Source organism: Medicago sativa, chromosome 7 (genome assembly GCF_051527215.1).
Source record: "Medicago sativa cultivar Bolivia chromosome 7, Bolivia_mono, whole genome shotgun sequence".
Classification (NCBI taxonomy): Eukaryota; Viridiplantae; Streptophyta; class Magnoliopsida; order Fabales; family Fabaceae; genus Medicago; species Medicago sativa.
This window is the reverse complement of record NC_140755.1, coordinates 31701309-31756424: the sequence shown is the minus strand read 5'-3', so window position 1 is coordinate 31756424 and position 55116 is coordinate 31701309. Positions and strand designations below refer to the sequence as shown.

The following is a 55116-nucleotide window of genomic DNA, read 5'->3' as shown; positions in this document are numbered from 1 at the left end:
ACTGCCTTACAATACCCTCTTGTTTACAAAATGTCAGAAACTCGCCATCTACATATTCTCCTCCATTGTCCATCCTCAAGCACTTAATTTTCTTCCCAGTTTCAAGCTCTGTTTGTGCTTTGAATACCTTGAATACTGGAGACACATCTGACTTCTTCTTGATTTGGTACACCTATAATCTTCTCGAATAGTCATCAATGAATGACACAAAATATCTTGCTCCTCCCAGAGATATTTCTGGTGACTCCCACACATCATAATGTATCATGTAGTCACTCTAGCAAACTTCAATCTAAGTTGCTTGCTTATCACACAGTGCTCGCATAATGGTAAATTTATTGTCTTGAGCCCGTGAAGGAGATTGCATTCTGATGTAAGATTTTTCCTACATGTCATATAACTATGTACACGTGAGTATATATAGGATCGTTTCCACAGGGAGTTACGTTAATCATAAGCATTTACACAATCGTTCACATTAAAGGTTTGGATATAATTTGTTTGTTTGTAACACTATATCCATATTTGACACTAAAGTAAAAACGAGAGGGGATCGAACTATTTCGCTTGCGGTATAAGATAACGAGCAAGCATAACAGCAGCAATCTCTCGATCGATTAACAGACTCTAGCTTTATAACCAATATTATTACAATCATTTCTACAATATCCTTCGTGTCCAAAGCGACATCGTTATTTCCAAGTTAGCATTTAAACATTCGTGTCCAAATTCCTTAAACGATAACAAAGTCGATCGGATAACTTAATCGACCGTGTCCAGCCTGATTAAGTATCCGAAAGCATTAAAATCTTGATTAAAAGTAATTATCAAAGGTTTACAAACTTGTCAAGAGTGATATAACATAAGATAGATTGTTATTCTAGTTCTAGATTCAAGAGTTTGTGTCCAAATCATCTTGAATCTCTTTGAAAGCATTAAAAGCAAGAATAACAACAATATTGAATCATTAAGCTAGAACCTTATATATTAAAAGATCAAAAGATTACATAATAGCTTGATAGTTACCTCAATACTACAAAGAAGGTGATAGTTACACATAGACATGTAAACTAATGCAAGGAATGAAGGAAAGATGAAGATTCCATGCCAAGATCCTTGATGTCTCAATGAATCTAGGGTTGAATCTACTCCTTAATCACTTGCTTTGTGTTTCTCTCTATGAAATAGCTCTAACCTCTCTCTAGAAATGTATAAAATGTTTCAATGGAATAGTGAATAGTGCTAGAGAGAGGGAAAACTTGTATTTAAATGGGCTGAAAACGTGTAATCTCGCTTAAGCGAGATACATCTCGCTCAAGCGAGAAGCCTAAATATCTAACAATGGCCAATGAAGTCTTGCCACGTAGCCCTGCTCCTTGATGAAGTTGCATCTCGCGTAAGCGAGTTAGACCTCGCGCAAGCGAAGTTGCTTGAAACTTAAACCGCCTTAGAATCCTGCTTGAGCGACATGGAAGCGAGATGGAAAGCGAGATGCTCATCTGTTACCTGGAGAAATCTCGCGTAAGCGAGATGATCTCGCGTAAGCGAGATGATCTCGCGTAAGCGAGATTCTAAAATTCACAAGCGACCCTGGAAGCGAGATGCAAGCGAAGGTTGAGCTTCTCCTTGGAGGAATCTCGCTTAAGCGAGATGACCTCGCGTAAGCGAGATTTGCTTGGTTCACACAACTTGAGTTTTGGTCCTTGCTTGTCATTTCCTGCATAAATTGGGTAGAATTAGGCATATAAAGCATAAATGGTATAATTATAACAATTGGTTGCTTTTCCGTAGATAACTTGCATAACAAGTCACTAAAAATGCCTCTTTTAACACATGAAATATATTACTTTTGAGCACTTATCAAACTCTCCCCAACTTAGCTTTTTGTTTGTCCTCAAACAAAAGAATCAAAAGGAAACTCACAAGGCTTTGGACAAGCTTTCTAGCACAATACCAAACAATTCAAATTAAATAAAAATTTTCAAGTGGTGATTCAAATGTGAAAGCACCGGCAAGCATGAAGTTCTCCATTATTCCTAGCACAGCTATAAATGTGAAACAAGTCCTAAGCACAATATACACATCATAAACTTCAAAGTATAAACATATCTATCTATGAACCACACCTAACACACTTCTTTGAAAGTAAATGCAATATAATGATAACAATGAATGAGGTAATGAACACACATCCAACAATCATGCTAACATCCTATTTAAGTTAGGTGTCCATCCAAATATCGTCCCAAAAAGCATAAAAGCATGGATCAAAAGGTCTTGCAAGGGTTATAACTTGGTCGGGCTACAAAAGAAATGTCATATGTGGGGCAATTGATCAGAAAGCCTATCAAAGAGGAACATTTTTTTTTTGTATCACAACTTGAAATCCATATACTTCCCTACCAAGAATTAAAACCTTTGGTGATTAACAATCAAACTTATAACCTTGACAACTTATTCTATTTTTGATTTTTCTCTTTCTTTTTCTTTTCTTTTCTTTTCTTTTTCAAATGTACAATTTTTTTTCTTTGATTCAATGTTGTCAGGTTATTTTACAACTTCACCATATCTTAACATATAATGCCTCCTTTTCCTCCCCAACTTGAATACAACAAAACTCTAATTGAATGTTCCCCTATCCTAAGGCAAGGGACAAAGTACAAAAAGGTTAAGGGTTCAACAAAGTAAAATTATCAAAGTCCTATAAGATTCAACCATGAACTGGATTTTTGAAAAATTTCAGGCAAATTCAACAAGCATTGTGCTTATGAATATTGACAGTTCATGTTTGAGGACTTGATTCATTTGGCTCAGATTGGGGTATCAGATACTCGCTCTTCTCACAGGTAGGCTTTATGTGGTCAAGTAGGTTACTCTCAATTCAAAAAGTGCCTTGATCCTTTCCATGCTTTCAAACAATTCAAAATAATTATCAGATTTAACATAACTAAAACAAGTTAGACGATGATTATCGGTCTCCAGCATATATACAAAAGATTGAAGCTACCTCACATTTAGGTTAAGTACTAAGTGGTTCAAAGATATTCATGTTTATGAAAAGACTTAAGTGATATATATTTTGTGCACAGTACAAATTTCAAATTCATAGTAACACCTAGAATAACAGGAAACCAATACCTTGGCAATGCGCTTTCTCACAATTCATATCATTATCACTCACCTGCTTTTGCTCAATAATTGGCTCCATAGAGCACTTTAAACTTTGATGTTCATGAGCAATTTTTTCTTTTGACTAAACACAAGCAAGATTAATAAAAAATTTCATCCAAAGCAATAAGTTAAAAACCAAACAACAAGCTAAGCTATTTAACCCAAAATGAAATTAAAATTAAACCAAAGTATTGAACACCCAAAACCGTGCTCAAAAAGTATAAGTTCAAAAGCGATAAAATTGTTCCAGCATAAAAATAAAAACATAAACTAAAAAGTCAAAGCAGAAGTCAAAGTAAACTAAGCATCACTAAAAACATCAAAAGAATGCGGTCAGTGTGCCGCATCATCATCCATATCATCCTGCTGAGATAAATGGACACTGGCTGTCCTCTCTGGATCATCATCGACACCATGCACACTAGCTGTCCCATGCACACTAGTTGTCCTCACCGCATCACCACCAATGTCGACACTGGCTGTCCTAGTAAAGTCATCAGCTGCTCCACCAAATGCTGCACCACTGCCCCCTCCTGGGTAGGTTGGCCTGTCCCCAGGCCACATGCAAGAATCATAATACTGTGCAGGAGTGAACATAAAACACCGGGGATCCATGTGAGCATCGTAAAGATGCGAGTAGATGCCCTGGTTGCTGCGGAAGATAGCAGCCTGCTGATCCATTATGTGATTCTCTCTCAGCTCCTGTGCTTGAGCTAACTGAAAGGCTTGCTGCTGCTGTGCCTGAGCTCTCTCAACTGCTCGCTGCTCATACTGAGCCATGTATGCCTGAAAAGATGAAAAATCAAAAGTGCCTGACTGCTGAGGTGGTGGCATAGTCTGGTGAGGATCTTCATGCTCTGGAAAGTCCTCAGGTTGGGGTACATCCTCAGGTTGGGGTACATCCTCAGGTTGGGGTACTTGAGAAGAAGAAGCAGCACCTTTGGCTAATGCTCTAGAAATGTAACCCCGAATGTATTTGTCATCAATGGGAGAAACCAGCTCTTCAGAAAAAGGCTCGGTGACTGGCACCTCATGATGCCTAAGTAATCCCATAATAAAGCCGGGAAAAGCAAGCCTGGTCTCTGGTCCCGCTACACCACCGAGAGCTACATGCTTCAGCTCTCTTGAAATAATCGAAGCCAGATCCACCGGCCTTCCTTTGCAAATGTGCCAGATCAGAGGAGGCATTATTCTCTTGGGAGTTGTGGTGACATGACTCTTCGGCCAGACATTATGAACTAAGAACTTAAACAGAATCCCAGCTTTTGGCCTCATATCAGTGAAGGCCGCCAAATTGCGGTTACCCGCTTTGGATTCAGTATATGTCCTACCCGGTAGCAAAATCTCCCTCTCAATCTTTCCAAGATTCCAATCAGCAGCTCTCTCTCTCTCCCCATAAGGACACAAGGCAGGTGTGTCAGGGTCATCAGACTCAGGTAGGGTGTAAGGGTTGCCTAGATACTCATTAATCGCATCCCTATCGAAGCGGATGGTTTTTCCTCTCACCATGGTGGTGTAAGAAAATGCAGCATGCATTTCCTTAGCATCACAATCTGGTAAAGAATTGGCATAAAACTCTCTCAAGAGATCCAGGTTGATTTTGGGGTATGGGTTAAGGAGTTTCTCCCACTTTCTCTCAGTGAAAACGGCTGCTATGTCAGCATACTCTCCCTCAGGGTTAATCCGGAAAATTTTGTCATGCCAAGTTTTCTCTTTTTTCAGCTCGAGAAACCTGGCATAGGTTTTGTTGGAAGTGTAAATGGTACGGTCCGGGTTTCTAGGTAAGGGTGCAGGACGGTTTACAACACCGGATGAGGAAGCAGTAGTTTTACGTTTCTTGCTTGGTTGATTTTTGGGGGCCATCTGCAAAACAACCAGAAAAACCATATACAGTATAGCAACAATTGATCAGCACAGTATGGAATCAAATGGAAGTACACAGATTAGATTAACACAAAAGTCAGAAATAACAACAAGGCACTGGGCTATCTCGCTTGCAACTCGCTTAAGCGAGACCAGAAGCGAGATATTGAAGAAAAATCTGGGCAAAAATATGAAGACTCGCTTAAGCGAGAAAATTAGTTAAGAACTTCGCTTAAGCGAGGTTCTTCTGAACCTGCGAAAATCAACCCATTTCCAGAATTTTCAACCAAACCCACAATACTTTTGACCAAAATTCAACCTCAATCCTCTACTCACAAAACCAACTCATGAAAAGAAACCAAAATCAAGACTTGTGTTCAACATTAAATCAAAACCCTTATTTTCCAAAGATTCCAAAATGGGTCAAAATTTACACAATTGAATGTTGAAGAAAAACAGTGATGATTTTGATTCATTTTCATTGTTATGAACCTAAGGAAACAGTCTCTAGTCACAAACACTTACATCTAACCCTAGCCATTCTAAATTTGCATAAAGCATGAATTTTGAAATTGAAAAGCATGGCACAGAAATAGAAATCAAACCTGTTGAAATGATGATTAATGAAGCAAGCAAATGATGATGAATGAAGAAGTATGCAAGTGCTTGACTATGGTTGAATTGGTTTTGATTTTAGGGTTAAAGTTTGTGAGGAAAAGAAAAGTTTAGAGAAAATGGAGAAAAGGAAAGTTAGAAAACGTAAATGAGTGGAAATGAGTGGATGGGGGAGTGGTTAAGGGGAGTTAATCCCCTTGGAAACCGTTACCCTTTTTGAATTAAAAACTCATCTCGCTTGCGCGAGATTAACTCGCTTAAGCGAGATTTCTCCAGAACCAACAATTCGAAAATGCAACAATCTCGCTTAAGCGAGATTAACTTCGCTTGAGCGAGATTTCTCCAGATATGCTTCTTACTTTGCTTTGCTCATGAAATTATTCCTAAATGCATTAAAACATGAAAATACTTACAAAACTGGGTGTGACTCCCAGCAAGAGCTTGTTTTACGTCCTTAGCTTGACGCATTTTGAAGAAATCATGGCTCGATTAGTGAAATCGTCGTCAAACACCGATCAATTTCACCACCGAAGTAGGGCTTAAGCCTTTGCCCATTAACAGTCCAGTTGGCTTTGGTGACTGGGTCCTCAAGTTCAACAGCTCCGTACGGTTTGACCTCTTTAACCATGAAAGGTCCGGACCACTTAGACTTCAATTTGCCCGGAAACAACCTCAGTCTTGAATTAAAAAGTAATACCATTTGTCCCGGCATGAATTGTCTCAGAATGATCTTCTTGTCATGATACTTCTTGGTTCTTTCTTTGTAGAGCTTTGAAGATTCATAAGCTTGATTTCGCAATTCTTCAAGCTCATGCATTTGAACTTTTCTTCTTTCACCGGCCTTCTCTTGATCAAAGTTTAGGAACTTCAATGCCCAAAATGCTTTATGTTCGAGCTCGACCGGTAAGTGACAAGATTTGCCATAGACCATTTGGAAAGGAGTGAGGCCTATAGGAGACTTGTATGCAGTCCTATATGCCCACAAAGCTTCATCAAGTTTAGCCGACCAATCCTTCCGAGATGTAGAGACCGTCTTCTCAAGTATGCGTTTGACCTCCCGGTTAGAAACTTCGGCTTGTCCATTCGTTTGCGGATGATACGGTGATGCTACTTTGTGCTTGACTCCATAATGATCTAGGGCCTTGGCAAGTTGTGTGTTGCAAAAGTGTGACCCTCCATCACTAATGAGAACTCTTGGTGTACCAAACCGGGTGAAAATATTCTTTTTTAGGAACTTCACTACCGTCTTGCTATCGGCTTTAGGCGATGCTACGGCTTCCACCCACTTTGAAACATAATCAACAGCTACCAAGATGTACTCATTTGAATATGATGAAGGAAAAGGGCCAACAAAATCTATACCCCAACAATCAAACACTTCCACTTCAAGGATGAGTTGTAGAGGCATCTCATTTCTTTTTGACATTGATCCGGTTCTTTGGCATTCATCACAATACTTGCAATGTAAATTGGCATCTTTGAATAAAGTTGGCCAATAGAACCCGGATTGAAGTACCTTTGCGGCTGTTCTCTCCCCGTTGAAGTGACCTCCATAGGGCGAATTATGACATTGTCATAGGATCTTCTTTGCCTCTTCATCATCCACACACCTACGCAAGAGATTGTCCGCTCCAATTTTGAACAAATAAGGCTCATCCCACACAAAGTGGTTAGCATCATGAAGGAACTTCTTGCGTTGTTGCCATTCAAAATCTTCCGGAATGAACCCGGATGCTTTGTAGTTCACCATGTCGGCAAACCACGGTCTCACATTGATTGCTAGCAACCGTTCATCTTGAAATTCTTCACGAACCTCCGGTTCATTCTTGGTTACCTCATTGTTTGTCAACCTTGAAAGGTGATCAGCTACAAGATTCTCCGTGCCTTTCTTATCCTTGATCTCTAAGTCAAACTCTTGAAGCAACAACATCCAACGGATGAGCCTTGGCTTTGAGTCGGACTTAGTAAGGAGATACTTGATAGCTGCATGGTCAGTATAAACAACAATTTTGGAACCTACAAAGTAAGAACGAAATTTCTCCATTGCATAAACTATTGCAAGTAACTCTTTTTCAGTTGTGGCATAATTAATTTGTGTCTCATTTAAAACCTTACTAGCATAGTGAATAGCATGAAAAATTTTGTCCTTACGTTGACCCAAGACCGCACCAACAGCATAATCACTTGCATCACACATTAATTCAAAATTTAAATCCCAATTAGGAGCAATGATTATTGGTGCGGTGGTCAACTTTTCTTTTAAAGATTCAAATGCATCAAGACATTCATTATCAAAAACAAAAGACTTATCTTTGTTGAGCAAGTTGCTCATAGGCTTTGCAATCTTTGAGAAGTCTTTGATGAACCTCCGGTAGAACCCGGCATGACCAAGAAAACTCCGCACACCTTTGACATTTACCGGTGGAGGAAGCTTTCCTATGACATCGACCTTTGCTTGGTCTACCTCAATACCCTTAGCAGAAATCTTATGACCAAGGACAATACCCTCGGTAACCATGAAGTGACATTTCTCCCAATTGAGCACCAAGCTAGTTTCAATACACCGCTTCAGCACGGTATCCAAGCTATTCAAACACATATCAAATGACGAACCGAAAACCGAGAAATCATCCATGAACACCTCCATGCATTTTCCAATTAGTTTGGAGAAGATTGCTTGAACACACCGTTGAAAAGTTGCGGGTGCATTACACAAGCCAAATGGCATTCTTCGATAAGCAAAAATACCAAAGGGGCAAGTGAAAGCCGTCTTCTCGTGATCATCTGGGTTCATGGCGATTTGATTGTAACCGGAGTAACCATCTAGGAAGCAATAAAAGGATTGACCGGAGAGTCTTTCAAGCATTTGATCCATGAAGGGCAAGGGGAAGTGATCCTTCCTTGTTGCTTGATTGAGTCTTCTATAATCTATACACATCCTCCATCCGGTGACGGTTCTAGTTGGGATCAACTCATCTTTATCATTAGTGATCACCGTCATTCCTCCTTTCTTGGGAACTACTTGAACCGGGCTTACCCAAGCACTATCCGAGATAGGATAGATCATGCCGGCTTCAAGCAACTTCACTACTTCCTTTCGCACCACCTCTTTCATATTTGGATTTAAGCGGCGTTGTGGTTGTGCTACCGGCTTAAAGTTTTCTTCCATCATAATCTTGTGCATACAATAAGATGGACTTATCCCTTTCAAGTCGGATAACTTCCACCCTATTGCTTCCTTGTTGGCCTTGAGAACCTCTACCAACTTGGTTTCATCATTGATGGACAAGGAGCTACTGATGATCACCGGTTTTGTACCATCTTTATCAAGAAAAACATACTTCAAATTAGATGGTAAAATTTTTAATTCTACCTTGGTGTCATCAACTTTGGCTTCTTCCTTTGATTCTTCTTTCAAATCTTCAAGTATGGCTTGATTAGGAAGAACCTCCTTCAAGGAATCTAGCTCCTTCAAACACTCTTCAATGGCATTTGCTTCGTCTTCATCAATAGCATTGAGTGCGTCCACCAAAGCACTCTCAAGGGGTGTTCTATTGTGCATTTGCTTCCGAGTAGTCAAGATGACTTCTTCGGTTGCATCCATTTTGAAACATGCACCCTTGTCTTTCGAGTACTTCAAAGCTTCTCGGATGTTGAAGGTAACCTCTTCATCATTTACCTTGACCTTCATGATATTATCATCAAGATCAATCATCATCCGAGCCGTTTGCATGAAATTCCTTCCCATTAAGATAGGCACATCCTCATCTTCTTCGACATCCATAACCACAAAATCAGCCGGAAAAATAAATTTGTCCACTTTTACAAGAACATCTTCGGCCATACCTAGTGGTTTTGCAAAGGATTTGTCGGCCAATTGCAACATCATCCTAGTCCGCTTTATACAAAGGTCACCAACTCTTTTGGCAACGGACAAAGGCATGAGATTGATGCTTGATCCAAGATCAAGTAGTGCTTTACCTACATGTGTTGTGCCAATAGCTACCGGTAGAGTGACTCTTCCCGGATCTTGCTCTTTCTTAGGCAACGTTCTTTGAATAATAGCACTACAATTGGCATCGATTTGGATCGTCTCTTCATCGTTGATTCTTCTTTTCTTGGAAAGGATATCTTTCATGAACTTCGCATAGACCGGCATTTGCTCCAAGGCTTCTGAGAATGGTATATCAATTTGCAACTTCTTGAAGAGTTCAAGAAATCTTGCGTATTGCCGCTCTTTGTCTTTCTTCGATGGAGCATGTGGGTATGGTAAGCGTTGAGCCACCACTTGCTTCTCAACTACTTGTTTCTTCCCTTTATCTTTCCCCACATCTTTATTCTTCCTCTCCATCTCCTCTTGTACCACTAGATCTCTTTTTTGATTTTTTTCTTTTTCAACTAATGCTTCTTTATTTTTTATATACACTTCCTCCTCTATCTCTACACTATCCTCCTCTATCTCTACACTATCCTCCTCGAACTTCTCTTTGTCCTCCTCATTGACAACTTCATCATCCTTCTCTTCAACAACAATATCATCACCTACCCCTTTACCTACTACTCTCCCACTCCTTGTAGCTATAGCTTTTGACTGCTATGCCTTGTGGTGCTCCTTAGGATTTGGTTGAGTGTTAGCGGTGAAAGCTCCCAATTGCGGAGGACCTTGAGCCATTTTTTGTGCTAACTGACCAACTTGCGTTTCAAGGCCTTTGATGGACGCGTCGGTGTTTTTCTGGTTAGCCATGGACACTTGCATGAATTGTTTCAAGACCTCCTCGGTGCTTTGGGAATTATTCGGTTGTTGGGGGTTATTTGGTGGTGGATTTTGGTATTGATTATTGAATGGTTGTTGGAATTGAGGGTAAGGTTGTTGGTAGAAGTTTGATGGTGGATATTGATAGTTATTGTTGTACGGTGTTCTCCAAGGTCTTTGTTGGTTTTGGTTGGCCGGATACCTTCCTTGGAAGTTGGAAGTACCCAGATTTTGTTGTGAGGTTCCGGCTTGTTGTGGTTGGTTAGGCCTTTGTTGGTTTCCCACATAGTTGACCTCTTCCCCTTCAAAAGAACCGGGTTCGGGACAATAGCCGGTGGGATGATCCCCCGTACAAAGTCCACAAGTATTGACTTGAGCGGTTCCTCCTTCTTGCTTGAGAGATTCAAGAATTTGTTTTGGCATAGCTCTCATCTCCTTTTGCATAGCTTCTATTTGTTGAGTGAGGAGCTTATTTTGAGCTAAGACCGCATCATTTGCTTCTAGTTCCAGAATACCGACTTTCCTTTGATTAGGATTCCGGTTGTGAGAGGATTTTCTTGTGTTAAGAGCCATTTGGTTAATAATTTTGACAGCATCAGCTGGATTTTTCATAGCAATAGAACCTCCAGCACTTGCATCTAGCATCGTCTTGGACATATCTTGAAGCCCTTGACGAAAAAGATATAGTTGCATTTGGCTATCAAAACCATGCTCTGGACAATTCCTTAGCAATGATTTATAACGCTCCCAAGCTTCACAAAGAGTCTCACTTTGGCCTTGAGCAAAAGTTGTAATTGAAGTTTTAGCCTCAAGATGCCTATCCTCCGGAAAGAACCTTTCTTGAAATGCTTTCTCTAGCTCACCCCAATTTTCCATCAAAGAAGTTGGTTGATCAAGATACCACTCCTTAGCCTTCCCGATCAAAGAATGAGGAAACAATTGCACAAACACACCCTCTTCCTCATCTTCCTTCATACCAAGTGTATCGGCGGTAACATAGAAGTTGGTAAGATGTCTATATGGATCCTCATGATCCATACCGGTAAACTGGTTATGAGTTATCAAGTTTATCAACCCCGACTTCAGCTCAATTGATTTGGCATTACGATTGCCAAGATTAGCTAGCCTCCTCGGACTAACCCACATAGGTAGAGCATTCTCATCTTCATTAGCCATGTCTACTTCTGGTTCACTCCTCGGAGATGAATGTGCAGAAGAATGTGAAGAATCACCTAGTGATATAGTATGCACCGAACCTGACGGAGAAGGAATAAAAAGTAAAGATTCCGGCTAAGCCAGCCTGGCTAATCTCCTAGCTTCCTTTGCTTGCTTTCTAAGTAACCTAGCAGTTTTCTCAATCTCTGGATCAAATTGTAGGTCTTCGTGAGCAACGGTACCTCGCATAAACAAAGTTCACCAAGACTATACCAAGTGGTTAGCATAAAAAAATAATGAATGATATATGTGTATATGTATATGCATGAAAGAATTTTGTGCAAAATTGACTTAACATGACAAAATTGTTTCAATACTTATGACAAAAATTTCCGTTACTCCCCGGCAACGGCGCCATTTTGATGTAAGATTTTTCCTACATGTCATATAACTATGTACACGTGAGTATATATAGGATCGTTTCCACAGGGAGTTACGTTAATCATAAGCATTTACACAATCGTTCACATTAAGGGTTTGGATATAATTTGTTTGTTTGTAACACTATATCCATATTTGACACTAAAGTAAAAACGAGAGGGGATCGAACTATTTCGCTTGCGGTATAAGATAACGAGCAAGCATAACAGCAGCAATCTCTCGATCGATTAACAGACTCTAGCTTTATAATCAATATTATTACAATCATTTCTACAATATCCTTCGTGTCCAAAGCGACATCGTTATTTCCAAGTTAGCGTTTAAACATTCGTGTCCAAATTCCTTAAACGATAACAAAGTCGATCGGATAACTTAATCGACCGTGTCCAGCCTGATTAAGTATCCGAAAGCATTAAAATCTTGATTTAAAGTAATTATCAAAGGTTTACAAACTTGTCAAGAGTGATATAACATAAGATAGATTGTTATTCTAGTTCTAGATTCAAGAGTTTGTGTCCAAATCATCTTGAATCTCTTTGAAAGCATTAAAAGCAAGAATAACAACAATATTGAATCATTAAGCTAGAACCTTATATATTAAAAGATCAAAAGATTACATAATAGCTTGATAGTTACCTCAATACTACAAAGAAGGTGATAGTTACACATAGACATGTAAACTAATGCAAGGAATGAAGGAAAGATGAAGATTCCATGCCAAGATCCTTGATGTCTCAATGAATCTAGGGTTGAATCTACTCCTTAATCACTTGCTTTGTGTTTCTCTCTATGAAATAGCTCTAACCTCTCTCTAGAAATGTATAAAATGTTTCAATGGAATAGTGAATAGTGCTAGAGAGAGGGAAAACTTGTATTTAAATGGGCTGAAAACGTATAATCTCGCTTAAGCGAGATACATCTCGCTCAAGCGAGAAGCCTAAATATCTAACAATGGCCAATGAAGTCTTGCCACGTAGCCCTGCTCCTTGATGAAGTTGCATCTCGCGTAAGCGAGTTAGACCTCGCGCAAGCGAAGTTGCTTGAAACTTAAACCGCCTTAGAATCCTGCTTGAGCGACATGGAAGCGAGATGAAAAGCGAGATGCTCATCTGTTCCCTGGAGAAATCTCGCGTAAGCGAGATGATCTCGCGTAAGCGAGATTCTAAAATTCACAAGCGACCCTGGAAGCGAGATGCAAGCGAAGGTTGAGCTTCTCCCTGGAGGAACCTCGCTTAAGCGAGATGACCTCGCGTAAGCGAGATTTGCTTGGTTCACACAACTTGAGTTTTGGTCCTTGCTTGTCATTTCCTGCATAAATTGGGCAGAATTAGGCATATAAAGCATAAATGGTATAATTATAACAATTGGTTGCTTTTCCGTAGATAACTTGCATAACAAGTCACTAAAAATGCCTCTTTTAACACATGAAATATATTACTTTTGAGCACTTATCACATTCCGCAAGGACTTTCAAGCCACGTTTTGACATATGGCATAGTCTGCAATGCCACATCATCGTTGTTTCTTCTTAGCTTGCTGCTGCAACTGATGCATCTGCCTCTTGCAATGTATCTCCTAGAAGCATGCATAGATTACTTGTGATCTTTTCTGTTTTCATCACCACAAGATTGCCTTTGACTACTTTCAAGATTCCACTTTCAGTGTGGATCTTACACCCGAGATCATCCAATTGTCCAACAGACAATAAATTCTTCTTTAACCCCTTTACATGCGCACTCCTTGTATTTTTTGAACAGTACCATCATGCATCTTTAATCTGATAGTACCGACTCCAGCAATTTCTAAGGCGTGGTCATTTCCCATGTACACTGATCCTTATGAGATAGGCTCATAAAAGTAAAACCAATCTCGGTGTGGAGTCATGTGTCATGTTGCACCTGAGTTCATTATCCAGACATCGTTGAGTCGTCTTCCACCTTTAGAACTAGTTGCAGCTTCGCTATACAGGATTTCCCCGTCATCCGAGGTACTTGCAACACATCCTTGAGATGTTGAAGCTTCAGAAGTCTTCTCTCCATTCTTCTTATTATTCCAACACTCCTTCTTTAAGTGCCCTCTCATGCCACAACCGTAGCATTTGAGATTCTTCTTTCTTTGAGATTTTAACCTACCATGATTTTGACTCACACTAGGGCCATGTTCTGTTGATCTGCCACTCATCATCGTCAAAGCCTCTGCTTGCTTTGAACTCTCTGACCTTTCTTCTTTATTCTTGCGCCTGGATTCTTCTTCAAGAATTGCACCGACGACATCATCAAAGTGAAGAGTGTCATCTATGTTATTATTTGTAATGTTGATGATGAGTTGATCATACGAACCAGGTAAACTCTGAAGTAGAAGTTCAGCACGCTCATTTTCAGCTATTGTGAAATCAGAAGCCGTGAGTTGAGAAAATAGTGTATTAAGGGTGTTGATGTGATCCGTTACGGATGTGGATTCACCAATTCGAAGAGTGTAGAGCCTTCTCTTTAAGAATATTATGTTGTGGAGTGATTTGACCTCGTACAATTTTATTAGAGTATCCCAGATCTCCTTTGCTGTCTTCTTTTCTGCAATACTTGACAATACCGAGTCTGCCATTTCTTGGTGCAAATTGGCAAAGGCATTATCATCCATCTCTTTCCACTTTTCTTCAGTGATATCTGCAGGTCTGCCGTCTATTGCTTCTAGGCAATTATCTTTTCTTAAAATTGCCCTTATCTTCAATTTCCATAGGGAAAATTTTCTCCCGTTGAACTTCTCTATCTCAAATTTTGCTGCCATGGTTTTACACCAAATATTTTTTTCCTTCAAACTAGACCGGAATAATAAGAATTCTTTTATGATGTGGAAGATCAGTTTAAACCGCAACCACATAGCATACTAAGATTTTTGTTACCACAACACTAGTTTATTGCAGCGGAATAACAACTATGAACGAGCGGCTCTGATACCACTGTTGGGTACCAAAGTAACAAAATATTATCACGCAGCTAAAATAAGAGACGAGAAAAGAGAAACTGAACACACAATATTTACGTGAAATCCCCTCAACAAATAAGGGGAAAAAACCACGGGACAAGAGTAGAGAACTTTCACTAAGTGGAAGAAAATTACATGACCTCTCTCTAAAGGAATATGATTGGAACATGAAATCTTGTTAAAAAACGATTAGAACATGAATGAATTAGTACCAATCATTCATCAATACTAGCAAAGAAGGTGTGGAAGATAATTGAAGGTGTGGAAGGTAATGAATTAGTACCAATCATTCATAAAAACGATTCATAATTTTTGAAAGATGAAGGCAAAATCAGACGAAGGTGTGAAAGGTTATTAAAGTTCTATAATAAAATCAAAATCAAATTCGTAAGTTTTAGGTTCCACGATATAATGGAAGATTTTCTAGAAAGAAATGAAAACAAAATCAATTTTTCCTTCTAATTATTTATTGTGTATTCCTCTGCCACCAATGAGAAATTCGATGATGATGACAAAATCAAATTTTCCTTCTAGTTACATATCCCATTAGCAATTCGATGATGATAAATTTTATTGTGTATTCCCTGCCACTGCACTGTAAAGAAAGAAGAAGAAGAAAAGAAGGAAAATGGTGGTGAAAAAAATGAGCGTGAGTTAAGTCACGCTGCGTGACTTAACTCACGCGGCGTAAGTTAACCCACGTAAATTTAACACTAGCGTGAGTTAACTTACGTAGGGGCATTTTGGTCATTTACTTTGAGAATGAGCAAATCCATTTAGGTAAAGAGCAGAATTGAAAATGATTTACTGCCATACATACAATTTCAACATGTACAACATATGAACATGTGTGAACAAGTGAATAACAAGCCAACATGTATTACTTACACATATTGGCTCTGTCTACGGTACGCGAGGTGCATGGGTCATGTACCCGTGCATGACCTTTTTTTTTTTTTTTCTTTTCAAAATGGATTTGACCCATTAGATATACTTTTAAGTTAATGAATATGAATGGTTGTGATCTCTTTGAATGATGACCTGCTAGAATTTTATTATTTGGAAATATATATTGATTTTAAAAAGAAAAATGTTATTTGTATAATTATTTTGTGACAATTTTTGAATAATTTTCTTTCTCATGCTCACATTATAGTCTTACTCACTCTTCCTTCCTATCTCTATTGTTTTTTATCAATAAGAAGAAAAAAAAGTTGTCACAAAAGTTGTCACCAAATGGTTGTACAAATAACATTACTCTTTTAAAAAATACAATTGAATTTGGAATCAGATCTATAAAGGGTGTTTTCGGTATTGTTGGAAAAATTGAGAAAATCTGAGGATCGGTTCTAGCTGCGAAGCTAGCATAACTTTTATGAGAGGGCCAAATATAAATAACAAATAAAATATTTTTAAAAAACTAATATATTAAACTTAATCAATAAGTAAAATAAATTTACAAAAATTTATACTTATATTTAATGAAACGACAACGAAGAAAATAAAATCTATCAATAATTATTTATAAAAGTCGAGCTCTATAAAGCTTTAAGAAGTCAGATATATAATGAAACGACAACGAATAAAACAAAATCTATCAATAATTATTTATAAAATTTGAGCTCTATAAAGTTTCAAGAAGTCAAATTTATCTATAAGTGACACTAAACTAAATAGATTATCAATATTTTATTAATATCATTCTTTGTTGAACCAAAAAAATTGTTTGAGCCAAGTAATATAGTAATATATTAATGAGGTAGCTAACATACTCCCATAAGATTGAATATTTTTCTAGAATCTGATTTCTATCGTGTTTATCTGGAATCTATCCAAAAATACCCTCAATTTTCAATACAAATAACACATGTAACAAATAGATAAGAATAAATTTTAAAATCAAAACAAATGTAACAAACAGATATGAATATGGGTCTGTTTGGATTGGCTTATTTAAGCTTATGTGAGCTTATCTACTAACTAAAGTTTGTTTTTTTTAACAAAATTTGTTTTATTTTAAATAAAGTTTGTTTCTTGTTATTTTCAAATTTAAACAAAATTTTGTTACAAATAATGGTTTCAAGAAGGGTTAAAATTCTATATATAAGATGAGTATCAATTGTTAAAAATTTCAAGTGCAAAGTAAAAGAACAAATTTGAGAGAAGAAAAATAAAAGACTCCATGAATGTTCAAAACGAAGAAAAAGCGGAAGACTCATTTGAACCGCTGATGAGAGGTGAAGAGGGAGAAATAGTTGAATACTCATTTGACAAGATACAAAAACAAGAACAAGAAGACAATGAAGAAGAAGAAGTTTCATCAAGAGTACTAATGAATTTTGATTTAAATGAAGATGCAGATTATGAATTTAATTTGAGAGAGAGTGCAAAAAAAAAATAGAAATTTGTTGGAGAAAAAGATAATAACTGACAATTGTTTGTTACGAGAGAACGGTAACATATTAAATTTATTGGAAAGATAAAGTGTGTGCAAACAAATAGGAATTTATTGGTGGATTAAAATGAGGGTATAATAGGTAGAAAAAGTGTAAAAATACACAACGCTAATTTGGTGTTAATTTTCTAAAAAAACACTTAAAAAAGAACGGAGGGAGTAATTTATAAAGAATGACATAAACAGAATGTCATTTGGGATTTTTTTTGGTTACAATGTCATTTGGGATTAACAATAGTTTCTTTGTTTATAAAAAAAACCGAAGAACAAAGTATTGTTTTTTTTTTTTTTTTGGTACAAGAACAAAGTATTGTTTACATAATAGATAATATGTATTTAGATATGACCATTAAATACAATACAAGTATGACAATACATAATAATTTAAATTGGTGTCTTATACTCTTATTAGATAATTTATTCAAAAAATATATACTCCTTATGGATCCACTAAATAAATTATCATATTAAATTTGTATTGAAATTATCGACCCGGTATTAGATGTAACAATGATGATATTCTTCTTTTTTTTGAGCAAACAATGATGATATTCTATTTACTATAAAATTATTATTTACTATTTATTCAGGCACCATGTATTTTGAAGTTATTTTTTTACGTTGCATAAACACTTATACTCTTAAACATACATCATGGGTAAAATTGTAAATGTCACAAAATAGTCTAATCTCAATTTAACTCGCATTTTTTTTATATCAAATAAGCTCTTAAAATTATTGTATACGGAAAACTTTTAATCTATCATACATACTATCAAGAAACATTCTTATAATTTATTCCAAAATCAATTGTATTTATTAAATTAATATATATATAATAAAAAATTTGAAAATTAGTGAGTGAGTTAACCTACTAATCTCAACCATTGAAAATCTTAAGATTATATCTAATGGTTCACATCACTTTTGTAAAAAAAAAAGGGTCATACACCGGTGAGAGACCCATGAAGGTCATGCACCGTAGCCTTTGCCACACATATTTAGCATTCCACGTTTCATACTTCATATTGCATGTTCCATATCAAAGTCAATCAAAGTGGCTTTAACCTTTTCCAATGTTCATAGTATATTCCATCTAAATCTCTTAACCCAGCTTTTAATTTAACTAGACTTTTGACCCGTGCTATCGCACGGGTCCTATCGACTAAAACATGCTCGAATAAGTTTTACCATGATAAAAAAAATTGTAGTGAAATAAGTCATAAGATAAAAATGTATTACATTAGTCATATCATATTGACATTATTATAGTTTGAAAACCGTACATTTTACATTAGCTATCACACATGAAATACTTCTCTAGATGACATTTAAAGTCACGTTAATCTTCAATCATCTATTTTTTTCAAAGATGTAGCATTTGACTCGTGAGACACACATGTCTGTGTAAAAACACCACCAAAAAGCATAATAGAGATACACTACTTAGATCAATTTTTTTTAAATATTGACCTTAAGACATCTGGGTCTTACTAAAACTTTCATGTTAGATTCAACGGATTCAAAAATAAATTATATTCAATTTATTTACTTGTTTTGACAATAAATTATACCTTGTAATAATGTTCAAAACTATAGCTTATGCCTTATAGGAAAATTCATCTTTACAATAATATAAAATAATCCTTTAAAAAAATATAAAATAATACAATGGTAAATGAAACAACTTGATAAAATGGTAAACCTGAAACAAAATTGCATTCATCTTACAATAATTCTTGTTCAGTTTTGAAATTTTGTTTACAAATTGGTGCTCCATAAAAGTAATGAAATCAAAAATAATTGCTCAAGCAAAGTTTAAAGAAGATTATTATCAATTGATTCTGACCTTTATACGAACCTATAATCGTTACAAATGTACAAATGGTAAGGGACACTGAATTATAAACCTCAACAGGAAACTACTTCTAAGAAAGGTAAATCAATGCTCTAAGTAATTTATGAAGCAAATAACTAACAATAACTACCAATATATTAACCAAGTAACAACCTACCACGTCAAACAACAAAAACCAGCATCACTAAAATCAACGTATGATCAAAACACAAAGACTAAACACTTTCCTTATAAAAACCAGCAAAAAACTTAGCAGAAAAACCTACTAAATCTGTCCGCTAGAGCGCGTAACTTAAATGGCTGTCATACCACACCTGAAGCCCTTCAACAATCCTACAAATCTGCAAACAACAAAGTAGAAGGAAAAAAAAACACATAATCAAAACTCTTTAATGAAAAAAACTGTTGATATATGCACCAAATGATGCTTCAAATGACAGGTAAAACAACATATGTAGAGAATAACTACAATCTCCTAAAAACTTCCCCTACTGTCAAAAAGCTCAAAAAACACTTGCATAAAAACTGAACCAAATTAGAATTGATCTCACAGGGAGTAGGGTTAAACCGCTCCCAACATCATGAGACACGCCTACAATAACCATATTAGCAGATGAAATATTCCATATAACTATCAAGAATTGACTTTGGAGATATTACTATCACTAATACCAACTATGTTTGCCATACATCTAGTAGAGCATTATAATCAGATGGTAACGTGATATAGGACTTTCAACAATAGAGAAATAAGATAATCATACATATTATATGTTAAAAGGAAACCTCAAACAATATTCATTTAGCCAAAGTCAACAATGAAAAGGAATAAGCAAGTGTAAATAGAGAAGATGGTCACTTTTCCAAGTTGGAAAGCTCATTTAATTTTAAGTTGTTTGTTTGCCTCATTTAATTTTGACAACCAATCAACTAATTCCAGAGTTGACCTGCAAATGTCTCTTGATAGAGCAACATAAACATCTGATCGTATTGAACTGTGTATAGTTAATTTCTATAACTTCACTTTGTTCATGTTATATCTCATAGCAAAATAAAAATGACATTTCTGGATTTCTCGTTAAATTGAACAAAATGCAATAGATGATCATGTATGCTGAACTTAGTTCTGAAAATGAAGTATAAGACAATCGCAATAATTTGTTCCATTGAGGTCTCATTTGCAATTGAAGAAAATGGGACAGAATTCAGTCAAATCTTGTGAAATGTCATGAATGCACGAAATAGGGAATATGTGGAAGGGAAAACACTATACCTGAGAGTGAGATTTGGAATTTGATATAGATGCTTGATGTATTTGAGCTACTCCAATACAACTGCAGATGTAACTCAGTTACATATTGAATAGCGAGGAGAGAAAGTATTTACTATTTCAGAGAAATTAGTTCGACATAGATGAACAAAATGGGAAGAATCAAAGCTACATGAAGATCAAAACAGAATAAATATATCAATAAAAAACCATTAAAATTAAATAGTAGAAATGCAAAGAAACATATCAATATCAACAAATAGAGAACAAACATAAACCCAAGCAGTGCCAAGTGCTAATCCATCTGAAATTAATAGATTTTCAAATCAAAATTAAAGTAAAATTTCACTTACGCTTGGTCAAGTTCATGAGAATGGCATCGAGAAGGAATTTGATCCAAAACAGAAGGCCGCAGTTTTGATTCTTGGGGCTGGTTGAGTCTGTCAGCCAGCTGCTCAAATGTTATCATCATTTGGATCCAGCCAATGGTATAAAACATTGTTAGAAGATGATTTTGACGATCAGATTGATGTTGATGTCATTTTGGGATCCTACAATAATAGATCTTAGTCGCTTGATAATCTAAAATCAAAATAATGAGCAAAACTCATACTAAGTGTTTTTGGTGATTCAGTACAAAATTTGATCAAGAATCAAAATAAATAACAACACTATTGCTTCCACTGTGCCTACCTCAGCTATCATCATATCTAGAACAAACCTTAAACATACACCTCATAAAATCATAAAATCAAGTGCACAAAGAATTGCAGTACAAAATTAATCCATCTTTAAGTTAATACATAATGAATATTGGATCTGCATTCAGTACAATATTAGACACATAAAACTTACCTAAAATTAATATGTTCAATTTTGGATTAGGAACTGTGCTGAAGTAAAATATATACATATACTATCCAAGATATACTAAAGTGAAAAATACTTGATCCAAAATTGTGAAGATAAGTATCTTTTTTCCACTCTATCCAGCAGAAAAAAAAATTAAATGGTAATCCATTGATCATAGCCCTTTTTTTAGAACCCTAATTTCAATTATCCATTCACCAATCATAAAAAAAGGTAAAATCCATTAAAAAATTCGAAATAAAGTAAAACTAAAATAAGATTGATCATACTTACTTTACAACATCAATGAAATTGGGTATTTGTGATACTCATGCTCCATACATTGATTAACCCAAGCAAACCAAATTTTGTAAAACTGTCAAAGAATAAAACATTGAAAGAAAGAAAAAAACAGAATATGAAAAATGAAGGAAAAAAATAAATTCAAATGCTTTTGACCTGAATTAGGGTTGTGTTTGCTGAAGTTGAAAATGTAACTGGAGGAGACGAAAAAGAGGGTTTCTATGACGATTGATCAAGCAACTTTTTCATTATTGACAGTAAAAGAGATGTGAGAATGAATGACATAAGAGATTGAAGAATCAAAAAAGAAGGTTTTGAGATGGAGAATGATTTTTGATTTGGGAGTGAAGAAAATTGAGCGAGAAAGAGAAGAAGAAAGGGAGAAGAAGAAAGGAAAAGAGAGGGAGAAGAAGAAGTGGTTTGGAGCGTATGAGAGAGGAGAATTTACAGATTGTTTCTCTCCATTAAGCAGAAAACGTGTGAGATATGGAATATGTTTTCCAATGTATACGCGTTTTCCAATGCAGGAGGGATATGAGGGAATTTGAAATTCAAATTTCAAATAGTTGGAGCCAAAAAATTAGGTTTAGGGTTTGGCAATTAGGGTCAGCATGTTTGCAACCATTAGATATAAAGGATTGTGATAAGTCAAAGTCACAACTTATTTAATTATCTTAAGGTGTATTTTTCAACAAGGGTAAAATTGGATAAAAATTATTAAAAATTCTAAAACATCAAATGTTTTGAAATAAAGTTGAAGTCCTAAAACATCAAAATAAAATAATTGGATGGAGTATATTATTAAATAAATATTTTGAAATAAAGTTGAAGTCCTAAAACATCAAAAGAAAAGAATTGGAGGGAGTATATTATTAAATAAATAGTTATTAAGGGTAATAAAATTGTAAGCCATAATCCGAACTAGAAGTGTGTACCAATACCCAAGTCATTACAATAACAAACTATATAATATATTAATATGTACCAAAAAGGCACCTACGCCTCATGCAATCAGTAGCGTTTCTGTGTAACCCATGTGAAAGCGTGTAAAAATTGTGCTTAATGTGAGGAGTCTTCTACTATATCACATGACCAGGGCACAATAAAGCAATGTTATGAACAATTGTGTCCTGCACACAAACACCTCGTTTCATAATGACAGATGGCACAAATTGATTGGTACATTTGCAATGTATGTGCTACACATTGAAATGATAATGAATAAATATATTTTTGCTTCTTATTGCGTGGTTCATTAACAATCATTTAATGACAACTTTTGTCATAATTTTATCTATCATATCTACATTGTATTTATATAAGTTCTTTACTATTGTTTTGGTTTTCGTGTTCATATGTACTCTCTGTCTCATAATAGGTGTCCTATTTTAATTTTACACATTTAAAAAAAAAAGATTAATAGTCTATATTTTATTGATAAAATGTATATCATTTAGTAAAATACCCTTATTAAATTATAGTATGATCAAGTGATGTTCCAATCTTTTTTAGAAGATCATTATATCTTAGAAGATTGGAAGTTCATAAAAGAATGATCTTCTACGAAGGAATGATTGAAAGTTCATAGAAGATTGGAAGGTCATATAAGATTGGATTGTTAATAGATGATTGGAAGTTCATATAAGATTGGATTGTTCATAGAAGATTGAAAGATCATAGAAGATTGGATTGTTCATAGACTATTGGAAGTTCCTAGAAGATTAGAAGTTCATAGAAGAATGATCTTAGAAGAAAGAATGATTGAAATTTCATAGAAGATTGGAAGGTCATATAAGATTGGACTGTTCATAGAAGATTATAAATTCCTATAAGATTGGAAGTTCATAGAAGATTGGATTGTTCATAGAAGATTGAAAGTTCCTAGAAGATTGGAAGTTCATAAAATATTGGAAGGTCATATAAGATTGGATTGTTCATAGAATATTGGAAGTTCATAGAAGATTGGAGCTGGTTCTGGTCCGGACAGTCATACAAAACCGTTGTCAGTCGGAACCGGAAAAAACTGGAAAAACAGGCATAAACTAGTAAACCCACAGAACCGGTACCAGTTTTGTAAAATCGCCCAGTTTTGTTTGTTACTTTCCCAAAAACGCAGGAATAAGAGTAATAAGGGAAGATCAATAAAAGAAGATCCACTGTTTCAGTTTCATCACCAAAAATGTTGGAAAAGGAAGGATCTAGAAGGTCACATGTTATCCAAAAGCATAAGAGTAAGAGAGGGAGAGGGAGAGAGAGAGAGAGAGAGAGAGAGAGAGAGAGAGAGAGAGAGAGAGAGAGAGAGAGAGAGAGAGAGAGAGAGAGAGAGAGAGTGAGCGGGGGGAGGGAGGGAGGGAGAAATTAGGACATTATGAGAACCATATGAAACATCAAAGTTTAGGAAGAAAAATATAGGCATGGAAAGACTAGGAAAAACATTGTGTGGCGGTTGTGTTGTTGTGGCTATCCGATGAATTTTTAGGGTTAACACTTAAATGTTAAAACTTATATTTATTTATGGTAAGCTATTTATTGAGCTCTAAATCTATTTGTTGGTTCAACTCTAAAACATGAATTATGCTCTTCTCCCAACAAAAATCACTCGCTGCCCAGCTGAATTTCTGAACATACCCATGCGTAACTTAACTCGCGCGCGCACCTTATAGCTCTGCGTGACTTAAGTCACACACCACTGGCATGTGTGCGAGTTAACTCACGCAAGTTGACCGGTTGGTCAGAGCTCAAGAACACACGTTTTTTGGACTTTGGTCAAGTGATTTTAATTGGTTTTGCAAATTTTTTTTACTATGTTTTACACATTTTTTGACTATATTTATGGTGTATATAACCTATGTTACAATCTCCCCCTATAAATAACTTATTCAAATAAAAATTGCGTATTCGAATAAAGACTGATTAAATCTAACATGAATTCGAATAAAAATTACGTAATGAATAAATAAATTCGAAAAATGAATAAATAAATTATTGTTCCATTCAAAACAACATGTATTATCATTACATAAAGTTCCTAAATATGTTCTATCATTATATTCATTACATTATGATAGAGCCTTCCAACTACAACAATTGTCTTACCTATGAAATGTGGTAAATTCAAACTGGCCAAACAACAGCTCTCAAGCATTCACCCAGAAGTTTTATTGTTTCATTCAAAAGATTAAATTCTTGTTAGGCTTGGTTTAAATGATGGTATTCAAGTGTCAAAAGAATGAGGTGCATTCCCTGACACTTCAATACCTTCATTTAAACCAGCCTAACAAGAATTTAATCTTTTGAAAGGAACAATAGGACTTCCGGGTGAATGCTTGGGAACTGTCGTTTGGCAAGTTTGAATTACCCCATTTCAGAAGTAAGACAATTGTTGTAGTTGGAAGGTGCATTCCCTACCTAATCACGATCTTCTGGCGGAATACAACTGTTGATAATATCTTCAGTTGATCTCAGCAACGTTACATGCATATCAATCCACTGGAACATGTTGTGCTTCCAAAACATGCTCTTCACGTTATCGTCGTTCTTTAATTCCACCCAACTGAAAGATATTCTCCCTTCGTCGAGCATTGGACGTTTATACCGAACGTATTCCACCCTCCTTGTGTCTCCGGGGTTGACTCCTTGGTTGAATTCATTTAGTTGATCCTTGATACCTCTTAACGTGAAACCAATGTGCCAAACCTTATGCATGAATGTCGAACATATCGGTCATTGTTTCAAATCTACACAATAAGAAATTAAAAACATTCAATGAAAAACTCATTCAACCATTTCATCAAACACTTGGAGTGCAAAATATACATAAACCCTAAAACGCATAACTACAACATAAACATGCAAACATCTAAACAACTAAGCGATATAAGTCATTTACATGTAACATTGTATCATTTCTTGCAAAAAAATAATCAAAATTTAAACAAACCCTAAATCTAAAAAAATTCTCGAAAACTCAAAACTATAACATAAACATGCAAACATCTAAACATTTAAGCAACACAAGTCAATTTTCATGTAAACATTGTATGATTTCTTGCCAAAAAACCAAAATTTAAACAAACCCTAAATCTAAAAAAATTCTAATTTAAGAGAAAAAATCTAACATATAAACATAAAAGGTTAATGGTGTTTGATTATGAAAAGTTACTTGTTATTGGAGTGTTGTTTGATTTGAAGTTGAAGGAATTTTGGATTTAGGTAATTTGAGAGAGATTTGAGATGAGAAATGAGGAACATTAGTTAGCATGCGCATACGTTACACTTGCGTTAGTTAAGTAACGCAGGGGTATTTTCGGTAGTTCAGTTGGGCGCGAGCAAAACTTGCTGGAAGAAGAGTAGTATTCCTAAAACATTGGTAGAAAAACGTATTGGGCCTTTGGGGAAAAATTGGGCTTTAGTAAAAAGACTAATACATAGTGTAATCAATTTAAAAAGTATAATTATTTATTAATTAAATTATTTGGTTCAACTGGTTGAACCGGTTCAACCAGTTGAACCATGAACCGGAGGTCTCACCGGTTTGATCTCCGGTCCGGTTTTAAAAACATTGCATAGAATATTGGAAGTTCATAGAAGATTGGAAGTTAGGATAAGATTTGTTTGTCCATAGAATATTGGAAGTTTATAGAAGATTGAATTGTTTATAGAATATTGAAATTTCCTATAAGATTGTAAGTTCATAGAAGATTGAATGTTCATAGAAGAATGATCTTCTAAGAAGAAATGATATTCTAAGAAAGAATGATCACTCTATAAAGAATGGTCATTTTAAAAACATTGCATAGAATATTGAAAGTTCATAGAAGAGTGATCATTCATTCTTAGAAGATCATTCTTCTATGAACAATCCAATCTTGTATGAACTTCCAATCTTCTATGAACAATCCAATCTTCTGAGAACTTCCAATCTTCTATGAACAATCCAATCTTCTATTAACTTCTAATCTTCTATGAACAATCTAATCTTCTATGAACTTGCAATCTTCTAAGAACTTCCAATCTTCTAAGAATATTCCATTCTTATAGGATTTTAATGTCATCACCGTTAGGTTAGACGTCACGGGGACATGGCTGCTTTGAGTTTGATCGTACATTTGAAATATGAATGATATACTCCTAATGTACAGCCAGTCTATGAGTCTCCCACCGGAAATGAATTTATATTTCCAGTTTTAATCAAATTTTTCTTTCACCTAAACTTAATTATAAAACATTAAAACTTGACCCAATTTTTCAAGCATTCCCACCCTAAAATTCCATGAAGACAAACAATTAATTTTCTTTATCGATTTTTAGTTTTTGAATTTAAACACAAATAACCTGTTATTAAAAAATTCAAATAATTATTACCATAACATTTGGTTATAAATTAGTAAATAGTAATACAATTGAATATATTTAAAATAAAATATTTTTTTGACAAAATTTCAAATGAAATTTAATTTATAGAAATGTTTAATGAAATCTGGTAATATTAGAAATAGTAAACAAAAAAATATAAATCTTTCAAAATTACGGTTCATGGGACTATTAGAGACAATTCCCAAACTACCCTTTTCTAACTAAACTTCCAACTTATATTGCTTTTTAAGCTGTTTAAATATTCAATGATTAGTGGGTCACAGTCACCAAAGATCACAGCCATCCATTCATTACCATACATATCCAACGGTTGCTACACATTTTGGAACCAAAAAAGAAAACGAAAAATGACGGCCTCGCATGATAGGAGACCTGCGAAGGTCGCGTACTGGAGACAACGCTGTGGAGAGTGTTGAGATATTGTTTTATTCTTGCTGCATAATTTAAGGGATTTAATTCATGTAAAATAGGAAAGGTGTAAATATGAGATTTCCTATTCCTATTTCTTAGGAGTAACAGCACGGTCACAGCTGTATCTCTGTGATTATAGGCTATATAATCCTTGTACATGTTCAATGAAAAATATATCAATCAGAGAGAAAATATTCTTCTCAAATCAAATTGAGAGATTAAAAGTAAAGATTGAAAATTTTTATGGGACTAAAAGTCGAAGAATTTTTTTAGAGAAACTAAAACAAAAATTAGTATATTTATAGAAATAAAAACATATTGAACCCTTAGATTTATGCCATGGTCGAAAGTCTATTATATTTTTTTTTTAAAAGAAAAAAAGTCTATTATCTTGTACTCGCTCGTCTATTATCTTGTACTCGCTCCTACTCTTCTAGTAGATTTTTCTTTTTGAAGAAAACATTTTTGATTCAATTTTCAGCCTAGTAGTGCAGTACTGGTCCAGTTTTGGCACTTCCCCAACCACTTGTAGGTACGTATTGGTAATGTTTGTTTTTGGAGAGTTTCTTTGTCTACAAGTATCGCAACAACAGCCTTATCGAACAAGTATAAAGCAGGCCTTTCTTTCCTGTTAAGCAGATATGTTCCCATTTGGGACCTCTTTTAAACACGCAGGTCAAATTCACATGTTACAAAAGAAACCAATACATTTAATTTAAATATGTCTACCTTATCAAGTACTCCAGTTCACATGGGAGAGTAGAGTTTAAGTACTTCCTCGTTGCGTGTACGTGGGAATATTTTATTAGAAGTTACCTAGAAAACACATACTTTCATACGAATATTTTACACAACGTTAACAGAGAAACATCGTTATCATTAATTTGTACAACTATTTTAAGATAACATTTGAAACAACGTTTCAAGAGCATTCGTTAGCATTCTCCTTTAAAAAAAAAAATGAAGTTTTAGTTCCCTTATATAAAATTTGGCTTTTTGGTCCTTTAATTTCACATTTTTCTTGAATTTTAAACATCATCCAATTTTGGAGTCATTTTTGGTAGTGATGAATATTCATTAATGATAATGTCAACTGCTAAAGACTTATGTTGCCTATTACGAACAACTAAAAATCAATCTCAAACAACATATTTTTTCAACATAATTGTGATAGATCACATCATTAAAACTTACACGAAAAAGGGATTTTTTTTTTCAAAGCAGGGAGAGAGGCCATGCATCAAAAGGGAACACCGACATCCCAACTAGATTGGCACCCCGGGAAACCTTCATCCTATGCCGCCAAACTCTAAAGATTTATTAAAAGGGTTAATAGTGTTTTACCCCCTGTAATATATGTCACTTTTGGTTTTGCCCCCTGTAAAATTTTTTTTTTTAGATTCTGTCCTTTTATAATAAAGATTCTTCAGGATTGTCCCCTGACCCCTATGACTCAACAAAATCTTTTACATGGCGCTGATGTGGCACCCCAACTAGATTGGCACCCAACTAGATTGACACCCCGAGAAACCTCCATCATGCCGCCAAACTCTAAAGATTTGTTAAAGGTTAACAGTGTTTTACCCCCTGTAATATAGGTCACTTTTGGTTTTGCCCCCTGTAAAATATTTTTTTTAGATTACGTCCTTGTAAAATAAAGATTCTTCAGGATTGCCCCCTGACCCCTATGACTCAGCAGAATCTCTTACATGGCGCTTATATGGATATTTTTTTATTTTTCATTATTTTTTGGGATGCCACGCGTAAAAAACATATTACACGTCATTTATAATTAAAAAATCGGAAAATTAATTTTTAAAAATTTTAAAAATTAGAAAAAATTCAGATTATATTTCTTAATATAATAAAAAACTCTGGAACTTAATTTTAAAAAAAAAAATGAAAAATATATTTCGAAAATTAGAAATTAAAATAAGTTCAATTTTTTTTTTTAAATTAAAAAAGTTTTGTTTACTTTTTCTAAAAAAAAGAAAAATACTGGAAAACAAGATAAGTTTCTATTTTCATAAAAAAAAAATCGTAAACTACGGTGTTGGTGGAGACACTAAGTGGAGGTCCAATTTTACCAATATCTGATGTTCATTGGACACCTCCTTTTAGTGGTTTCTATAAGTTTAATGTTGACGCAGCGGGTCCGATAGAGGGTGATAAGCGGGGTATTGGTGGTGTTGTGAGAGATTATGAAGGTGTTGTTGTTGGTGCTAGTTCTTGGCAAGTAGTTTCATTACCAGATTCAGAGGTTGCGGAAGCCTTAGCTATGCAGAAAGGTTTGGGATTTGCAAAAGACATGTCTTTTCTGAATCTTATAGCAGAATCAGATGCTTTAAATGTGGTTTCAGTGTTGAATGCTCACCAACAATCTTCCAACTATGTTGGCTCTATTATCCAAGATTGTATTAGTTTTAAGGGTAGTTTTCGTAGTTTAAATTTTTTGCATATTAGGCGTGAAGCCAACCAAGCTGCTCATTATTTAGCTAAATATGCTCTTAAGAATTTAGATTGCATATGGTTCGAAAAAACTCCGCTTTATATTTCTGCAGTCTTAGCATTTGATTTATTGCCAGACTTTCGTTATTGAAATTGTTTTTAACGTCAAAAAATCGTAAACAAATTAAATATTCTGGTAAAATAAATATTTTTTTGAAATAAAAATTTTTATTTTTTCTAAAAAAATAAAATTGTGGAAAATAAGATAAGTTTTTATATTTTAAAAATAATTTTTTTTTGTAAAAAAATTAAATATTCTGGAAAATAAAATATATTTTTTTGAAATCATTTTTTTAAAAAAAGAAAAATTCTGGAAAAATAAGGTTTTTATACTTTTTATTCCATAATTTTTATATTGAAAAGAAATCTGAACTTTTTTAATTTCAAATCTGTTTTTCTAATTTACGAAATATATTTTCTAATTTTTTATTTTGAAAATTAAATTCCAGATTTTTTATTTTTATTTTTTTGAGAAAAAAATCTGAACTTTTTATTTTGTAAATTAATTTTTTCGATTTTCGAAAATTAATTTTTAGATTTTTAATTTTTTTTTATTTTTTGTGTTTTTTTAATTAAATATGATGTGTTAAATGAATTATACATGTGGCAAATCAAAAATAAAAAGAAATATCCACATCAGCGCCACGTAAGAGATTCTGCTGAGTCATTGGGGTCAGGTGGAAATCCTGAAGAATCTTTAATTTACAAGGACGGAATCTAAAAAAAAAAAATTACAGGGGGCAAAACCAAAAGTGTCCTAAAACACTATTAACCCTTATTAAAAAAAAAGAGAAATGATATTTTGACATCCATTTGATGACAATTTTGTTGACAACCTTGTTTTTCTCACTTCTTATTGGTTAAAAACAATGGAGAGAGAAAAAGGGAGAGAGAGGATAACAACATCATGTGAGTATGAGAGAGAAAGTTGTCCAAAAGTTGTCAAAAAGTGGTTGTCAAAATATCATTTCTCTAAAAAAAGGGGGAAAATCTGTACAAGAAGAGGGGGGACTAGGCCAAGACCCTCAGAAAAAACAAACAAAGAAAAAATGCACACAACTACATGACCCTAAGGAAACCTGTAGTTAGGCAAGCCTACTCTATGATGAAAGAAATCAAGATGCAACTTTGTTGGTAACGAATCTAACCAAACAGAGCCTTGTAAAGAATGACCCCTATTTGCTAACCTGTCTGCACAACAGTTATTATCATCGGCTCCGCAATAAAAATAATAACAGATTTATGTGACATAAATGAATTATTCCAATAAAGGACATTCATGATGAAGAAGGTGGAGGCGTACTCGTTGCCTGGGTGTTGTACGAAGCCTTTCCTAACACTTGCTTTTTTACTTCTTTTTGCTGCTTTTTGGATAGTATTTGCGTGAATCCTTCCTCCGCCATCCGTTTATCATATTCACGAATCTGTGCCCAAAGGTCCAAGTCACTCTGGACATTCTTCGAAATCGAAATCTCTTGGTGCTGAACATGTGCTACACACACAGGGGTAGTGACATCAACATTCTGGTCTGAACTGTTTTCAATTTTTGCGGTATTTGTCTGAGTACGTACTTCTAACTCCATGACATCAGTAAAGAGAGGATGAGCTATTGCAGTAGTGTCCTTCCCGTGTCTCTGCAGATTCTGAAATTTTCTCCAAGACATGAACCGAGGTGCTGGGAAGCGTTTCTTGCCTTATGTCATCTTCAACAACCGGTACGACCTCAACATCATACTGAACCGAGGTTATAGGAAGCGTTTCCTACCTTATGTCCTCTTCATCAACCGGTATGGTCTCAATATCATGTTGTTCCGTGGCAACTTCCTGAGCGGAAACATCATCCGAGTGTTGTGCATTTTCTGACTCGGTGTGAACAGCTTGTAATTGTAATGTATTGGCATCCGCTTTTGGTATTGAAATGTCATCTGCATCGTTGTTACCCCCCGGAGCTTCGAAGGCTTTTGATGACCCTATGCCGTCGGGGTTGTCCTTAGGTTGCCACTTCGGAGGCTGCTATTTCTGTGAAACAATACTTTTTTTCTTTTTGTCAATAACAATAGTTTCTTTCACGGGGTGCAGCCATCGACAACTTGAAATATGATGTCCAATGTTCCCGCAGTGTGTGCAAAACGCAGGCAAACGTTCATAGGTAATCTCAATTGAAAAAGAAAAGCTTGTTCTCTCAATGATAACCTCATTGAAGATATTCTTTGACAGATCCATATCCACCAAAACGCGCGCATAGTGTCCAAATACTCGGTTTTGAGTGGCTGAATCAATAAGTGTCGGGGTTCCAATTGCGCTTGCAATCTCTCTCAACGTGCGGTCCATCTAATATTCTTGCGGCAACTCAAGTAATCGAATCCAAACCCGTGCGTGTGTTTGTCGCTGCATGCACGCACTAAAGTCCTTGGACCATTCGAAAAGCCGAAGCAAACATGGCTTAAGGTTTGGAGTTCCCTTGGACCATACTGATCGCATATCCTCATTGGAAGAAAAATAGAATTCAAAATACCTCTTTCCCAGTGGCGTCATCTTCCATGGCCCAACGTTCGTCCAAAGTTGCTGAAGCTTTGTCTGAACCTCCGTGATCCATAGGGTTTGTCGCCCTTACTTAAGATGAGTCTGCCCCGTAAGTTTCTTTTGCAAGCATCGATTCCTTGTGCATAGGTCTCATCAGATATAGGGATGCATAGTGTTTCACCACGAATAACCGGAGTTGGTAACGGTGTCGATGTGTCTGTCACAGTTGCAGCAACAAGAGCCTGTGCAAATGATTTTTTTGGTGGATTAATGTTTGTTGGGAGTGCAACCACGGTGGAGGGAGAAAGAGGTTTCCCCGTGGAAGCCAATTCTGATTGCCAATGAAAAGTCATGGCAAGGCTTGTGTAATTAGCCTAATAGATCACATAAGCACAAAGGTGAAGAAAATTGAATCACGCAATATATGTGAATTCAATTGAGGTAATCAAGTGATGAAAAGTGAATTACGTAATATAATTCAATATAAAAGCGTGATTAATGAAGGAAAGGCAATGAAAATTGAGGTAACCATGAACTAATGGGGGACGGCGCTAGTAAAGACCTAGCGGAGCTCCATCCCACGAAAAAGGGATGGGCTGGAGAGGAAATTCTATAAAAAAAAAAAAAATAAAAAAAAAATAATAATAATAATAATAATAATAATAATAATAAAGTGAATCAGAGGACTAAAAAGAGGGGATTTAAAAAGAATAATGATATTTGAACAATCATTTTATGACAACGAACGAGATATAAGGTAAGTATAATGTGAGTCTGGAAGAGAGTGAAGTGGATAAAATAGTCACAAGGAATGGGGGGTTTGAATTGTGACCCTTTAAAAAATTAACCTGCAACTTAAAAATAATTCTGAAGTAGTTTACTTGGAATAGTTAAGTTAACTTTCTGACTTCAGAACGTTCTGACGTTCTTGTGCAGATTATGCAGAAACAGTTTTAATCAAGTAACTGTGTTGTGTGTGTTTAGTGTATACTGAATTTAAAAGAGTAAAGGGAAGAGAAAGAACACACAGAAGTTTATAGTGGTTCCCCCAATGTGGGTTAGTCCACTCCTCACAATCTTGTGAGAGTTTCCACTATGATGCTTGAGATAACCTCTCAAATCCTGCACCTTACAATCTGTGTTCATCTGGACACTTACAACTCTGTATTCTCTAAGCCTCAGCAGGCTTGCACCTTGTTGCTAAGTTAACCACTTAGACTTTTACAACCTTTGCTCAAACCCACTTAGACTTTTACACCTTTTGCCCAAACTAACACTTTAGTACCCCTAAAGCTAGATGAGACTTTACAAGATATTTGGAGTTTGAATGTTTGAGAAACAAACAGAGGAGGGAGAAGAAGAAGTTATCTTTAAAAGAGATAACAAAGAGAATTGATTTACACTACAAAGAAGGTATAACGACCCTTCAGTGATGATCAATTCAGAGAAGAAAAGAGGGAGAACTTATCTGTAACAAGATAAGGAAGAATTGGTTTACACTACAAATAAGGTAGAAAGAGCCTTCAGTGATGACCAATTCGAATGCTAAAGCTTCAAACATATTTGAGATGTTTTCTTGTATGCTTTGCATTGGTGCAAGTTTTGCTGAGCCTTAGATCTGTATTTATAGAGTCTTTGGGCTCAAATAGCCATTGTAGAGTGTCCAATGGTGTTATGCCATGTGTCCTGAGCCCCACAAGCTTTTACTTGAAAATCTGGGTGAACATTCTGACCATCAGAATGTTGTTGCGTTCCCAGGATGAACATCAGAATGTTGCTGTGTTCTTCATCAGAATGTTGGATATTCATGATGTTCTTCATCTGGGTTCATCATGGATGAATGTTGGATGAATTTCTGGGCTTGCCCAGCACGTGATGTGAGATTTGTTTGAGTTTTATCCTCAAAAAAGTAGCTTCTCCATATGCTTCAAAAGTTGCTGGAAAAGTAGGACAAAGTGAACCAAATCTGCCTTGGATATTGTGCAGGAAAGAGAGGATAGTGGGTCTGCAACTTCAGGCTCATGCTTCTAGGAGATTTGGTTGATTTTGTTCAGAGTACAAGTTATCTCTGATGCAAGATCTCCTTTTGCTACCTTTTTCTTCTTTCCACCAACTACACTGTTCATGGCTGGAAGCATGTGCAGGAGTGAACATTCTGATCATGAGAATGTTTCATTTGTGCTCACTTAAGGATGATTTGTAAGACTACGTTTGATGTAATCAATCCTAATAGTAGAGACACGACTGAAGTGCAGTGAATGCAACATCTAGGATGATATTCTCATTGGAATAATCCTAGTACTTTAATGTTCAAAGTCTTGGATGAACATTAAAGATCCTTTTGACATAAATTATTGTTCATGCCTTTATTGTTGATAGATCCATGCAGATGTACCTTTCTGGACCTCTAATTCATGTCAAGTGTGCTTGCATGTTCTTCACGTTCTTGATGAATCTGGGTTTGCTTATGAACAACCTTCTGGACTATCATCAGAACGTTCTGATCAACTTTCTGATCAACATTCTGAACTAACTTTCTGAACTTCAGAGTTAGTTCATGAATTCAAATGTACTTTGATTTCTTGTATCTTGGTATGATTTAAACTTTGTTTGTGTCTTGGTTAATCACTCAAGAATGCACAAATACCAAGAACTATCAAAGTTCATTAATCTTTTAATTATCATAGATGCCTTTATTGCTTGATCCATGCAGAAGTACTTCTCTTGACATTTATTTATGTCACATGTGCCTTGCATGACCTTGATCTATGTTCTTGAGATTCTGGGCTTGTATAGAAGCAACCTTCTGATCTCTTGTGCGAACATTCTGATCTCTGAGCAACATTCTGATCTAACTTTCTGATCTCAGTGTTAGATCTTGAAATCAAATGTCCTTTGATTACATGATTCTTGGTATGATTTAAGCCTTGTTCCTGTCTTAGTAAAACACTCAAGAGCACAAGTTAAATACCAAGGAAATAATCAAAGTCCATTAATTCTTTAATCATATTGGTTTATTATCTTTAAAATTAATTAGGGATTTTGCCTCAACAATCTCCCCCTTTTTGAAGATGATAAACCTATGATTTAGGATTAAGGATTTTGATTATATATATGAAGAGTAACAGAGCTTGAAAATTGATTTTAATGCTCCCCCTCATTTTTATAATCCATTATGCAGAGTTTTTAAGAATTTTAAAAAGCTCCCCCTCAATTTCATAATATATTGCATAAAAATAAAAATATGCAAGATTGAACCAAAATCAATACTCATTCATTGATATAAACATGAAGTATATTACATGATATATATGGTTCAAAACAAAAAAGAGATTCATAGCATGTGATCAAGCAAAAAAAATGAAGTTTAAGAACTCCAATAACTATTGATCACTAGACCTACTTAGGGCCTAAAACTAAGAAAAACTTAAGACCTTAAATCCTAAAGCTTCTCCCCCTTTAGTCATCTGCAAAAAGGATAGGGAGGAATGACATAAAGAGATTCAGGGAGAAGAGTCCCGAGAATCAGAGGATGGTTCTTCATCAAAGATGGATTGGTCAGCAAAGGTTGGTCCAGAAATGGCCAAACCAGGAGCATGGACTTTGACAGTCCAATCAACTAGTGCACACACAATTTTGTGAGTCTTGGTAGAGACCCTGAGTGCCCTAGAGGCTAACTTCTCAGCCCTTGAAGGCTTAGAGGGAGGAGCAGGTGGAGCAGCATCAGAAGCTTCAGCCTTCTCTTTGTTGGCAGTCACAAAGGTATTGAGGGATTCAAAAAGAGCAGCTATGTTAGGAAGCTTGCTTGTAGTGGTGGTTTTCATTGGTGGTGGTGGTGGAGTGTATGAGGGGATGGTGTTTGAAGTGGGAAGATCAGAGACCAAAAAGTTGCTTGGACCAGCAACAGACCCCATAGTGGAAGAAGAGAGGTTAACATTCTGAGCTGTCTGAGCCATAAGTTGAACTTCTTCAGATGGTAAAGATCCAGAGGCCAGAGGCATTGGATCTGCTGACATAGCAGGCTCATTAGAAGCATTTTGATCAATGTGGTGATCAGCAAAGGGTTGATTCAGCTCAGCACCTTGAGCATTCTGATCAACTATTTGTGCTTCTTTAGTAGTTGGAGCAACTTCCACAAAGGTACAATTTTCTTCAGCTTGAATGGGTTCAACAACTTGTACATTCTGAACTCCTGGTTCAGCAGCAGAAGCTTCAACCTTCTGAGCTGCAGAGACTTCAACCTTCTGAACTTGAGGAATTGCAGCTTCCTGAGCCACAGTTGATTCCTGAACATGTTGAGTGGTTTCCTGACCATCTTGAAATACTTCATTGTTGAAGTCAGTATTGACATCTTCAATGTTAAGGTCAAACCCAGTTGAGAACTTCATTTGTTCAACTTGAACATCTCCCTCAATTGACATGTTTGAAGCTAAGATCTCAGCCACTTCCTGAGTATCATCATCTACATTCTGAGTTTCTTTCTCAGTATTTTCTTCAACTCTTTGATTTGGATCAACAGAGTTTTCATCAGCAAACTGAGTTATACCTACTTGAGCCTCAGTAGCTTGCTTAACATTCTCAACTTCCCTTTGAAGAGATGCATCATTATCCTTCTGAGCATCATCTTCAGTTAGTGACTCTTCAAGTAAAGCTTTGAACTGAGAGCTTCCTTCTTTAACAATCTCCCTTGCAAGCTTGGAGACTTCAGAGAACATTTCCAATTCTGGTGGAGAGGAAGGTCTGGTTTCTTCATTCTTAGGAGATTCATCTCTAATTTCCTATACCTTTCTCTTCTTTCTGGTTTTCTGAACATTCTTATTAGAAGTCCTCTTAGCAGACCCAGAGGTTCCAGAAGTTGTGAAGGATGGCATGTTTGAGGTGGTGATGCGAAGTTGACCTAAAGTCTTTGATGTGAACTTCATGAAGTCAAGCTTACGTTTTTCTCCTTCAAGAGGTACATTTGCTTTCTGAAAAATGGGGGTTAGGTGCATTCCATAGGGTAACCCAGCAACTGTTTGTTTGTAGGCCAAACAGGAATCAATCATATGTTGAATGATGATGAAGCAAAGGTTCAACTTGGTTTTGTTCATGAGGTGGTAGATGATGCATAGGTCCATATCAGAGACAACATCAAAAGATCCACATTTGGGTACTAGGGTATGTCTAACCATGTTGTGAAGGATTTTTGGGACATCCTCTAGATTTGTGGAGTTAAAGGTGTGATTTTCTTTGGTGTACTTGACTATGAATTGATTACGGTTAACTCTAACATTATTGTACCATGAACAAGAAAACAACTTATTACCTTCATTTGGGATTTTCAAGGCTTCAGAGAGAAAGTCTTGAGTTACAGTGATCTGAATACACTTGACAGATGAGATGAGAAAGTTCTCATTTTCATTCTTCTTCTGCTTCACAGTCAAGTTGGTGTAGAACTCTCTAACCAGATCTTCATATATGTGTTCTTGCAAAGATACAAAGTTTGTCCATCCTTGTGGATCAGTGAACTCCTTCAGATTCTACCCCTTTGTTTCCAAACTCCCAAACTCAAAGTATTTTGTTCTGCTCATTGGTCTGAGAGCAATCTTCTCTGCTCTTTGAGCCCTCATAACTGCAGCAACCTTGGCAAAATCCTTTCCTTTGCCATGCTTTTTAGAAGAAGCTTCATCTTCATCAGCCTCTACATCTTCTTCATCTACTTTTGCAGCATTTACACCATCATGCTGAGATGAAGGTTTTTTCTCTGAAGGAGAAGCAACTTTCTTTTCCTTCTTATAGGTTTTTCTTGCAGCCTTAACCATTTCAATGAGAGTTTGTTCAGAGTCCTCTTCTACTTTCTCTTCATTTTCCTCTTCAGGGACTTCCATTTCTTCTTCATGATCTTCTTCAATTTCCTCTTCAGAATCTTCTACCTTTTCATCATCACTTGAATCTGTCTTCTTCTCTTCATCAGAGACTAGATTCACATGTGAGTCCTTTGGTTCCTTTGAGAATTTCTTCATCCTAGTTGATCGTCTGGTAGGAATGGGTCTAGGTTTGGTGATGGGTTTCTTAGAGGATTTTGATTGGGAAGATTTTGGAGCGTCAAAAGCAGGGTAAATGACGTCAGGAAGGATTGTGTGAATAGGGTTTTCATTTAAAGGTTGTTGATCAGAGGATTGACCAGCAGCGGCGTTCGGTGGTGGTGATTGAGAACGTTCCACTTGACTTGTTTCATCATCAGAGAACTTTGAAGTGGTTTTGGTTCTGGCCATGTTTCTTCGAAAAAAATGAAGAACAGAGTGATTTGAAATTTTTTTGGAAATGAGAAGAAAGAAGTTTGGATTTGAAGTAGATGTGAAATAATCAGAGTTGTTACTGATTATATAGACCAAACGTGCAAAGTGAAAAGAAAGAAGGAAAGAAAATGTAGCAGTTACATTGGGAAGGAGGAAAAATTGGAACGAACAGGAGAGAGAAGAAAGTAGCCATTTTGAAAAGTGAAAGGGGATTGGTTGATTTGATAGTTAAGGTTTTACATGGTGGTTAAACCTTAAATGTAACTTCTTATAACCAAGCATTAAATGCTTAAGATTATAGAAATATTTATGGAGAAAATCAACACAAAACAAAATCTCACGCATGAGATTTCTGACCCAGATTTCAGGTTTTGAACATTCTGACCTTTATGAACATTCTGACCTGATGAACATTCTGAACTCAGGAACATTCTGAACTCTGGAACATTCTAAACTCTGGAACATTCTGATGAATGTCTAGATTGAGATAGATCTATCTGATTTGCATCAGATGACATCAAGGGGTTTAGTCTAAGGCCCTTAGTGATCTGTAATCAATCTTTATTGGGATTTTTCATGATTAACAATTTTTCTTTAAGAAAATTGAATCTATCCTCAACAAGGGATTTTGTGAAAAAGTCAGCTAGTTGATTTTCAGTATCAACAAAGCTTAATGCAATATTCTTTTCCTGATCATGGTCTCTAATGAAATGATGCTTTATTTCAATATGTTTAGACCTAGAATGCTAAATAGGATTCTTAAAAAGATTAATTGCACTTTTATTATCACAAAAAAAATAGGAGTACTTGTGTACCTTAGTGTGTAATTTTCCAACTGATTTCTTACCCACAAAATTTGAGAGCAGCAACTAGCTGCAGATACACACTCAGCTTCAGTTGTGGAGAATGCAATGGTATCAAGACCATTCAATTAATGCTTGTCCCAAGAATTGACAGAAGCCACTTGTACTCTTCTTCTCAACTTTGTCTTCAGCATAATTAGCATATTCTACAAGATCAAAACAAGAACCTTTTCTATACCAAAGGCCAAGATCAGTAGTACCTACTACATTTCAAAAAATCCTTTTAACTGGAGTTAAATGAGATTCTTTTGCACATGTTTGAAATCCAACACATATTGATGTTTGCACTTTTATCTTTGTCTTCAATTTTGGCAATTAAAGTAAGATAATTAAACAAACTTTTATGCTCAAAGCAAGGCCAATATAAGTTTAAGAACAAAATATGCAAACCTTAGAGCAATATTTGAAGATTATAACAAGATCATACACATCATCAACATGAAGATCAAGTATATAAAAAATCTTCTAATGAGAATTTCAAACATAAGATTCTTTTGGGATTATGTCTGAAGAATGTTATTTTCATAAACCATATCAAAAACAAGTGAGTATCTTCTTGTTTCAGATTATTCTGAAGTTTGACAAATTTAGACATTTTTTATGTTTCAAATCAATGAACAATCATGATTTAACATTAATGATCAAACATAAATCTCCCTATCAACAATGATGATTTAGTTTGCAACTCATGTTAATAATTCAGATAGAAATGTATCAAAATCATTTATTTCAAATGTGAAAAGATAAGTATTCACAAATTGATGTAACACATTTAAAGCATAAGACATCATGTAATAATTTTAAACATCAATTATGACTTGTGCAGTTGTAAATGAGTATCATACCATCATGAAAGGAGTGTGAACAAAGTATGAAACAATTATTGCATTTAAGTTTAAACATTTGATATAAGCATATATTAAACATGCATTCAATCATCATATTTATTATAGTGCAAATAAATGTGTACCTTATAGGATGATGTTCCTTACTTTGAGATTCAATGAAGAGAGCATGCTTCTCTTTCTTTGAAATACTTTCTCATTTGGATGGAGAACTCCAAGCATCAATAAGGATGTCCTTCTGAAGCAGTTTAATCATCAGTAGCCTTCTCTTCTTCTTAGTCTTTCTAACTTTCTGATCTGACTGTCTTTTAACATATCCAGATGTTTCAGACATATGATCAACAGATGAGATGCTTTGTTCATAAAGAATGTTTCCTTGAACATTCTGAACTTGAGTTGAAGGAATTGTTCCATCATTTTTTCATCTGAGAGTCCTCAAAGACACTTGCATTGAGGTCTGAGCTGAATTCCTCTATATTCAGATCAAAACCAGCTTGATTTCCAGCTAGCTCATCCTCATCAGATTCTAGAACAATTTATTGTTTATCAAACAGGAGTTCACTCATGATGTTTGTAACATCACTTCAGATTTTGAAATTGTTTCAGCAGTAGAAGATTTAAAGGATTCTTCTCCAATAAAAGCTTCTAGCTTTGTTAGCTTTCTGAGATATTTTTCAGAAGCTTTTTCAATCTCATTAACTTTCTGAAGTTGTTATGCAGGAACTTCATCAATTTTCTGAGTTCCATCTTGCATCAACTTTTCTGAATTTATGTTTCAGTAGTTGCATCAGCTTCCCAAACCTTATTGGTTACAATCACAATATTTGAGGTATTGCTTTAACTTGCTGACTTCCATTCTCAGCAACATCAACTTCCTTTTGACGTTGTTCAACATTCTGAGCTTCACCAACTTTCTGAACAGCTTCCTTAGCAATGTCTGCAGCTTCTTGGAAGGTTTCTTCAGGGATGTCTTGATCCATTGTTGGAAAATCCTCATTGTTGTCAAATTCTTTATGTTAAAGATTTGATAATCTTTCTCATACACTTCACTTTTTCAGAGACATCTTAAGATGCTTGAATGTGAGTGTGAAATCCAATTCATATAGAATATGAGAAGTCTTCTTGTTCTTGCTTGAAAACAGACGGATGAACTTTGAAGCTTTCAATTTTTTTTGAATTGAGTAGCTTCAGCATCAGAAGCATTTTCTTGAACATTCTGATCTGCAGACACCTGAACATTCTGATCTTCAGTTTCTGATGTTTCTTGAACAGTCTGAACTGTTTTTCCCAGCATCTTGAAACACATCAGTGTTGAAGTTTGAGTTTTAGATCATTTATGTTGTGATCAAAACTAGTTGCAAATGCCATTTGCTTATCTTCTAGTGTTTGAACATTTTCTCCACATATAATCTTGGAAGCAAATATTCCTGCATCACAGATTGACAAAGCTTTTGGTACCCATATTACTTTGGGTCCTTGAAGGTTAGTGTTTCTCTTTTTGAGAGATTCTTTCTTATGACCACATTCTGATTTAAGATAATCAGATTTGTTGTAATAAGAACATTATGTTTTACCAATCTCAACCTTTTGAGACCAATCTAATTTAGGATAAAATGTCTTTTTGAAATGAGGATTTTTCTCAAGTTTCTTTTTATAAAAATGTTGAGTTCTTTTTCAAAATGATCATTTTTATTTACCTTCTCACTTTTGTTTGTGATAGGTTATAAATCCTAAACCAGTCTTTTTGAAAGGTCTTAACAGACTTTATAAAGTTGGTTATGTCCTTTTTTTTTTTTTTAAATATTACTTCTCTTTTCAAAATAACATTTTGCTTCAAAAATGCAGATTTTTCTAAATCTTACAAATTTTGCTTATTGAGAATCTTATGTTTCTCAAATATGAGAGTGCTACAATTTTTGAATGGTTTTAGGATATATCATTCAAGATTAGTAGTTTCACATTTTCTTTCTTTTTACAAGAAAAGTTATTATTTTAAAAGTTCATACTTTTAAGATAAAATGCATGAGTCATATGAGATATTATTAAACACTTTATATAAAAGATAAGGATTAGAATTTCTTACCTCTTCACTTCTTATGTTTGTCTTTACTCATATGTTGACTTCTCCTTTTTCTTCAGAATCATCTCTGGTTGCCATCTTTGCATGACATCACTTCCTTCTGGATCTTTTTCTCATACACTGTTAAGTGCTCAAACCATAGAGGCAGACTCTGATGCCAATTGAAGTGGATAAAATAGTCGCAAGGAAGGGGGGGTTTGAATTGTGACCCTTTAAAAAATTAACCTACAACTTAAAAATAATTCTCAAGTAGTTTACTTGGAATAGTTAAGTTAACTTTCTGACTTCAGAACGTTCTGACGTTCTTGTGCAGATTATGCAGAAACAGTTTTAATCAAGTAACTGTGTTGTGTGTGTTTAGTGTATACTGAATTTAAAAGAGTAAAGGGAAGAGAAAGAACACACAGAAGTTTATAGTGGTTCCCCAAATGTGGGTTAGTCCACTCCTCACAATCTTGTGAGAGTTTCCACTATGATGCTTGAGATAACCTCTCAAATCCTGCACCTTACAATCTGTGTTCATCTGGACACTTACAACTCTGTATTCTCTAAGCCTCAGCAGGCTTGCACCTTGTTGCTAAGTTAACCACTTAGACTTTTACAACCTTTGCTCAAACTAACACTTTAGTACCCCTAAAGCTAGATGAGACTTTCTTTTCTTCTTGCTAAGTTACCCACTTAGACTTTTACACCTTTTGCCCAAACTAACACTTTAGTACCCCTAAAGCTAGATGAGACTTTACAAGATGTTTGGAGTTTGAATGTTTGAGAAACAAATAGAGGAGGGAGAAGAAGAAGTTATCTTTAAAAGAGATAACAAAGATAATTGATTTACACTACAAAGAAGGTATAACGACCCTTCAGTGATGATCAATTCAGAGAAGAAAAGAGGGAGAACTTATCTGTAACAAGATAAGGAAGAATTGGTTTACACTACAAAGAAGGTAAAAAGAGCCTTCAGTGATGACCAATTCGAATGCTAAAGCTTCAAACATATTTGAGATGTTTTCTTGTATGCTTTGCATTGGTGCAAGTTTTGCTGAGCCTTAGATCTGTATTTATAGAGTCTTTGGGCTTAAATAGCCGTTGTAGGGTGTCCAATGGTGTTATGCCATGTGTCCTGGGCCCCACAAGATTTTACTTGAAAATCTGGGTGAACATTCTGACCATCAGAATGTTGTTGCGTTCCCAGGATGAACATCAGAATGTTGCTGTGTTCTTCATCAGAATGTTGGATATTCATGATGTTCTTCATCTGGGTTCATCATGGATGAATGTTGGATGAATATCTGGGCTTGCCCAGCACGTGATGTGAGATTTGTTTGAGTTTTATCCTCCAAAAAGTAGCTTCTCCATATGCTTCAAAAGTTGCTGGAAAAGTAGGATAAAGTGAACCAAATCTGCCTTGGATATTGTGCAGGAAAGAGAGGATAGTGGGTCTGCAACTTCAGGCTCATGCTTCTAGGAGATTTGCTTGATTTTGTTCAGAGTGATAGATCTCTGGCAAGTGCACCAAATACTATCGAAGTAGTAAAAATATCGATCCCACGAGGACTGTTTTTAACTTCAATAATTCAATTGCGTTATATAATTAGGATGTGTAAAGTTTATTTTTAGTTTGCCACTAGGCAGTAGATTTGGTTTGATTTTAAGAAATCAAATAAAAGAAGTTAGATTTGATTAAGAAAATAGGAGAGAGAGATGAGATCAGATCCTTCGAATCCTCTAAGTTCCCCTAATTGGTCTACTGCACCTATTTGTTATGAATCCTCTTCTAATTTACGATGATTAACAAAATAGCCCTAATCAATCCCTTGAGTTAGGACCCTCTTCTTAAACTACAGCCCCTAATTCCTTAGGTGGTCTAATAATTCTTGAAGGTTTTACCGAACGTTAACCTATTATCACTAACAAACGATTATCTATTCCTAGACTAACCCTGTTTATTAGAACAATTCAATTAGGTCTAAGTCGAAAGCCATGGTCAGTGGTCATTCGTTCTCACGAAATCAAGTTATATGTGATCAAGATATAAAAAGCATTAAGAACAATTGAATTGAATAAACTAGAATTGAATTCATAAACAAAATAGAGTTTCACAGCAACATGTGTCAATTAGGGTTACAAAGATTCATCTTGGATCTAATATCTAAGAGATTTAGCTACTCATAATCGAGTTTACAAATAGCATAATCAATGAAATAATTAAAACATACATGAATTGGTAAAAGGTTGAAGAAATCGCCCTTCTAGCCGTCTCCGATGTCTCAAAATCGCACTTTGCTCTCCAAAATCGTAACCCTTGTTCTTCAGATTGAGTGCAGTATTTATAGAAGTCATGGGCCTGACCCATCAAAATCGCGCCGCGCCTTGTATAATGGCGTGCCGCGATTTCCTCTTTACAGGAAGTGTGTAATTTTGCTTCAAAAATCGCAGCACGGCTTGAAATTGGCGTGGCGCGATTTCCTTCGAACAGACTTCAAATTTTAAGCTTTTTGCACTCCAGAACAGTATAAATTGCATGAGAACTCTATCAAAATGTCACAATAAGTCCCTAATATTACGTAATGACAGGATGTCATCACAACCCCAAACTTAAACCATTCCTTGTCCTCAAGGAATTTGCTTGCAACAGTGACAATCGACAGTAAAATAACAGTTACCTGACAAAACGATAGTACCCAAAAGTTCATTCTCCTTCTAGCTAAAGATGAGCTAGTTTGACTTGTTCGCATCCACCAATTCACAACTCCTCGCATCAAATTGAAACAGGGTTCTACCAGTCGACATGCAGGTCTACATATTACCATACGCTTGAAAAGTTTCTAAATATCAATCAAAGTCAATATCATTACACACTTTTGAGGTCTTTAGGGTTATAACGGGGCTTAGGTGAAAGGTGGGATATATTTGGATAAGTAGGCTACACAAAATTTGAGTTAGGCATTCCTACGGAAGTTAAAGCACAAAGTTCATTCCTTCATTCATTCACCTTGTGGAAATACAATCAATGCAAATGTACTAGAGAACATTTTTAACATTTAGGGACACTCGAGTTTGAAGTTACTCGGATTTTCAATGTTTTGTCCCTTTTCATCATTCAATTTCTCTTTTTTTTTTTGATACACCATTTTTGTGTGTATTTTGCATGACAATTTCATATTTCTTTCATTTTTGTTCTCTAATTCTCTAGTACCCCCACCCCAAACTTAGTTGGTTGCAAATTCCAATGGCAACCCCAAACTTAATCTTTAGCAACATTCTACAATGCCTAACTTAGAAAAAACAATGAGGGACAAGTCCTAAAAGTCTCTAAGTTTGTAATGTTGTTTGTCACCGAACAAAAAGTTCTAATCCTACCGGCTCAAATTGGCTAAGAAATGGATAATATATAACAATTAAAATCAGGGTAGGCTTCAAAAGGCTCACAGGACCAAGCACTTTTGCCTCAGTGTGCTAATGACAAAGACCAATCAACAGTAGAGAAAAATCGCAAGTTCTAGAAATGTAGTTGCATGGAATAATCTAATATAAGTAAATTGAAAAATAAAATTTGGCAATGAACCTTATGGCTGAGATTTCTGGGAGTTGTGACTACCTATCTTGAACTGTCGTACACTTCGCCTTTGAATTTCAAGTCACTACCTCCTTATGAACTTTTGGAATACCACTTGAACAAATATTTGTTACTAAACTGGAAAAAGTCAAGTAAACAAGCAAATTCATCAATAATAAACAAGTAAACAATTAAAGTTACAATAAATAGAATCAAACTGAGAACTGACATCTGACAAAGACAAAAAAATAATAACTGATGTGGACTTTGATTTTTTTTTCCATCTTTTCACTTTTTTTTTGCCTTTTTTTTTTTTTTTGCTTTTTTTTTTCTTTTTTTTCAAATAAAAATACCTGCAAAATAAACAAAATTAGAAAAAGGATGGGTTGTCTCCCATCAAGCGCTTTCTTTTACGTCATTGAGCTTGACGCTTCAACCACTGTTAGGGTGGCAAAAATGATACAAAGAATATATCACCCTTCTTCTTTCTCTTGTTTGGTAGGAATTCCATGAACTTGGCATAAAGAATCAGATACTCCCATGCACTCACTGTTAATCTTTTGGAATTTAAGCTCTCCCACCTAAGAGAAGGACATGCATCCATTTGCACACGAGTTATTTCCTTAACCTCCGTTGGTTCAGATTTGGGAAAAATATCAACACTCCTCACTTTGGGATTTTCTTCCACCACAACCTTGTGACACTCTGTCTCCATCTTAACCAACTTCCATTGAGACTCATGTGCCTTCTCAACAAGATCACCACACTGAACATCATACTTCTCAAATGAAACTTGATTTGACATCAAGAAATCATCTAAAATATTTTGAAGTTGAGTATTGTAATCGATGTTGATCACCTCTTTCTTCCCTTCACAATTACTACCTGGTTGATTTGCCTCATAACGACCACATCTCTCATTTAATAGCGAGATTATACTGTCCAAATATTTTATCTTCAAAGATAGCATATATTTTTCATACTGCATCGTAACAATCTCTTCAGTGTCATAGAGGCGTAACCTGTCTGCTAACCTGTCTATCATAGCTGCACAACTTGGATAAACTTTTTAGTAGCACAGTACAATGAGAAGAAAACAAAGAGCATAAATCATAATTAATTAATTTTTTTTCAGTTTTTTTTTTATATACAAAAATATAAATGACAGAAATCCTAAATAATAAAGAAATTACCAAGTTGAAATGATTCAACAGTCCCCGGCAACGGCGCCAAAAACTTGATAGATCTCTGGCAAGTGCACCAAATACTATCGAAGTAGTAAAAATATCGATCCCACGAGGACTGTTTTTAACTTCAATAATTCAATTGCGTTATATAATTAGGATGTGTAAAGTTTATTTTTAGTTTGCCACTAGGCAGTAGATTTGGTTTGATTTTAAGAGATCAAATAAAAGAAGTTAGATTTGATTAAGAAAATAGGAGAGAGAGATGAGATCAGATCCTTCGAATCCTCTAAGTTCCCCTAATTGGTCTACTGCACCTATTTGTTATGAATCCTCTTCTAATTTACGATGATTAACAAAATAGCCCTAATCAATCCCTTGAGTTAGGACCCTCTTCTTAAACTACAGCCCCTAATTCCTTAGGTGGTCTAATAATTCTTGAAGGTTTTACCGAACGTTAACCTATTATCACTAACAAACGATTATCTATTCCTAGACTAACCCTGTTTATTAGAACAATTCAATTAGGTCTAAGTCGAAAGCCATGGTCAGTGGTCATTCGTTCTCATGAAATCAAGTTATATGTGATCAAGATATAAAAAGCATTAAGAACAATTGAATTGAATAAACTAGAATTGAATTCATAAACAAAATAGAGTTTCACAGCAACATGTGTCAATTAGGGTTACAAAGATTCATCTTGGATCTAATCTCTAAGAGATTTAGCTACTCATAATCGAGTTTACAAATAGCATAATCAATGAAATAATTAAAACATACATGAATTGGTAAAAGGTTGAAGAAATCGCCCTTCTAGCCGTCTCCGATGTCTCAAAATCGCACTTTGCTCTCCAAAATCGTAACCCTTGTTCTTCAGATTGAGTGCAGTATTTATAGAAGTCATGGGCCTGACCCATCAAAATCGCGCCGCGCCTTGTATAATGGCGTGCCGCGATTTCCTCTTTACAGGAAGTGTGTAATTTTGCTTCAAAAATCGCAGCACGGCTTGAAATTGGCGTGGCACGATTTCCTTCGAACAGACTTCAAATTTTAAGCTTTTTGCACTCCAGAACAGTATAAATTGCATGAGAACTCTATCAAAATGTCACAATAAGTCCCTAATATTACGTAATGACAGGATGTCATCACAGAGTACAAGTTATCTCTGATGCAAGATCTCCTTTTGCTACCTTTTTCTTCTTTCCACCAACTACACTGTTCATGGCTGGAAGCATGTGTAGGAATGAACATTCTGATCATCAGAATGTTTCATTTGTGCTCACTTAAGGATGATTTGTAAGACTACGTTTGATGTAATCAATCCTAATAGTAGAGACATGACTGAAGTGCAGTGAATGCAACATCTAGGATGATATTCTCATTGGAATAATCCTAGTACTTTAATGTTCATAGTCTTGGATGAACATTAAAGATCCTTTTGACATAAATCATTGTTCATGCCTTTATTGTTGATAGATCCATGCAGATGTACCTTTCTGGACCTCTAATTCATGTCAAGTGTGCTTGCATGTTCTTCACGTTCTTGATGAATCTGGGTTTGCTTATGAACAACCTTCTGGACTATCATCAGAACGTTCTGATCAACTTTCTGATCAACATTCTGAACTAACTTTCTGAACTTCAGAGTTAGTTCATGAATTCAAATGTACTTTGATTTCTTGTATCTTGGTATGATTTAAACTTTGTTTGTGTCTTGGTTAATCACTCAAGAATGCACAAATACCAAGAACTATCAAAGTCCATTAATCTTTTAATCATCATAGATGCCTTTATTGCTTGATCCATGCAGAAGTACTTCTCTTGACATTTATTTATGTCACATGTGCCTTGCATGACCTTGATCTATGTTCTTGAGATTCTGGGCTTGTATAGAAGCAACCTTCTGATCTCTTGTGCGAACATTCTGATCTCTGAGCAACATTCTGATCTCAGTGCTAGATCTTGAAATCAAATGTCCTTTGATTACTTGATTCTTGGTATGATTTAAGCCTTGTTCCTGTCTTAGTAAAACACTCAAGAGCACAAGTTAAATACCAAGGAAATAATCAAAGTCCATTAATTCTTTAATCATATTGGTTTATTATCTTTAAAATTAATTAGGGATTTTGCCTCAACAGAGAGTTGTTTAAAAGTTGTCAGTATAAATGTCATTTCTTGTTAAAATAGGTTGGAGCAGAGGCTGAGACTCCAAGACGGAAGTGGAAGGTACTTGCAAGTGCGTTAGCACTCCAACGATCAAGTCAAAATCTGGATGAGGTGGTTAAGCGCAAGGTAAGGTGAAAAGTGAATTGTACCTTGAGGGTGATGAAGAATCACCCTTATATAAGCGTGGAGGCGTGTAACTGCCTTCATGAAATGCGGAAAGGCTAGCAGAGTAAGTTAGAGATGATCTGGACGGACGAGATGGAGCCAGGATGTGCTTTTATGCGGTCTTCTGCATTGAGCTTAAAATTCTCCCTCACCGTGTTGTTTCTGATTCTTTCCAATATGGGCCCCTTGGGCCTTGTCTTAATGTGCTTCTAGTTGTTGGATTGTGTCCTGTGGTTTCTGATTTATCTGAAGCATTGATTTAAACGCTTTGAAGTCTATGAAAGGTGGGAAACTCTTCATTCCCGATATTTCTATCTTCTTAACTCACTTACACACTGAAATCGCAAATTTCTCCCTCATTAATCTCCATTTGTTTTTTCGGAATTCTTTAGCAGATTCCAGATTTTACGGTGATCTTCTTCGATTTGTTCAGCTAGAATCGCGGGTCTGGCAGTTTTCTTCGTCATTTCTACATTCCAGTCGAAGTTTCGCCTTTTAATTGCTTTATTCATTTTTCGATCGGGTATATGTGTTTCTTTCTCGCTTCTGAAACTTTGTTGTTCTTCTCTGCTTTTTTATTGCATTGAAATGGCGAGGGACATAATTTTTTTTTTTACTTTGAGAGTTCCCATGAGAATTCAACTGGTGAGGAAGTTAACGAAATGCTCATCGAGTGGGATTGTGTTTCGGATGAGAACGACGAACACAAACCACCTTCTAACATATGAGTGAGTGTTGGCTATACTTTTGGTCCGATCAATCTGGAAAATTGTTATTGATTTCGAGAATGATGAGGGGTATCAATCTATGAGAAGGTCTTTAACCTCATGTCTTAAGCGTTCTCCTTCTCACCGAGAAGTTGTACGGTGGTCAGAGGAGAGTTCCAAATGTTGTACTCATGGCCTACATTTTCTTTTTGTCGACAGATTCAGAGACTAGTCGGACACTTGACTAAAACTCCCTCTGTTGAGACATGAATATTTTTATTATTGAGATAAGTTGAATTATTTCCACTGTTGAGTATGAATTAATGTTGCCTTATTGAATGAAAGATGATGAGCTTTGTAAAATCCTTTTATTTAAATATATTCTTATTGTTTAAAAAAAACATCGTGATTTAGGGTGTTACAATAGACCCTTCATAATAACACGACTATGCAAGAGTAGTCTCATAGAAATTTGGGACAATATGAGATGATATGCCAAGGCGAATCGACATGAACTGAAGTATGTAGAAGATCACATCCAGAAGATGGGAGCCGAAGAAGATGAACAAGTTTTGAAGAGGTTAAAGGGCACAATGTAGACTCATCGGTCGGGCTTGAAAGAGATCATATTCATCTCACTACGTGATATTAACTTCTTAAACATTAGATATAAATCACAAATACACTCAATCTTCCAATATATCTTTGGCAGATCTTTTATAGAGTATTTGAAAAGTTTAGATTCACCTTACGATTATACGATTGAACGTAGAGAGAAAGATCATTGTGATATCAAATTGATCATTGTTATAATCACGATCACAAAACAATTGTGTAAACAGTTGTAAAGCTTCATTAATCCTCTTTAGGGTATAAAGGTGGATTGTATAGTAACTAAAGTATAAAAATGTCCAAATCTTGTAAGGTCGGCTAGACTAAAAAAGAAGAGAAAATGTTCAAAATCTGATAGGGTATCTAATACACCAATATACTATTTTCAACACAAGACATGCTTTTTACCAAAACCATGAGTAATTCACTATAAAATCTTCTAAAACATATGCTAAAGTAGCAAAAAGACTCGATAAAACACCTAAAATATGACATCATAGGGTGTCATTACTCCTTCATATGCATGTATGGGATAGAGAAATGATATTTTGACAACCACTTTTTAACAACTTTTGGACAACTTTCTCTCTCATACTCACATGATGTTGTTATCCTCTCTCTTCCTTTTTCTCTCTCCATTGTTTTTGACCAATAAGAAGTGAGAAAAACAAGGTTGTCAACAAAGTTGTCATCAAATGGATGTCAAAATATCATTACTCTATGGGATATATGCGAACAATCAACCCAAAAGGTGTCTTTTCCAATATGTGCACCTTTAATGCAATCTCTTGTCACTTAAACACTTTATCTTCAAGAATGTGTTTCATGGGCCTGTCCATCACCCCGACCTCAAATTCTTCCTCTCCTAAAAAACTCCTTACGTTATAAAGACAATAAGGCTTGGAAGGAAACTGTTCCAGATTGGGTTATGAAGTTCACTGCCGCTCATGGAAACTCATAAGACCTCTTGTGCGACTCGTCGCACAGAAGCGCTCATCATCAATTCTGGATCGTTGAGTCAATCTCCAACGGTCTCCAATGCAAGGTTTTACAACCCGAGGGTTTACCTCAATTCGTTTTGCCTGGGTAAACTCGACTCGAGAACTCGTACGAGTTTACCTAAAATTAAAATTAAATAAAATTTATTATTTACATGACATATGTAAACTAATATAATATTGTAAATAGTCCAATAGTGCAAAATATGACTAAATTATAAAGGTTTTCAACCACCATAATAAAACATTATGTTCAACTAAACATCAAAATAGAAAATAAGTTGGTACGTATCTTGATTGAATACCATGAGATTTGGTTGCCTTGAATTAAAAATCTTGATTGTCTTGATGGAATACCATAAGATTTATTTATATTCTATAAAATTCTTGATTGAATACCACAAGATCTTTTTAACATTAAAAAGTCTTTCAAAATCCCTTGAAATCTTAATTCAATACACCACCCTAAACTTGAAAAATCATAAGTCTCTCAAGTCTTAACCATCCAAAAATGCATGGTTTCTAAAGTTGTTAATAAAACTATCCAAAAAAAAAAAATAGACTTACATTCTGATTTTACTCGAGTTTACCAGAGTTTATCCGATTTTACCCGAGTTTGACCGAGTTAACTCGAGTCAAACTCATCAAACATTCCGATTTTACCAGAAATCGAGTTTACCTCCGAGTTGACACGATTTTTGTGCCTAAAAACGTAAACTCAGTAAATTCAGCGAGTTAACACTCGATTTGTGGAACATTGCTCCAGTGCCTTGCGCTGGGTGTATAGGAGACATTTGCAACGTCCCCAACTATATAAGTGTGACTTCGCGTCACACTCAAGGTATACCTTTTCAGTGACTTTTACACACTTTGTCTTCCTCAATCTCATACTAACTCGAACGTTAGAGTGTTAACCTCTTTTGTAGGTAACTTTCTTCCCTCCACGGCTCCACCATAGAATGTCTTCCGTCGCATCGTATAACAACTTCTTTTGCATGGGCATCCTTCTTCTACGAGAACTTCCACTAGTTATGTGAAATTCTGATGTACTCCAAGATAGTTGGTTATCTTTCTTTTATTTTATTTTTGGGAATTTCTAAGATAGTGTAGTTAAGATATAAATTTTATATTAAAAGACGTGTGTTTTCATTTCTTAAAGAGAGAGTTTTTTTTTTTTTTTGTTTTTTTAGGGAATTTCTTAAAGAGATAGTTAAAAATATTTCGAAGACATGATTACTATTTTCAAGAATTTTCATATTTTCAATACTTTTTTTTAAGTTTTTTTTATTTTTTATCAACGAGTACGCTCTCTTCTAGAACGAACATGTGGTACACCGACGCATTAATGTCGTGTTTTTCAATTTGAAACCATCTGTATTGTGCATTTGTCAAACTGGCCATAAACTTCTACCAACATGTTAAGGGCATAGTCAATAGCACCAACCAGATTTTTGTTTTGGCATGAATAAATGATGGATATACTCAATTGAAGGTTTTTCTACCGTGTGTGCAAACTTAGCCTCGAAATGAAATACTTTGTTGGTTTCAATTATAAATAACTTTCTATTTTTTTTGTTTATTGAATAAATAATATATATGGTTATAAAACTAACAAAATTAAAAGTTGCTTACGTTTGAGACCGGTGGAATATAAGCAAAGAGGGAGTTGAAAAAAATAATGTATGTTGACTAAATTTTTAATCACATACGTTGACTTTTCAACTATCACTTTTACTTATATTTCATTTCAGACGAAGTACAAGTAAATAAGTAAAAAGCAGTATGTTTATTTTGAAACTTATACATTTTAATTATATTTTAAAACATAATTTTGGAATAAATAATTTTGAAACTAGTACTTTTAACCTATGTAATATTGCACATGATAGGCATACCTTGAAAGGAGATACTCCATCCGTCCTAGAACGAGTGACACATTTGTAAAATAAGTTGTCTCAAAAGGAATGTCTCATTTCACTCTTTAAATTCAATGCCATATTAATTAGTACCTTTTTAAATTTTAACTTTTTAACTTATACATTTATTGATTAATTTCTCTTTTAACTTCATAACTTGTGCCCTAAGGCCACAAGTTAACATGAACCTTTTAGTTTTTGCCCAGTCTTTACTCCCTCGATTTGTCTAGTTTCAAAAACATATTTAAAAACAAACATAGTACAACTGAAGTTATCATATTCATCCTTTATTTTTTAGCAATCAAATGCACATAACAATAACTTTTTATTGTTGTTACTATATATCTTTGACATTTTGAAAGTGATCAATTTCGTTGATAAAAAAAACTTTTATACTCCACTTGTCCCACAATTAATAACATATATTTGATCATTTCACATATATTAATATATATATATATATATATATATATATATATATATATATATATATATATATATAGGGTTATGTTACAAGACACCTTCATAAAAAGTAGTGTGGTGTCTTTTATCAAGTCACACCTCAAGGTGTGATTTTCACTTTTTTAGTTATAACTTTGATAAAAGACACCTTCATAAAAAGTAGTTGGTGTCTTTTAACAAATGCTCATAGAGTAACTTGATAAAAGACACCTTCACAAAAGGTGTCTTCTATCATAACCCATATATATATATATATATAAATTAAAGTGAGAGAAAACAGTTTTAAATACTATTGTTAAGTATTGGTGCTTTCATGATTATCATAAATATTTTGTCAAAAAAAAAAATGATTATCATAAATATAAAGTAGAAGATGTTGAATTGAAAGATTCAAATAATATTAATTAGAATATACAATTAGAAAAGGGTCATGCTAACTTGCGCATTTAGGGAGCAAGTTAAAAAGGTAAAAGGGGAATTAATCAATAAATGTACAAGTTAAAAAGTTAAATTTAAAACTTTCAAAATGAAGAATACACAATTTTTGTTACGCTTATTATAAGTAGATGTTCACATAACAGTTGGGTTATTGAACCATACTATTAACTCATGCATATTATTGTGCCTGTTTCCGAATTCATGGGTGCTTGTTTCCTAAGTCGTTGTATTTCTCTGTAAATAAAGCTCACATGTAACCTAATTGACAACATAAGAGAATAATAGAACACTTCTCTCTTCTCTTTTCCTCTAC

At 35.1% G+C, this 55116-nt stretch overlaps 2 protein-coding genes, 1 long non-coding RNA gene and 1 pseudogene across 3 annotated transcripts; all 4 read right to left on the bottom strand.

Moving 5' to 3' along the window:
• Positions 1-19127: 19127 nt before the first annotated feature.
• On the bottom strand, positions 19128-22339 carry LOC146905634 (uncharacterized). The gene is made up of 3 exons (XR_015019631.1): positions 21872-22339; positions 20917-21788; positions 19128-20627 (listed from the first exon to the last, which is right to left on the bottom strand). It is a non-coding gene; the product is annotated as an uncharacterized LOC146905634 (long non-coding RNA).
• A 13697-nt stretch (positions 22340-36036) lies between these two features.
• On the bottom strand, positions 36037-37248 carry LOC146905633 (uncharacterized). The gene has a single exon (XM_085728592.1). The coding sequence runs from the start codon at positions 37246-37248 to the stop codon at positions 36037-36039; it is 1212 nt and encodes a 403-aa protein (XP_085584718.1).
• Positions 37249-37311: 63 nt separating this feature from the next.
• Positions 37312-38787, bottom strand: LOC146905632 (uncharacterized). Its single transcript, XM_085728591.1, has 2 exons — positions 38073-38787; positions 37312-37982 (listed from the first exon to the last, which is right to left on the bottom strand). The coding sequence occupies exons 1-2, from the start codon at positions 38785-38787 to the stop codon at positions 37312-37314; spliced, it is 1386 nt and encodes a 461-aa protein (XP_085584717.1).
• A 527-nt stretch (positions 38788-39314) lies between these two features.
• Positions 39315-41705, bottom strand: LOC146905631 (uncharacterized; annotated as a pseudogene).
• Between the last annotated feature and the right edge of the window lie 13411 nt (positions 41706-55116).

What these genes read in the sequence shown, in the direction of transcription:
- LOC146905632 (XM_085728591.1), bottom strand. Translation starts at nt 38,787, where the DNA reads ATGGCCAGAACCAAAACCACTTCAAAGTTCTCTGATGATGAAACAAGT. An exon ending in AAAATACTTTGAGTTTGGGA is followed by an intron (nt 37,983 to 38,072) that starts GTTTGGAAACAA and finishes ACATATATGAAG; the next exon opens with ATCTGGTTAGAGAGTTCTAC.
- LOC146905633 (XM_085728592.1), bottom strand. Translation starts at nt 37,248, where the DNA reads ATGTTCTCTGAAGTCTCCAAGCTTGCAAGGGAGATTGTTAAAGAAGGA.